Consider the following 72,089-nt stretch of genomic DNA (forward strand, 5'->3'; position numbering starts at 1 on the left):
CAATATAGGATTCATACAGTGTTTCATGTGATCTTAACTAGAATAAAGGATTTCCCTTATCTTAGCTACCTTTTCTACAATAAGAACTGACTTGGAGATTCTCTTTCAGCTGTTCTAGACAAGTTCTCATCTGTTTACAGTCATTTTCACTGAATTATTCATGTTTTCATGTAGTTTCCTATATTCTGCCTTCTGGCCCAAGTATAAGCTTTGCCCTCTTTATCAAACACCTTCCTACACACTGTTATGAACTGAGGCAGCTCGGGAACATTGTCTCTGAACTGTGTTATAGAGTGTAGTACTACATTTCAGTGAAGTGTAAGGCTTTCCAAAGCTGCCGAACGTGTTTCTTTCTCTATTTCAATGGTATTCTGCCTTGTATAACACACATTTACCACTCTAGTCTCCTTTAAGTAAAGAATATAGGATTCATACAGTGTTTCATGTAATCTTAACTCGAATTAAGGATTTCCCGGATCTTAGCTACTTTTTCTACACTAAGAACTGACTTGGAGATTCTCTTTCAGCTGTTCTAAACAAGTTCTCATCTGTTTACAGTCATTTTCACTGAATTATTCATGTTTTCATGTAGTTTCCTATATTCTGCCTTCTGGCCCAAGTATAAGCTTTGCCCACTTTATCAAACAACTTCCTACACACTGTTATGAACTGAGATAGCTAGGGAACATTGTCTCTCAACTGTGTTATATAAAGTGTAGTACTACATTTCAGTGAAGTGTAAGGCTTTCCAAAGCTGCCGAACGTGTTTCTTTCTCTATTTCAATGGTATTCTGCCTTGTATAACACACATTTACCACTCTAGTCTCCTTTAAGTAAACAATATAGGATTCATACAGTGTTTCATGTGATCTTAACTGGAATTAAGGATTTTCCTTCTCTTAGCTACCTTTTCTACACTAAGAACTGACTTGGAGATTCTCTTTCAGCTGTTCTAAACAAGTTCTCATCTGTTTACAGTCATTTTCACTGAATTATTCATGTTTTCATGTAGTTTCCTATATTCTGCCTTCTGGCCCAAGTATAAGCTTTGCCCACTTTATCAAACAACTTCCTACACACTGTTATGAACTGAGCGAACTAGGGAACATTGTCTCTCAACTGTGTTATATAAAGTGTAGTACTACATTTCAGTGAAGTGTAAGGCTTTCCAAAGCTGCCGAACGTGTTTCTTTTTCTATTTCAATGGTATTCTGCCTTGTATAACACACATTTTCCACTCTAGTCTCCTTTAAGTAAACAATATAGGATTCATACAGTGTTTCATGTGATCTTAACTAGAATAAAGGATTTCCCTTATCTTAGCTACCTTTTCTACAATAAGAACTGACTTGGAGATTCTCTTTCAGCTGTTCTAGACAAGTTCTCATCTGTTTACAGTCATTTTCACTGAATTATTCATGTTTTCATGTAGTTTCCTATATTCTGCCTTCTGGCCCAAGTATAAGCTTTGCCCTCTTTATCAAACACCTTCCTACACACTGTTATGAACTGAGGCAGCTCGGGAACATTGTCTCTGAACTGTGTTATAGAGTGTAGTACTACATTTCAGTGAAGTGTAAGGCTTTCCAAAGCTGCCGAACGTGTTTCTTTCTCTATTTCAATGGTATTCTGCCTTGTATAACACACATTTACCACTCTAGTCTCCTTTAAGTAAAGAATATAGGATTCATACAGTGTTTCATGTAATCTTAACTCGAATTAAGGATTTCCCGGATCTTAGCTACTTTTTCTACACTAAGAACTGACTTGGAGATTCTCTTTCAGCTGTTCTAAACAAGTTCTCATCTGTTTACAGTCATTTTCACTGAATTATTCATGTTTTCATGTAGTTTCCTATATTCTGCCTTCTGGCCCAAGTATAAGCTTTGCCCACTTTATCAAACAACTTCCTACACACTGTTATGAACTGAGATAGCTAGGGAACATTGTCTCTCAACTGTGTTATATAAAGTGTAGTACTACATTTCAGTGAAGTGTAAGGCTTTCCAAAGCTGCCGAACGTGTTTCTTTCTCTATTTCAATGGTATTCTGCCTTGTATAACACACATTTACCACTCTAGTCTCCTTTAAGTAAACAATATAGGATTCATACAGTGTTTCATGTGATCTTAACTGGAATTAAGGATTTTCCTTCTCTTAGCTACCTTTTCTACACTAAGAACTGACTTGGAGATTCTCTTTCAGCTGTTCTAAACAAGTTCTCATCTGTTTACAGTCATTTTCACTGAATTATTCATGTTTTCATGTAGTTTCCTATATTCTGCCTTCTGGCCCAAGTATAAGCTTTGCCCACTTTATCAAACAACTTCCTACACACTGTTATGAACTGAGCGAACTAGGGAACATTGTCTCTCAACTGTGTTATATAAAGTGTAGTACTACATTTCAGTGAAGTGTAAGGCTTTCCAAAGCTGCCGAACGTGTTTCTTTCTCTATTTCAATGGTATTCTGCCTTGTATAACACACATTTTTCACTCTAGTCTCCTTTAAGTAAACAATATCGGATTCATACAGTGTTTCATGTGATCTTAACTAGAATAAAGGATTTCCCTTATCTTAGCTACCTTTTCTACAATAAGAACTGACTTGGAGATTCTCTTTCAGCTGTTCTAGACAAGTTCTCATCTGTTTACAGTCATTTTCACTGAATTATTCATGTTTTCATGTAGTTTCCTATATTCTGCCTTCTGGCCCAAGTATAAGCTTTGCCCTCTTTATCAAACACCTTCCTACACACTGTTATGAACTGAGGCAGCTCGGGAACATTGTCTCTGAACTGTGTTATAGAGTGTAGTACTACATTTCAGTGAAGTGTAAGGCTTTCCAAAGCTGCCCAACGTGTTTCTTTCTCTATTTCAATGGTATTCTGCCTTGTATAACACACATTTACCACTCTAGTCTCCTTTAAGTAAAGAATATAGGATTCATACAGTGTTTCATGTAATCTTAACTCGAATTAAGGATTTACCGGATCGTAGCTACTTTTTCTACACTAAGAACTGACTTGGAGATTCTCTTTCAGCTGTTCTAAACAAGTTCTCATCTGTTTACAGTCATTTTCACTGAATTATTCATGTTTTCATGTAGTTTCCTATATTCTGCCTTCTGGCCCAAGTATAAGCTTTGCCCACTTTATCAAACATCTTCCTACACACTGTTATGAACTGAGATTGCTAGGGAACATTGTCTCTCAACTGTGTTATATAAAGTGTAGTACTACATTTCAGTGAAGTGTAAGGCTTTCCAAAGCTGCCGAACGTGTTTCTTTCTCTATTTCAATGGTATTCTGCCTTGTATAACACACATTTACCACTCTAGTCTCCTTTAAGTAAACAATATCGGATTCATACAGTGTTTCATGTGATCTTAACTGGAATTAAGGATTTCCCTTATCTTAGCTACCTTTTCTACAATAAGAACTGACTTGGAGATTCTCTTTCAGCTGTTCTAGACAAGTTCTCATCTGTTTACAGTCATTTTCACAGAATTATTCATGTTTTCATGTAGTTTCGTATATTCTGCCTTCTGGCCCAAGTATAAGCTTTGCCCTCTTTATCAAACACCTTCTTACACACTGTTATGAACTGAGGCAGCTCGGGAACATTGTCTCTCAACTGTGTTATAGAGCGTAGTACTACATTTCAGTGAAGTGTAAGGCTTTCCAAAGCTGCCGAACGTGTTTCTTTCTCTATTTCAATGGTATTCTGCCTTGTATAACACACATTTACCACTCTAGTCTCCTTTAAGTAAAGAATATAGGATTCATACAGTGTTTCATGTAATCTTAACTCGAATTAAGGATTTCCCGGATCTTAGCTACTTTTTCTACACTAAGACCTGACTTGGAAAATCTCTTTCAGCTGTTCTAAACAAGTTCACATCTGTTTACAGTCATTTTCACTGAATTATTCATGTTTTCATGTAGTTTCCTATATTCTGCCTTCTGGCCCAAGTATAAGCTTTGCCCTCTTTATCAAACACCTTCCTACACACTGTTATGAACTGAGGCAGCTCGGGAACATTGTCTCTCAACTGTGTTATAGAGTGTAGTACTACATTTCAGTGAAGTGTAAGGCTTTCCAAAGCTGCCGAACGTGTTTCTTTCTCTATTTCAATGGTATTCTGCCTTGTATAACACACATTTACCACTCTAGTCTCCTTTAAGTAAACAATATAGGATTCATACAGTGTTTCATGTGATTTTAACTGGAATTAAGGATTTTCCTTCTCTTAGCTACCTTTTCTACACTAAGAACTGACTTGGAGATTCTCTTTCAGCTGTTCTAAACAAGTTCTCATCTGTTTACAGTCATTTTCACTGAATTATCATGTTTTCATGTAGTTTCCTATATTCTGCCTTCTGGCCCAAGTATAAGCTTTGCCCACTTTATCAAACAACTTCCTACACACTGTTATGAACTGAGCGAGCTAGGGAACATTGTCTCTCAACTGTGTTATATAAAGTGTAGTTCTACATTTCAGTGAAGTGTAAGGCTTTCCAAAGCTGCCGAACGTGTTTCTTTCTCTATTTCAATGGTATTCTGCCTTGTATAACACACATTTACCACTCTAGTCTCCTTTAAGTAAACAATAACGGATTCATACAGTGTTTCATGTGATCTTAACTGGAATTAAGGATTTCCCTTATCTTAGCTACCTTTTCTACAATAAGAACTGACTTGGAGATTCTCTTTCAGCTGTTCTAGACAAGTTCTCATCTGTTTACAGTCATTTTCACTGAATTATTCATGTTTTCATGTAGTTTCCTATATTCTGCCTTCTGGCCCAAGTATAAGCTTTGCCCTCTTTATCAAACACCTTCCTACACACTGTTATGAACTGAGGCAGCTCAGGAACATTGTCTCTCAACTGTGTTATAGAGTGTAGTACTACATTTCAGTGAAGTGTAAGGCTTTCCAAAGCTGCCGAACGTGTTTCTTTCTCTATTTCAATGGTATTCTGCCTTGTATAACACACATTTACCACTCTAGTCTCCTTTACGTAAAGAATATAGGATTCATACAGTGTTTCATGTAATCTTAACTCGAATTAAGGATTTCCCGGATCTTAGCTACCTTTTCTACACTAAGAACTGACTTGGAGAATCTCTTTCAGCTGTTCTAAACAAGTTCACATCTGTTTACAGTCATTTTCACTGAATTAATCATGTTTTCATGTAGTTTCCTATATTCTGCCTTCTGGTCCAAGTATAAGCTTTGCCCTCTTTATCAAACAACTTCCTACACACTGTTAAGTACTGAGGCAGCTATTGAACATTGTCTCTCAACTGTGTTATAGAGTGTAGTACTACATTTCAGTGAAGTGTAAGGCTTTCCAAAGCTGCCGAACGTGTTTCTTTCTCTATTTCAATGGTATTCTGCCTTGTATAACACACATTTACCACTCTAGTCTCCTTTAAGTAAAGAATATAGGATTCATACAGTGTTTCATGTAATCTTAACTCGAATTAAGGATTTCCCGGATCTTAGCTACCTTTTCTACACTAAGAACTGACTTGGAGAATCTCTTTCAGCTGTTCTAAACAAGTTCACATCTGTTTACAGTCATTTTCACTGAATTAATCATGTTTTCATGTAGTTTCCTATATTCTGCCTTCTGGTCCAAGTATAAGCTTTGCCCACTTTATCAAACAACTTCCTACACACTGTTAAGTACTGAGGCAGCTATTGAACATTGTCTCTCAACTGTGTTATAGAGTGTAGTACTACATTTCAGTGAAGTGTAAGGCTTTCCAAAGCTGCCGAACGTGTTTCTTTTTCTATTTCAATGGTATTCTGCCTTGTATAACACACATTTACCACTCTAGTCTCCTTTAAGTAAAGAATATAGGATTCATACAGTGTTTCATGTGATCTTAACTGGAATTAAGTATTTCCCTTATCTTACCTACCTTTTCTACACTAAGAACTGACTTGGAGATTCTCTTTCAGCTGTTCTAAACCAGTTCTCATCTGTTTACAGTCATTTTCACTGAAATATTCATGTTTTCATGTAGTTTCCTATATTCTGCCTTCTGGCCCAAGTATAAGCTTTGCCCTCTTTATCAAACACCTTCCTACACACTGTTATAAACTGAGGCAGCTTGGGAACATTGTCTCTCAACTGTGTTATAGAGTGTAGTACTACATTTCAGTGAAGTGTAAGGCTTTCCAAAGCTGCCGAACGTGTTTCTTTCTCTATTTCAATGGTATTCTGCCTTGTATAACACACATTTACCACTCTAGTCTCCTTTAAGTAAACAATATAGGATTCATACAGTGTTTCATGTGATCTTAACTGGAATTAAGGATTTTCCTTCTCTTAGCTACCTTTTCTACACTAAGAACTGACTTGGAGATTCTCTTTCAGCTGTTCTAAACAAGTTCTCATCTGTTTACAGTCATTTTCACTGAATTATTCATGTTTTCATGTAGTTTCCTATATTCTGCCTTCTCGCCCAAGTATAAGCTTTGCCCACTTTATCAAACAACTTCCTACACACTGTTATGAACTGAGCGAACTAGGGAACATTGTCTCTCAACTGTGTTATATAAAGTGTAGTACTACATTTCAGTGAAGTGTAAGGCTTTCCAAAGCTGCCGAACGTGTTTCTTTCTCTATTTCAATGGTATTCTGCCTTGTATAACACACATTTACCACTCTAGTCTCCTTTAAGTAAACAATATCGGATTCATACAGTGTTTCATGTGATCTTAACTGGAATTAAGGATTTCCCTTATCTTAGCTACCTTTTCTACAATAAGAACTGACTTGGAGATTCTCTTTCAGCTGTTCTAGACAAGTTCTCATTTGTTTACAGTCATTTTCACTGAATTATTCATGTTTTCATGTAGTTTCCTATATTCTGCCTTCTGGCCCAAGTATAAGCTTTGCCCTCTTTATCAAACACCTTCCTACACACTGTTATGAACTGAGGCAGCTCGGGAACATTGTCTCTCAACTGTGTTATAGAGTGTAGTACTACATTTCAGTGAAGTGTAAGGCTTTCCAAAGCTGCCGAACGTGTTTCTTTCTCTATTTCAATGGTATTCTGCCTTGTATAACACACATTTACCACTCTAGTCTCCTTTAAGTAAAGAATATAGGATTCATACAGTGTTTCATGTAATCTTAACTCGAATTAAGGATTTCCCGGATCTTAGCTACTTTTTCTACACTAAGAACTGACTTGGAGATTCTCTTTCAGCTGTTCTAAACAAGTTCTCATCTGTTTACAGTCATTTTCACTGAATTATTCATGTTTTCATGTAGTTTCCTATATTCTGCCTTCTGGCCCAAGTATAAGCTTTGCCCACTTTATCAAACAACTTCCTACACACTGTTATGAACTGAGATAGCTAGGGAACATTGTCTCTCAACTGTGTTATATAAAGTGTAGTACTACATTTCAGTGAAGTGTAAGGCTTTCCAAAGCTGCCGAACGTGTTTCTTTCTCTATTTCAATGGTATTCTGCCTTGTATAACACACATTTACCACTCTAGTCTCCTTTAAGTAAACAATATCGGATTCATACAGTGTTTCATGTGATCTTAACTGGAATTAAGGATTTCCCTTATCTTAGCTACCTTTTCTACAATAAGAACTGACTTGGAGATTCTCTTTCAGCTGTTCTAGACAAGTTCTCATCTGTTTACAGTCATTTTCACTGAATTAATCATGTTTTCATGTAGTTTCCTATATTCTGCCTTCTGGTCCAAGTATAAGCTTTGCCCACTTTATCAAACAACTTCCTACACACTGTTAAGTACTGAGGCAGCTATTAAACATTGTCTCTCAACTGTGTTATATTGTGTAGTACTACATTTCAGTGAAGTGTAAGGCTTTCCAAAGCTGCCGAACGTGTTTCTTTCTCTATTTCAATGGTATTCCGCCTTGTATAACACATTTACCACTCTAGTCTCCTTTAAGTAAAGAATATAGGATTCATACAGTGTTTCATGTGATCTTAACTGGAATTAAGTATTTCCCTTATCTTACCTACCTTTTCTACACTAAGAACTGACTTGGAGATTCTCTTTCAGCTGTTCTAAACAAGTTCTCATCTGTTTACAGTCATTTTCTCTGAATTATTCATGTTTTCATGTAGTTTCCTATATTCTGCCTTCTGGCCCAAGTATAAGCTTTGCCCACTTTATCAAACAACTTCCTACACACTGTTATGAACTGAGGGAGCTAGGGAACATTGTCTCTCAACTGTGTTATATAAAGTGTAGTACTACATTTCAGTGAAGTGTAAGGCTTTCCAAAGCTGCCGAACGTGTTTCTTTCTCTATTTCAATGGTATTCTGCCTTGTATAACACATTTACCACTCTAGTCTCCTTTAAGTAAAGAATATAGGATTCATACAGTGTTTCATGTAATCTTAACTCGAATTAAGGATTTCCCAGATCTTAGCTACCTTTTCTACACTAAGAACTAACTTGGAGAATCTCTTTCAGCTGTTCTAAACAAGTTCACATCTGTTTACAGTCATTTTCACTGAATTAATCATGTTTTCATGTAGTTTCCTATATTATGCCTTCTGGTCCAAGTATAAGCTTTGCCCTCTTTATCAAACAACTTCCTACACACTGTTAAGTACTGAGGCAGCTATTGAACATTGTCTCTCAACTGTGTTATAGAGTGTAGTACTACATTTCAGTGAAGTGTAAGGCTTTCCAAAGCTGCCGAACGTGTTTCTTTATCTATTTCAATGGTATTCTGCCTTGTATAACACACATTTACCACTCTAGTCTCCTTTAAGTAAAGAATATAGGATTCATACAGTGTTTCATGTAATCTTAACTCGAATTAAGGATTTCCCAGATCTTAGCTACCTTTTCTACACTAAGAACTGACTTGGAGATTCTCTTTCAGCTGTTCTAAACAAGTTCACATCTGTTTACAGTCATTTTCACTGAATTAATCATGTTTTCATGTAGTTTCCTATTTTCTGCCTTCTGGTCCAAGTATAAGCTTTGCCCACTTTATCAAACAACTTCCTACACACTGTTAAGTACTGAGGCAGCTATTGAACATTGTCTCTCAACTGTGTTATAGAGTGTAGTACTACATTTCAGTGAAGTGTAAGGCTTTCCAAAGCTGCCGAACGTGTTTCTTTTTCTATTTCAATGGTATTCTGCCTTGTATAACACACATTTACCACTCTAGTCTCCTTTAAGTAAAGAATATAGGATTCATACAGTGTTTCATGTGATCTTAACTGGAATTAAGTATTTCCCTTATCTTACCTACCTTTTCTACACTAAGAACTGACTTGGAGATTCTCTTTCAGCTGTTCTAAACCAGTTCTCATCTGTTTACAGTCATTTTCACTGAATTATTCATGTTTTCATGTAGTTTCCTATATTCTGCCTTCTGGCCCAAGTATAAGCTTTGCCCTCTTTATCAAACACCTTCCTACACACTGTTATGAACTGAGGCAGCTTGGGAACATTGTCTCTCAACTGTGTTATAGAGTGTAGTACTACATTTCAGTGAAGTGTAAGGCTTTCCAAAGCTGCCGAACGTGTTTCTTTCTCTATTTCAATGGTATTCTGCCTTGTATAACACACATTTACCACTCTAGTCTCCTTTAAGTAAACAATATAGGATTCATACAGTGTTTCATGTGATCTTAACTGGAATTAAGGATTTTCCTTCTCTTAGCTACCTTTTCTACACTAAGAACTGACTTGGAGATTCTCTTTCAGCTGTTCTAAACAAGTTCTCATCTGTTTACAGTCATTTTCACTGAATTATTCATGTTTTCATGTAGTTTCCTATATTCTGCCTTCTGGCCCAAGTATAAGCTTTGCCCACTTTATCAAACAACTTCCTACACACTGTTATGAACTGAGCGAGCTAGGGAACATTGTCTCTCAACTGTGTTATATAAAGTGTAGTACTACATTTCAGTGAAGTGTAAGGCTTTCCAAAGCTGCCGAACGTGTTTCTTTCTCTATTTCAATGGTATTCTGCCTTGTATAACACACATTTACCACTCTAGTCTCCTTTAAGTAAACAATATCGGATTCATACAGTGTTTCATGTGATCTTAACTGGAATTAAGGATTTCCCTTATCTTAGCTACCTTTTCTACAATAAGAACTGACTTGGAGATTCTCTTTCAGCTGTTCTAGACAAGTTCTCATCTGTTTACAGTCATTTTCACTGAATTATTCATGTTTTCATGTAGTTTCCTATATTCTGCCTTCTGGCCCAAGTATAAGCTTTGCCCTCTTTATCAAACACCTTCCTACACACTGTTATGAACTGAGGCAGCTCGGGAACATTGTCTCTCAACTGTGTTATAGAGTGTAGTACTACATTTCAGTGAAGTGTAAGGCTTTCCAAAGCTGCCGAACGTGTTTCTTTCTCTATTTCAATGGTATTCTGCCTTGTATAACACACATTTACCACTCTAGTCTCCTTTACGTAAAGAATATAGGATTCATACAGTGTTTCATGTAATCTTAACTCGAATTAAGGATTTCCCGGATCTTAGCTACCTTTTCTACACTAAGAACTGACTTGGAGAATCTCTTTCAACTGTTCTAAACAAGTTCACATCTGTTTACAGTCATTTTCACTGAATTAATCATGTTTTCATGTAGTTTCCTATATTCTGCCTTCTGGTCCAAGTATAAGCTTTGCCCTCTTTATCAAACAACTTCCTACACACTGTTAAGTACTGAGGCAGCTATTGAACATTGTCTCTCAACTGTGTTATAGAGTGTAGTACTACATTTCAGTGAAGTGTAAGGCTTTCCAAAGCTGCCGAACGTGTTTCTTTCTCTATTTCAATGGTATTCTGCCTTGTATAACACACATTTACCACTCTAGTCTCCTTTAAGTAAAGAATATAGGATTCGTACAGTGTTTCATGTAATCTTAACTCGAATTAAGGATTTCCCGGATCTTAGCTACCTTTTCTACACTAAGAACTGACTTGGAGAATCTCTTTCAGCTGTTCTAAACAAGTTCACATCTGTTTACAGTCATTTTCACTGAATTAATCATGTTTTCATGTAGTTTCCTATATTCTGCCTTCTGGTCCAAGTATAAGCTTTGCCCACTTTATCAAACAACTTCCTACACACTGTTAAGTACTGAGGCAGCTATTGAACATTGTCTCTCAACTGTGTTATAGAGTGTAGTACTACATTTCAGTGAAGTGTAAGGCTTTCCAAAGCTGCCGAACGTGTTTCTTTTTCTATTTCAATGGTATTCTGCCTTGTATAACACACATTTACCACTCTAGTCTCCTTTAAGTAAAGAATATAGGATTCATACAGTGTTTCATGTGATCTTAACTGGAATTAAGTATTTCCCTTATCTTACCTACCTTTTCTACACTAAGAACTGACTTGGAGATTCTCTTTCAGCTGTTCTAAACCAGTTCTCATCTGTTTACAGTCATTTTCACTGAATTATTCATGTTTTCATGTAGTTTCCTATATTCTGCCTTCTGGCCCAAGTATAACTTTGCCCTCTTTATCAAACACCTTCCTACACACTGTTATGAACTGAGGCAGCTTGGGAACATTGTCTCTCAACTGTGTTATAGAGTGTAGTACTACATTTCAGTGAAGTGTAAGGCTTTCCAAAGCTGCCGAACGTGTTTCTTTCTCTATTTCAATGGTATTCTGCCTTGTATAACACACATTTACCACTCTAGTCTCCTTTAAGTAAACAATATCGGATTCATACAGTGTTTCATGTGATCTGAACTGGAATTAAGGATTTTCCTTATCTTAGCTACCTTTTCTACACTAAGAACTGACTTGGAGATTCTCTTTCAGCTGTTCTAAACAAGTTCTCATCTGTTTACAGTCATTTTCTCTGAATTATTCATGTTTTCATGTAGTTTCCTATATTCTGCCTTCTGGCCCAAGTATAAGCTTTGCCCACTTTATCAAACAACTTCCTACACACTGTTATGAACTGAGGGAGCTAGGGAACATTGTCTCTCAACTGTGTTATATAAAGTGTAGTACTACATTTCAGTGAAGTGTAAGGCTTTCCAAAGCTGCCGAACGTGTTTCTTTCTCTATTTCAATGGTATTCTGCCTTGTATAACACATTTACCACTCTAGTCTCCTTTACGTAAAGAATATAGGATTCATACAGTGTTTCATGTAATCTTAACTCGAATTAAGGATTTCCCGGATCTTAGCTACCTTTTCTACACTAAGAACTGACTTGGAGAATCTCTTTCAGCTGTTCTAAACAAGTTCACATCTGTTTACAGTCATTTTCACTGAATTAATCATGTTTTCATGTAGTTTCCTATATTCTGCCTTCTGGTCCAAGTATAAGCTTTGCCCTCTTTATCAAACAACTTCCTACACACTGTTAAGTACTGAGGCAGCTATTGAACATTGTCTCTCAACTGTGTTATAGAGTGTAGTACTACATTTCAGTGAAGTGTAAGGCTTTCCAAAGCTGCCGAACGTGTTTCTTTCTCTATTTCAATGGTATTCTGCCTTGTATAACACACATTTACCACTCTAGTCTCCTTTAAGTAAAGAATATAGGATTCATACAGTGTTTCATGTAATCTTAACTCGAATTAAGGATTTCCCGGATCTTAGCTACCTTTTCTACACTAAGAACTGACTTGGAGAATCTCTTTCAGCTGTTCTAAACAAGTTCACATCTGTTTACAGTCATTTTCACTGAATTAATCATGTTTTCATGTAGTTTCCTATATTCTGCCTTCTGGCCCAAGTATAAGCTTTGCCCACTTTATCAAACAACTTCCTACACACTGTTAAGTACTGAGGCAGCTATTGAACATTGTCTCTCAACTGTGTTATAGAGTGTAGTACTACATTTCAGTGAAGTGTAAGGCTTTCCAAAGCTGCCGAACGTGTTTCTTTTTCTATTTCAATGGTATTCTGCCTTGTATAACACACATTTACCACTCTAGTCTCCTTTAAGTAAAGAATATAGGATTCATACAGTGTTTCATGTGATCTTAACTGGAATTAAGTATTTCCCTTATCTTACTTACCTTTTCTACACTAAGAACTGACTTGGAGATTCTCTTTCAGCTGTTCTAAACCAGTTCTCATCTGTTTACAGTCATTTTCACTGAATTATTCATGTTTTCATGTAGTTTCCTATATTCTGCCTTCTGGCCCAAGTATAAGCTTTGCCCTCTTTATCAAACAACTTCCTACACGCTGTTATGAACTGAGGCAGCTTGGGAACATTGTCTCTCAACTGTGTTATAGAGTGTAGTACTACATTTCAGTGAAGTGTAAGGCTTTCCAAAGCTGCCGAACGTGTTTCTTTCTCTATTTCAATGGTATTCTGCCTTGTATAACACACATTTACCACTCTAGTCTCCTTTAAGTAAACAATATCGGATTCATACAGTGTTTCATGTGATCTGAACTGGAATTAAGGATTTTCCTTATCTTAGCTACCTTTTCTACACTAAGAACTGACTTGGAGATTCTCTTTCAGCTGTTCTAAACAAGTTCTCATCTGTTTACAGTCATTTTCTCTGAATTATTCATGTTTTCATGTAGTTTCCTATATTCTGCCTTCTGGCCCAAGTATAAGCTTTGCCCACTTTATCAAACAACTTCCTACACACTGTTATGAACTGAGCGAGCTAGGGAACATTGTCTCTCAACTGTGTTATATAAAGTGTAGTACTACATTTCAGTGAAGTGTAAGGCTTTCCAAAGCTGCCGAACGTGTTTCTTTCTCTATTTCAATGGTATTCTGCCTTGTATAACACACATTTACCACTCTAGTCTCCTTTAAGTAAACAATATCGGATTCATACAGTGTTTCATGTGATCTTAACTGGAATTAAGGATTTCCCTTATCTTAGCTACCTTTTCTACAATAAGAACTGACTTGGAGATTCTCTTTCAGCTGTTCTAGACAAGTTCTCATCTGTTTACAGTCATTTTCACTGAATTATTCATGTTTTCATGTAGTTTCCTATATTCTGCCTTCTGGCCCAAGTATAAGCTTTGCCCTCTTTATCAAACACCTTCCTACACACTGTTATGAACTGAGGCAGCTCGGGAACATTGTCTCTCAACTGTGTTATAGAGTGTAGTACTACATTTCAGTGAAGTGTAAGGCTTTCCAAAGCTGCCGAACGTGTTTCTTTCTCTATTTCAATGGTATTCTGCCTTGTATAACACACATTTACCACTCTAGTCTCCTTTACGTAAAGAATATAGGATTCATACAGTGTTTCATGTAATCTTAACTCGAATTAAGGATTTCCCGGATCTTAGCTACCTTTTCTACACTAAGAACTGACTTGGAGAATCTCTTTCAGCTGTTCTAAACAAGTTCACATCTGTTTACAGTCATTTTCACTGAATTAATCATGTTTTCATGTAGTTTCCTATATTCTGCCTTCTGGTCCAAGTATAAGCTTTGCCCTCTTTATCAAACAACTTCCTACACACTGTTAAGTACTGAGGCAGCTATTGAACATTGTCTCTCAACTGTGTTATAGAGTGTAGTACTACATTTCAGTGAAGTGTAAGGCTTTCCAAAGCTGCCGAACGTGTTTCTTTCTCTATTTCAATGGTATTCTGCCTTGTATAACACACATTTACCACTCTAGTCTCCTTTAAGTAAAGAATATAGGATTCGTACAGTGTTTCATGTAATCTTAACTCGAATTAAGGATTTCCCGGATCTTAGCTACCTTTTCTACACTAAGAACTGACTTGGAGAATCTCTTTCAGCTGTTCTAAACAAGTTCACATCTGTTTACAGTCATTTTCACTGAATTAATCATGTTTTCATGTAGTTTCCTATATTCTGCCTTCTGGTCCAAGTATAAGCTTTGCCCACTTTATCAAACAACTTCCTACACACTGTTAAGTACTGAGGCAGCTATTGAACATTGTCTCTCAACTGTGTTATAGAGTGTAGTACTACATTTCAGTGAAGTGTAAGGCTTTCCAAAGCTGCCGAACGTGTTTCTTTTTCTATTTCAATGGTATTCTGCCTTGTATAACACACATTTACCACTCTAGTCTCCTTTAAGTAAAGAATATAGGATTCATACAGTGTTTCATGTGATCTTAACTGGAATTAAGTATTTCCCTTATCTTACCTACCTTTTCTACACTAAGAACTGACTTGGAGATTCTCTTTCAGCTGTTCTAAACCAGTTCTCATCTGTTTACAGTCATTTTCACTGAATTATTCATGTTTTCATGTAGTTTCCTATATTCTGCCTTCTGGCCCAAGTATAACTTTGCCCTCTTTATCAAACACCTTCCTACACACTGTTATGAACTGAGGCAGCTTGGGAACATTGTCTCTCAACTGTGTTATAGAGTGTAGTACTACATTTCAGTGAAGTGTAAGGCTTTCCAAAGCTGCCGAACGTGTTTCTTTCTCTATTTCAATGGTATTCTGCCTTGTATAACACACATTTACCACTCTAGTCTCCTTTAAGTAAACAATATCGGATTCATACAGTGTTTCATGTGATCTGAACTGGAATTAAGGATTTTCCTTATCTTAGCTACCTTTTCTACACTAAGAACTGACTTGGAGATTCTCTTTCAGCTGTTCTAAACAAGTTCTCATCTGTTTACAGTCATTTTCTCTGAATTATTCATGTTTTCATGTAGTTTCCTATATTCTGCCTTCTGGCCCAAGTATAAGCTTTGCCCACTTTATCAAACAACTTCCTACACACTGTTATGAACTGAGGGAGCTAGGGAACATTGTCTCTCAACTGTGTTATATAAAGTGTAGTACTACATTTCAGTGAAGTGTAAGGCTTTCCAAAGCTGCCGAACGTGTTTCTTTCTCTATTTCAATGGTATTCTGCCTTGTATAACACATTTACCACTCTAGTCTCCTTTACGTAAAGAATATAGGATTCATACAGTGTTTCATGTAATCTTAACTCGAATTAAGGATTTCCCGGATCTTAGCTACCTTTTCTACACTAAGAACTGACTTGGAGAATCTCTTTCAGCTGTTCTAAACAAGTTCACATCTGTTTACAGTCATTTTCACTGAATTAATCATGTTTTCATGTAGTTTCCTATATTCTGCCTTCTGGTACAAGTATAAGCTTTGCCCTCTTTATCAAACAACTTCCTACACACTGTTAAGTACTGAGGCAGCTATTGAACATTGTCTCTCAACTGTGTTATAGAGTGTAGTACTACATTTCAGTGAAGTGTAAGGCTTTCCAAAGCTGCCGAACGTGTTTCTTTCTCTATTTCAATGGTATTCTGCCTTGTATAACACACATTTACCACTCTAGTCTCCTTTAAGTAAAGAATATAGGATTCGTACAGTGTTTCATGTAATCTTAACTCGAATTAAGGATTTCCCGGATCTTAGCTACCTTTTCTACACTAAGAACTGACTTGGAGAATCTCTTTCAGCTGTTCTAAACAAGTTCACATCTGTTTACAGTCATTTTCACTGAATTAATCATGTTTTCATGTAGTTTCCTATATTCTGCCTTCTGGCCCAAGTATAAGCTTTGCCCACTTTATCAAACAACTTCCTACACACTGTTAAGTACTGAGGCAGCTATTGAACATTGTCTCTCAACTGTGTTATAGAGTGTAGTACTACATTTCAGTGAAGTGTAAGGCTTTCCAAAGCTGCCGAACGTGTTTCTTTTTCTATTTCAATGGTATTCTGCCTTGTATAACACACATTTACCACTCTAGTCTCCTTTAAGTAAAGAATATAGGATTCATACCGTGTTTCATGTGATCTTAACTGGAATTAAGTATTTCCCTTATCTTACTTACCTTTTCTACACTAAGAACTGACTTGGAGATTCTCTTTCAGCTGTTCTAAACCAGTTCTCATCTGTTTACAGTCATTTTCACTGAATTATTCATGTTTTCATGTAGTTTCCTATATTCTGCCTTCTGGCCCAAGTATAAGCTTTGCCCTCTTTATCAAACAACTTCCTACACGCTGTTATGAACTGAGGCAGCTTGGGAACATTGTCTCTCAACTGTGTTATAGAGTGTAGTACTACATTTCAGTGAAGTGTAAGGCTTTCCAAAGCTGCCGAACGTGTTTCTTTCTCTATTTCAATGGTATTCTGCCTTGTATAACACACATTTACCACTCTAGTCTCCTTTAAGTAAACAATATCGGATTCATACAGTGTTTCATGTGATCTGAACTGGAATTAAGGATTTTCCTTATCTTAGCTACCTTTTCTACACTAAGAACTGACTTGGAGATTCTCTTTCAGCTGTTCTAAACAAGTTCTCATCTGTTTACAGTCATTTTCTCTGAATTATTCATGTTTTCATGTAGTTTCCTATATTCTGCCTTCTGGCCCAAGTATAAGCTTTGCCCACTTTATCAAACAACTTCCTACACACTGTTATGAACTGAGGGAGCTAAGGAACATTGTCTCTCAACTGTGTTATATAAAGTGTAGTACTACATTTCAGTGAAGTGTAAGGCTTTCCAAAGCTGCCGAACGTGTTTCTTTCTCTATTTCAATGGTATTCTGCCTTGTATAACACATTTACCACTCTAGTCTCCTTTAAGTAAAGAATATAGGATTCATACAGTGTTTCATGTAATCTTAACTCGAATTAAGGATTTCCCGGATCTTAGCTACCTTTTCTACACTAAGAACTGACTTGGAGAATCTCTTTCAGCTGTTCTAAACAAGTTCACATCTGTTTACAGTCATTTTCACTGAATTAATCATGTTTTCATGTAGTTTCCTACATTCGGCCTTCTGGCCCAAGTATAAGCTTTGCCCACTTTATCAAACAACTTCCTACACACTGTTAAGTACTGAGGCAGCTATTGAACATTGTCTCTCAACTGTGTTATAGAGTGTAGTACTACGTTTCAGTGAAGTGTAAGGCTTTCCAAAGCTGCCGAACGTGTTTCTTTTTCTATTTCAATGGTATTCTGCCTTGTATAACACACATTTACCACTCTAGTCTCCTTTAAGTAAAGAATATAGGATTCATACAGTGTTTCATGTGATCTTAACTGGAATTAAGTATTTCCCTTATCTTACCTACCTTTTCTACACTAAGAACTGACTTGGAGATTCTCTTTCAGCTGTTCTAAACCAGTTCTCATCTGTTTACAGTCATTTTCACTGAATTATTCATGTTTTCATGTAGTTTCCTATATTCTGCCTTCTGGCCCAAGTATAAGCTTTGCCCTCTTTATCAAACACCTTCCTACACGCTGTTATGAACTGAGGCAGCTTGGGAACATTGTCTCTCAACTGTGTTATAGAGTGTAGTACTACATTTCAGTGAAGTGTAAGGCTTTCCAAAGCTGCCGAACGTGTTTCTTTCTCTATTTCAATGGTATTCTGCCTTGTATAACACACATTTACCACTCTAGTCTCCTTTAAGTAAACAATATCGGATTCATACAGTGTTTCATGTGATCTGAACTGGAATTAAGGATTTTCCTTATCTTAGCTACCTTTTCTACACTAAGAACTGACTTGGAGATTCTCTTTCAGCTGTTCTAAACAAGTTCTCATCTGTTTACAGTCATTTTCTCTGAATTATTCATGTTTTCATGTAGTTTCCTATATTCTGCCTTCTGGCCCAAGTATAAGCTTTGCCCACTTTATCAAACAACTTCCTACACACTGTTATGAACTGAGCGAGCTAGGGAACATTGTCTCTCAACTGTGTTATATAAAGTGTAGTACTACATTTCAGTGAAGTGTAAGGCTTTCCAAAGCTGCCGAACGTGTTTCTTTCTCTATTTCAATGGTATTCTGCCTTGTATAACACACATTTACCACTCTAGTCTCCTTTAAGTAAACAATATCGGATTCATACAGTGTTTAATGTGATCTTAACTGGAATTAAGGATTTCCCTTATCTTAGCTACCTTTTCTACAATAAGAACTGACTTGGAGATTCTCTTTCAGCTGTTCTAGACAAGTTCTCATCTGTTTACAGTCATTTTCACTGAATTATTCATGTTTTCATGTAGTTTCCTATATTCTGCCTTCTGGCCCAAGTATAAGCTTTGCCCTCTTTATCAAACACCTTCCTACACAGTGTTATGAACTGAGGCAGCTCGGGAACATTGTCTCTCAACTGTGTTATAGAGTGTAGTACTACATTTCAGTGAAGTGTAAGGCTTTCCAAAGCTGCCGAACGTGTTTCTTTCTCTATTTCAATGGTATTCTGCCTTGTATAACACACATTTACCACTCTAGTCTCCTTTACGTAAAGAATATAGGATTCATACAGTGTTTCATGTAATCTTAACTCGAATTAAGGATTTCCCGGATCTTAGCTACCTTTTCTACACTAAGAACTGACTTGGAGAATCTCTTTCAGCTGTTCTAAACAAGTTCACATCTGTTTACAGTCATTTTCACTGAATTAATCATGTTTTCATGTAGTTTCCTATATTCTGCCTTCTGGTCCAAGTATAAGCTTTGCCCTCTTTATCAAACAACTTCCTACACACTGTTAAGTACTGAGGCAGCTATTGAACATTGTCTCTCAACTGTGTTATAGAGTGTAGTACTACATTTCAGTGAAGTGTAAGGCTTTCCAAAGCTGCCGAACGTGTTTCTTTCTCTATTTCAATGGTATTCTGCCTTGTATAACACACATTTACCACTCTAGTCTCCTTTAAGTAAAGAATATAGGATTCGTACAGTGTTTCATGTAATCTTAACTCGAATTAAGGATTTCCCGGATCTTAGCTACCTTTTCTACACTAAGAACTGACTTGGAGAATCTCTTTCAGCTGTTCTAAACAAGTTCACATCTGTTTACAGTCATTTTCACTGAATTAATCATGTTTTCATGTAGTTTCCTATATTCTGCCTTCTGGTCCAAGTATAAGCTTTGCCCACTTTATCAAACAACTTCCTACACACTGTTAAGTACTGAGGCAGCTATTGAACATTGTCTCTCAACTGTGTTATAGAGTGTAGTACTACATTTCAGTGAAGTGTAAGGCTTTCCAAAGCTGCCGAACGTGTTTCTTTTTCTATTTCAATGGTATTCTGCCTTGTATAACACACATTTACCACTCTAGTCTCCTTTAAGTAAAGAATATAGGATTCATACAGTGTTTCATGTGATCTTAACTGGAATTAAGTATTTCCCTTATCTTACCTACCTTTTCTACACTAAGAACTGACTTGGAGATTCTCTTTCAGCTGTTCTAAACCAGTTCTCATCTGTTTACAGTCATTTTCACTGAATTATTCATGTTTTCATGTAGTTTCCTATATTCTGCCTTCTGGCCCAAGTATAACTTTGCCCTCTTTATCAAACACCTTCCTACACACTGTTATGAACTGAGGCAGCTTGGGAACATTGTCTCTCAACTGTGTTATAGAGTGTAGTACTACATTTCAGTGAAGTGTAAGGCTTTCCAAAGCTGCCGAACGTGTTTCTTTCTCTATTTCAATGGTATTCTGCCTTGTATAACACACATTTACCACTCTAGTCTCCTTTAAGTAAACAATATCGGATTCATACAGTGTTTCATGTGATCTGAACTGGAATTAAGGATTTTCCTTATCTTAGCTACCTTTTCTACACTAAGAACTGACTTGGAGATTCTCTTTCAGCTGTTCTAAACAAGTTCTCATCTGTTTACGGTCATTTTCTCTGAATTATTCATGTTTTCATGTAGTTTCCTATATTCTGCCTTCTGGACCAAGTATAAGCTTTGCCCACTTTATCAAACAACTTCCTACACACTGTTATGAACTGAGGGAGCTAGGGAACATTGTCTCTCAACTGTGTTATATAAAGTGTAGTACTACATTTCAGTGAAGTGTAAGGCTTTCCAAAGCTGCCGAACGTGTTTCTTTCTCTATTTCAATGGTATTCTGCCTTGTATAACACACATTTACCACTCTAGTCTCCTTTAAGTAAAGAATATAGGATTCATACGGTGTTTCATGTAATCTTAACTCGAATTAAGGATTTCCCGGATCTTAGCTACCTTTTCTACACTAAGAACTGACTTGGAGAATCTCTTTCAGCTGTTCTAAACAAGTTCACATCTGTTTACAGTCATTTTCACTGAATTAATCATGTTTTCATGTAGTTTCCTATATTCTGCCTTCTGGCCCAAGTATAAGCTTTGCCCTCTTTATCAAACAACTTCCTACACGCTGTTATGAACTGAGGCAGCTTGGGAACATTGTCTCTCAACTGTGTTATAGAGTGTAGTACTACATTTCAGTGAAGTGTAAGGCTTTCCAAAGCTGCCGAACGTGTTTCTTTCTATATTTCAATGGTATTCTGCCTTGTATAACACACATTTACCACTCTAGTCTCCTTTAAGTAAACAATATCGGATTCATACAGTGTTTCATGTGATCTGAACTGGAATTAAGGATTTTCCTTATCTTAGCTACCTTTTCTACACTAAGAACTGACTTGGAGATTCTCTTTCAGCTGTTCTAAACAAGTTCTCATCTGTTTACAGTCATTTTCTCTGAATTATTCATGTTTTCATGTAGTTTCCTATATTCTGCCTTCTGGCCCAAGTATAAGCTTTGCCCACTTTATCAAACAACTTCCTACACACTGTTATGAACTGAGGGAGCTAAGGAACATTGTCTCTCAACTGTGTTATATAAAGTGTAGTACTACATTTCAGTGAAGTGTAAGGCTTTCCAAAGCTGCCGAACGTGTTTCTTTCTCTATTTCAATGGTATTCTGCCTTGTATAACACATTTACCACTCTAGTCTCCTTTAAGTAAAGAATATAGGATTCATACAGTGTTTCATGTAATCTTAACTCGAATTAAGGATTTCCCGGATCTTAGCTACCTTTTCTACACTAAGAACTGACTTGGAGAATCTCTTTCAGCTGTTCTAAACAAGTTCACATCTGTTTACAGTCATTTTCACTGAATTAATCATGTTTTCATGTAGTTTCCTACATTCTGCCTTCTGGCCCAAGTATAAGCTTTGCCCACTTTATCAAACAACTTCCTACACACTGTTAAGTACTGAGGCAGCTATTGAACATTGTCTCTCAACTGTGTTATAGAGTGTAGTACTACGTTTCAGTGAAGTGTAAGGCTTTCCAAAGCTGCCGAACGTGTTTCTTTTTCTATTTCAATGGTATTCTGCCTTGTATAACACACATTTACCACTCTAGTCTCCTTTAAGTAAAGAATATAGGATTCATACAGTGTTTCATGTGATCTTAACTGGAATTAAGTATTTCCCTTATCTTACCTACCTTTTCTACACTAAGAACTGACTTGGAGATTCTCTTTCAGCTGTTCTAAACCAGTTCTCATCTGTTTACAGTCATTTTCACTGAATTATTCATGTTTTCATGTAGTTTCCTATATTCTGCCTTCTGGCCCAAGTATAAGCTTTGCCCTCTTTATCAAACACCTTCCTACACGCTGTTATGAACTGAGGCAGCTTGGGAACATTGTCTCTCAACTGTGTTATAGAGTGTAGTACTACATTTCAGTGAAGTGTAAGGCTTTCCAAAGCTGCCGAACGTGTTTCTTTCTCTATTTCAATGGTATTCTGCCTTGTATAACACACATTTACCACTCTAGTCTCCTTTAAGTAAACAATATAGGATTCATACAGTGTTTCATGTGATCTTAACTGGAATTAAGGATTTTCCTTCTCTTAGCTATCTTTTCTACACTAAGAATTGACTTGGAGATTCTCTTTCACCTGTTCTAAACAAGTTCTCATCTGTTTACAGTCATTTTCACTGAATTATTCATGTTTTCATGTAGTTTCCTATATTCTGCCTTCTGGCCCAAGTATAAGCTTTGCCCACTTTATCAAACAACTTCCTACACACTGTTATGAACTGAGCGAGCTAGGGAACATTGTCTTTCAACTGTGTTATATAAAGTGTAGTACTACATTTCAGTGAAGTGTAAGGCTTTCCAAAGCTGCCGAACGTGTTTCTTTCTCTATTTCAATGGTATTCTGCCTTGTATAACACACATTTACCACTCTAGTCTCCTTTAAGTAAACAATATCGGATTCATACAGTGTTTCATGTGATCTTAACTGGAATTAAGGATTTCCCTTATCTTAGCTACCTTTTCTACAATAAGAACTGACTTGGAGATTCTCTTTCAGCTGTTGTAGACAAGTTCTCATCTGTTTACAGTCATTTTCACTGAATTATTCATGTTTTCATGTAGTTTCCTATATTCTGCCTTCTGGCCCAAGTATAAGCTTTGCCCTCTTTATCAAACACCTTTCTACACACTGTTATGAACTGAGGCAGCTCGGGAACATTGTCTCTCAACTGTGTTATAGAGTGTAGTACTACATTTCAGTGAAGTGTAAGGCTTTCCAAAGCTGCCGAACGTGTTTCTTTTTCTATTTCAATGGTATTCTGCCTTGTATAACACACATTTACCACTCTAGTCTCCTTTAAGTAAAGAATATAGGATTCATACAGTGTTTCATGTGATCTTAACTGGAATTAAGTATTTCCCTTATCTTACCTACCTTTTCTACACTAAGAACTGACTTGGAGATTCTCTTTCAGCTGTTCTAAACCAGTTCTCATCTGTTTACAGTCATTTTCACTGAATTATTCATGTTTTCATGTAGTTTCCTATATTCTGCCTTCTGGCCCAAGTATAAGCTTTGCCCTCTTTATCAAACACCTTCCTACACGCTGTTATGAACTGAGGCAGCTTGGGAACATTGTCTCTCAACTGTGTTATAGAGTGTAGTACTACATTTCAGTGAAGTGTAAGGCTTTCCAAAGCTGCCGAACGTGTTTCTTTCTCTATTTCAATGGTATTCTGCCTTGTATAACACACATTTACCACTCTAGTCTCCTTTAAGTAAAGAATATAGGATTCATACAGTGTTTCATGTAATCTTAACTCGAATTAAGGATTTCCCAGATCTTAGCTACTTTTTCTACACTAAGACCTGACTTGGAAAATCTCTTTCAGCTGTTCTAAACAAGTTCACATCTGTTTACAGTCATTTTCATTGAATTAATCATGTTTTCATGTAGTTTCCTATATTCTGCCTTCTGGTCCAAGTATAAGCTTTGCCCACTTTATCAAACAACTTCCTACACACTGTTAAGTACTGAGGCAGCTATTGAACATTGTCTCTCAACTGTGTTATATTGTGTAGTACTACATTTCAGTGAAGTGTAAGGCTTTCCAAAGCTGCCGAACGTGTTTCTTTCTCTATTTCAATGGTATTCTGCCTTGTATAACACACATTTACCACTCTAGTCTCCTTTAAGTAAAGAATATAGGATTCATACAGTGTTTCATGTGATCTTAACTGGAATTAAGTATTTCCCTTATCTTACCTACCTTTTCTACACTAAGAACTGACTTGGAGATTCTCTTTCAGCTGTTCTAAACCAGTTCTCATCTGTTTACAGTCATTTTCACTGAATTATTCATGTTTTCATGTAGTTTCCTATATTCTGCCTTCTGGCCCAAGTATAAGCTTTGCCCTCTTTATCAAACACCTTCCTACACACTGTTATGAACTGAGGCAGCTTGGGAACATTGTCTCTCAACTGTGTTATAGAGTGTAGTACTACATTTCAGTGAAGTGTAAGGCTTTCCAAAGCTGCCGAACGTGTTTCTTTCTCTATTTCAATGGTATTCTGCCTTGTATAACACACATTTACCACTCTAGTCTCCTTTAAGTAAACAAAATCGGATTCATACAGTGTTTCATGTGATCTTAACTGGAATTAAGGATTTTCCTTATCTTAGCTACCTTTTGTACACTAAGAACTGACTTGGAGATTCTCTTTCAGCTGTTCTAAACAAGTTCTCATCTGTTTACAGTCATTTTCTCTGAATTATTCATGTTTTCATGTAGTTTCCTATATTCTGCCTTCTGGCCCAAGTATAAGCTTTGCCCACTTTATCAAACAACTTCCTACACACTGTTATGAACTGAGGGAGCTAGGGAACATTGTCTCTCAACTGTGTTATATAAAGTGTAGTACTACATTTCAGTGAAGTGTAAGGCTTTCCAAAGCTACCGAACGTGTTTCTTTCTCTATTTCAATGGTATTCTGCCTTGTATAACACATTTACCACTCTAGTCTCCTTTAAGTAAAGAATATAGGATTCATACAGTGTTTCATGTAATCTTAACTCGAATTAAGGATTTCCCGGATCTTAGCTACCTTTTCTACACTAAGAACTGACTTGGAGAATCTCTTTCAGCTGTTCTAAACAAGTTCACATCTGTTTACAGTCATTTTCACTGAATTAATCATGTTTTCATGTAGTTTCCTATATTCTGCCTTCTGGTCCAAGTATAAGCTTTGCCCTCTTTATCAAACAACTTCCTACACACTGTTAAGTACTGAGGCAGCTATTGAACATTGTCTCTCAACTGTGTTATAGAGTGTAGTACTACATTTCAGTGAAGTGTAAGGCTTTCCAAAGCTGCCGAACGTGTTTCTTTCTCTATTTCAATGGTATTCTGCCTTGTATAACACACATTTACCACTCTAGTCTCCTTTAAGTAAAGAATATAGGATTCATACAGTGTTTCATGTAATCTTAACTCGAATTAAGGATTTCCCGGATCTTAGCTACCTTTTCTACACTAAGAACTGACTTGGAGAATCTCTTTCAGCTGTTCTAAACAAGTTCACATCTGTTTACAGTCATTTTCACTGAATTAATCATGTTTTCATGTAGTTTCCTATATTCTGCCTTCTGGTCCAAGTATAAGCTTTGCCCACTTTATCAAACAACTTCCTACACACTGTTATGAACTGAGGTAGCTAGGGAACATTGTCTCTCAACTGTGTTATATAAAGTGTAGTACTACATTTCAGTGAAGTGTAAGGCTTTCCAAAGCTGCCGCACGTGTTTCTTTCTCTATTTCAATGGTATTCTGCCTTGTATAACACATTTACCACTCTAGTCTCCTTTATGTAAAGAATATAGGATTCATACAGTGTTTCATGTAATCTTAACTCGAATTAAGGATTTCCCAGATCTTAGCTACCTTTTCTACACTAAGAACTAACTTGGAGAATCTCTTTCAGCTGTTCTAAACAAGTTCACATCTGTTTACAGTCATTTTCACTGAATTATTCATGTTTTCATTTAGTTTCCTATATTCTGCCTTCTGGCCCAAGTATAAGCTTTGCCCTCTTTATCAAACACCTTCCTACACACTGTTATGAACTGAGACAGCTTGGGAACATTGTCTCTCAACTGTGTTATAGAGTGTAGTACTACATTTCAGTGAAGTGTAAGGCTTTCCAAAGCTGCCGAACGTGTTTCTTTCTCTATTTCAATGGTATTCTGCCTTGTATAACACACATTTACCACTCTAGTCTCCTTTAAGTAAACAATATAGGATTCATACAGTGTTTCATGTGATCTTAACTGGAATTAAGGATTTTCCTTCTCTTAGCTACCTTTTCTACACTAAGAATTGACTTGGGGATTCTCTTTCAGCTGTTCTAAACAAGTTCTCAGCTGTTTACAGTCATTTTCACTGAATTATTCATGTTTTCATGTAGTTTCCTATATTCTGCCTTCTGGCCCAAGTATAAGCTTTGCCCACTTTATCAAACAACTTCCTACACACTGTTATGAACTGAGCGAGCTAGGGAACATTGTCTCTCAACTGTGTTATATAAAGTGTAGTACTACATTTCAGTGAAGTGTAAGGCTTTCCAAAGCTGCCGAACGTGTTTCTTTCTCTATTTCAATGGTATTCTGCCTTGTATAACACACATTTACCACTCTAGTCTCCTTTAAGTAAACAATATCGGATTCATACAGTGTTTCATGTGATCTTAACTGGAATTAAGGATTTCCCTTATCTTAGCTACCTTTTCTACAATAAGAACTGACTTGGAGATTCTCTTTCAGCTGTTCTAGACAAGTTCTCATCTGTTTACAGTCATTTTCACTGAATTATTCATGTTTTCATGTAGTTTCCTATATTCTGCCTTCTGGCCCAAGTATAAGCTTTGCCCTCTTTATCAAACACCTTTCTACACACTGTTATGAACTGAGGCAGCTCGGGAACATTGTCTCTCAACTGTGTTATAGAGTGTAGTACTACATTTCAGTGAAGTGTAAGGCTTTCCAAAGCTGCCGAACGTGTTTCTTTTTCTATTTCAATGGTATTCTGCCTTGTATAACACACATTTACCACTCTAGTCTCCTTTAAGTAAAGAATATAGGATTCATACAGTGTTTCATGTGATCTTAACTGGAATTAAGTATTTCCCTTATCTTACCTACCTTTTCTACACTAAGAACTGACTTGGAGATTCTCTTTCAGCTGTTCTAAACCAGTTCTCATCTGTTTACAGTCATTTTCACTGAATTATTCATGTTTTCATGTAGTTTCCTATATTCTGCCTTCTGGCCCAAGTATAAGCTTTGCCCTCTTTATCAAACACCTTCCTACACGCTGTTATGAACTGAGGCAGCTTGGGAACATTGTCTCTCAACTGTGTTATAGAGTGTAGTACTACATTTCAGTGAAGTGTAAGGCTTTCCAAAGCTGCCGAACGTGTTTCTTTCTCTATTTCAATGGTATTCTGCCTTGTATAACACACATTTACCACTCTAGTCTCCTTTAAGTAAAGAATATAGGATTCATACAGTGTTTCATGTAATCTTAACTCGAATTAAGGATTTCCCAGATCTTAGCTACTTTTTCTACACTAAGACCTGACTTGGAAAATCTCTTTCAGCTGTTCTAAACAAGTTCACATCTGTTTACAGTCATTTTCACTGAATTAATCATGTTTTCATGTAGTTTCCTATATTCTGCCTTCTGGTCCAAGTATAAGCTTTGCCCACTTTATCAAACAACTTCCTACACACTGTTAAGTACTGAGGCAGCTATTGAACATTGTCTCTCAACTGTGTTATATTGTGTAGTACTACATTTCAGTGAAGTGTAAGGCTTTCCAAAGCTGCCGAACGTGTTTCTTTCTCTATTTCAATGGTATTCTGCCTTGTATAACACACATTTACCACTCTAGTCTCCTTTAAGTAAAGAATATAGGATTCATACAGTGTTTCATGTGATCTTAACTGGAATTAAGTATTTCCCTTATCTTACCTACCTTTTCTACACTAAGAACTGACTTGGAGATTCTCTTTCAGCTGTTCTAAACCAGTTCTCATCTGTTTACAGTCATTTTCACTGAATTATTCATGTTTTCATGTAGTTTCCTATATTCTGCCTTCTGGCCCAAGTATAAGCTTTGCCCTCTTTATCAAACACCTTCCTACACACTGTTATGAACTGAGGCAGCTTGGGAACATTGTCTCTCAACTGTGTTATAGAGTGTAGTACTACATTTCAGTGAAGTGTAAGGCTTTCCAAAGCTGCCGAACGTGTTTCTTTCTCTATTTCAATGGTATTCTGCCTTGTATAACACACATGTACCACTCTAGTCTCCTTTAAGTAAACAAAATCGGATTCATACAGTGTTTCATGTGATCTTAACTGGAATTAAGGATTTTCCTTATCTTAGCTACCTTTTGTACACTAAGAACTGACTTGGAGATTCTCTTTCAGCTGTTCTAAACAAGTTCTCATCTGTTTACAGTCATTTTCTCTGAATTATTCATGTTTTCATGTAGTTTCCTATATTCTGCCTTCTGGCCCAAGTATAAGCTTTGCCCACTTTATCAAACAACTTCCTACACACTGTTATGAACTGAGGGAGCTAGGGAACATTGTCTCTCAACTGTGTTATATAAAGTGTAGTACTACATTTCAGTGAAGTGTAAGGCTTTCCAAAGCTGCCGAACGTGTTTCTTTCTCTATTTCAATGGTATTCTGCCTTGTATAACACATTTACCACTCTAGTCTCCTTTAAGTAAAGAATATAGGATTCATACAGTGTTTCATGTAATCTTAACTCGAATTAAGGATTTCCCGGATCTTAGCTACCTTTTCTACACTAAGAACTGACTTGGAGAATCTCTTTCAGCTGTTCTAAACAAGTTCACATCTGTTTACAGTCATTTTCACTGAATTAATCATATTTTCATGTAGTTTCCTATATTCTGCCTTCTGGTCCAAGTATAAGCTTTGCCCTCTTTATCAAACAACTTCCTACACACTGTTAAGTACTGAGGCAGCTATTGAACATTGTCTCTCAACTGTGTTATAGAGTGTAGTACTACATTTCAGTGAAGTGTAAGGCTTTCCAAAGCTGCCGAACGTGTTTCTTTCTCTATTTCAATGGTATTCTGCCTTGTATAACACACATTTACCACTCTAGTCTCCTTTAAGTAAAGAATATAGGATTCATACAGTGTTTCATGTAATCTTAACTCGAATTAAGGATTTCCCGGATCTTAGCTACCTTTTCTACACTAAGAACTGACTTGGAGAATCTCTTTCAGCTGTTCTAAACAAGTTCACATCTGTTTACAGTCATTTTCACTGAATTAATCATGTTTTCATGTAGTTTCCTATATTCTGCCTTCTGGTCCAAGTATAAGCTTTGCCCACTTTATCAAACAACTTCCTACACACTGTTATGAACTGAGGTAGCTAGGGAACATTGTCTCTCAACTGTGTTATATAAAGTGTAGTACTACATTTCAGTGAAGTGTAAGGCTTTCCAAAGCTGCCGCACGTGTTTCTTTCTCTATTTCAATGGTATTCTGCCTTGTATAACACATTTACCACTCTAGTCTCCTTTAAGTAAAGAATATAGGATTCATACAGTGTTTCATGTAATCTTAACTCGAATTAAGGATTTCCCAGATCTTAGCTACCTTTTCTACACTAAGAACTAACTTGGAGAATCTCTTTCAGCTGTTCTAAACAAGTTCACATCTGTTTACAGTCATTTTCACTGAATTATTCATGTTTTCATTTAGTTTCCTATATTCTGCCTTCTGGCCCAAGTATAAGCTTTGCCCTCTTTATCAAACACCTTCCTACACACTGTTATGAACTGAGACAGCTTGGGAACATTGTCTCTCAACTGTGTTATAGAGTGTAGTACTACATTTCAGTGAAGTGTAAGGCTTTCCAAAGCTGCCGAACGTGTTTCTTTCTCTATTTCAATGGTATTCTGCCTTGTATAACACACATTTACCACTCTAGTCTCCTTTAAGTAAACAATATAGGATTCATACAGTGTTTCATGTGATCTTAACTGGAATTAAGGATTTTCCTTCTCTTAGCTACCTTTTCTACACTAAGAATTGACTTGGGGATTCTCTTTCAGCTGTTCTAAACAAGTTTTCAGCTGTTTACAGTCATTTTCACTGAATTATTCATGTTTTCATGTAGTTTCCTATATTCTGCCTTCTGGCCCAAGTATAAGCTTTGCCCACTTTATCAAACAACTTCCTACACACTGTTATGAACTGAGCGAGCTAGGGAACATTGTCTCTCAACTGTGTTATATAAAGTGTAGTACTACATTTCAGTGAAGTGTAAGGCTTTCCAAAGCTGCCGAACGTGTTTCTTTCTCTATTTCAATGGTATTCTGCCTTGTATAACACACATTTACCACTCTAGTCTCCTTTAAGTAAACAATATCGGATTCATACAGTGTTTCATGTGATCTTAACTGGAATTAAGGATTTCCCTTATCTTAGCTACCTTTTCTACAATAAGAACTGACTTGGAGATTCTCTTTCAGCTGTTCTAGACAAGTTCTCATCTGTTTACAGTCATTTTCACTGAATTATTCATGTTTTCATGTAGTTTCCTATATTCTGCCTTCTGGCCCAAGTATAAGCTTTGCCCTCTTTATCAAACACCTTTCTACACACTGTTATGAACTGAGGCAGCTCGGGAACATTGTCTCTCAACTGTGTTATAGAGTGTAGTACTACATTTCAGTGAAGTGTAAGGCTTTCCAAAGCTGCCGAACGTGTTTCTTTTTCTATTTCAATGGTATTCTGCCTTGTATAACACACATTTACCACTCTAGTCTCCTTTAAGTAAAGAATATAGGATTCATACAGTGTTTCATGTGATCTTAACTGGAATTAAGTATTTCCCTTATCTTACCTACCTTTTCTACACTAAGAACTGACTTGGAGATTCTCTTTCAGCTGTTCTAAACCAGTTCTCATCTGTTTACAGTCATTTTCACTGAATTATTCATGTTTTCATGTAGTTTCCTATATTCTGCCTTCTGGCCCAAGTATAAGCTTTGCCCTCTTTATCAAACACCTTCCTACACGCTGTTATGAACTGAGGCAGCTTGGGAACATTGTCTCTCAACTGTGTTATAGAGTGTAGTACTACATTTCAGTGAAGTGTAAGGCTTTCCAAAGCTGCCGAACGTGTTTCTTTCTCTATTTCAATGGTATTCTGCCTTGTATAACACACATTTACCACTCTAGTCTCCTTTAAGTAAAGAATATAGGATTCATACAGTGTTTCATGTAATCTTAACTCGAATTAAGGATTTCCCAGATCTTAGCTACTTTTTCTACACTAAGACCTGACTTGGAAAATCTCTTTCAGCTGTTCTAAACAAGTTCACATCTGTTTACAGTCATTTTCACTGAATTAATCATGTTTTCATGTAGTTTCCTATATTCTGCCTTCTGGTCCAAGTATAAGCTTTGCCCACTTTATCAAACAACTTCCTACACACTGTTAAGTACTGAGGCAGCTATTGAACATTGTCTCTCAACTGTGTTATATTGTGTAGTACTACATTTCAGTGAAGTGTAAGGCTTTCCAAAGCTGCCGAACGTGTTTCTTTCTCTATTTCAATGGTATTCTGCCTTGTATAACACACATTTACCACTCTAGTCTCCTTTAAGTAAAGAATATAGGATTCATACAGTGTTTCATGTGATCTTAACTGGAATTAAGTATTTCCCTTATCTTACCTACCTTTTCTACACTAAGAACTGACTTGGAGATTCTCTTTCAGCTGTTCTAAACCAGTTCTCATCTGTTTACAGTCATTTTCACTGAATTATTCATGTTTTCATGTAGTTTCCTATATTCTGCCTTCTGGCCCAAGTATAAGCTTTGCCCTCTTTATCAAACACCTTCCTACACACTGTTATGAACTGAGGCAGCTTGGGAACATTGTCTCTCAACTGTGTTATAGAGTGTAGTACTACATTTCAGTGAAGTGTAAGGCTTTCCAAAGCTGCCGAACGTGTTTCTTTCTCTATTTCAATGGTATTCTGCCTTGTATAACACACATGTACCACTCTAGTCTCCTTTAAGTAAACAAAATCGGATTCATACAGTGTTTCATGTGATCTTAACTGGAATTAAGGATTTTCCTTATCTTAGCTACCTTTTGTACACTAAGAACTGACTTGGAGATTCTCTTTCAGCTGTTCTAAACAAGTTCTCATCTGTTTACAGTCATTTTCTCTGAATTATTCATGTTTTCATGTAGTTTCCTATATTCTGCCTTCTGGCCCAAGTATAAGCTTTGCCCACTTTATCAAACAACTTCCTACACACTGTTATGAACTGAGGGAGCTAGGGAACATTGTCTCTCAACTGTGTTATATAAAGTGTAGTACTACATTTCAGTGAAGTGTAAGGCTTTCCAAAGCTGCCGAACGTGTTTCTTTCTCTATTTCAATGGTATTCTGCCTTGTATAACACATTTACCACTCTAGTCTCCTTTAAGTAAAGAATATAGGATTCATACAGTGTTTCATGTAATCTTAACTCGAATTAAGGATTTCCCGGATCTTAGCTACCTTTTCTACACTAAGAACTGACTTGGAGAATCTCTTTCAGCTGTTCTAAACAAGTTCACATCTGTTTACAGTCATTTTCACTGAATTAATCATATTTTCATGTAGTTTCCTATATTCTGCCTTCTGGTCCAAGTATAAGCTTTGCCCTCTTTATCAAACAACTTCCTACACACTGTTAAGTACTGAGGCAGCTATTGAACATTGTCTCTCAACTGTGTTATAGAGTGTAGTACTACATTTCAGTGAAGTGTAAGGCTTTCCAAAGCTGCCGAACGTGTTTCTTTCTCTATTTCAATGGTATTCTGCCTTGTATAACACACATTTACCACTCTAGTCTCCTTTAAGTAAAGAATATAGGATTCATACAGTGTTTCATGTAATCTTAACTCGAATTAAGGATTTCCCGGATCTTAGCTACCTTTTCTACACTAAGAACTGACTTGGAGAATCTCTTTCAGCTGTTCTAAACAAGTTCACATCTGTTTACAGTCATTTTCACTGAATTAATCATGTTTTCATGTAGTTTCCTATATTCTGCCTTCTGGTCCAAGTATAAGCTTTGCCCACTTTATCAAACAACTTCCTACACACTGTTAAGTACTGAGGCAGCTATTGAACATTGTCTCTCAACTGTGTTATAGAGTGTAGTACTACATTTCAGTGAAGTGTAAGGCTTTCCAAAGCTGCCGAACGTGTTTCTTTTTCTATTTCAATGGTATTCTGCCTTGTATAACACACATTTACCACTCTAGTCTCCTTTAAGTAAAGAATATAGGATTCAAACAGTGTTTCATGTGATCTTAACTGGAATTAAGTATTTCCCTTATCTTACCTACCTTTTCTATACTAAGAACTGACTTGGAGATTCTCTTTAAGCTGTTCTAAACCAGTTCTCATCTGTTTACAGTCATTTTCACTGAATTATTCATGTTTTCATGTAGTTTCCTATATTCTGCCTTCTGGCCCAAGTATAAGCTTTGCCCTCTTTATCAAACACCTTCCTACACACTGTTATGAACTGAGGCAGCTTGGGAACATTGTCTCTCAACTGTGTTATAGAGTGTAGTACTACATTTCAGTGAAGTGTAAGGCTTTCCAAAGCTGCCGAACGTGTTTCTTTCTCTATTTCAATGGTATTCTGCCTTGTATAACACACATTTACCACTCTAGTCTCCTTTAAGTAAACAAAATCGGATTCATACAGTGTTTCATGTGATCTTAACTGGAATTAAGGATTTTCCTTATCTTAGCTACCTTTTCTACACTAAGAACTGACTTGGAGATTCTCTTTCAGCTGTTCTAAACAAGTTCTCATCTGTTTACAGTCATTTTCTCTGAATTATTCATGTTTTCATGTAGTTTCCTATATTCTGCCTTCTGGCCCAAGTATAAGCTTTGCCCACTTTATCAAACAACTTCCTACACACTGTTAAGTACTGAGGCAGCTATTGAACATTGTCTCTCAACTGTGTTATAGAGTGTAGTACTACATTTCAGTGAAGTGTAAGGCTTTCCAAAGCTGCCGAACGTGTTTCTTTCTCTATTTCAATGGTATTCTGCCTTGTATAACACATTTACCACTCTAGTCTCCTTTAAGTAAAGAATATAGGATTCATACAGTGTTTCATGTAATCTTAACTCGAATTAAGGATTTCCCGGATCTTAGCTACCTTTTCTACACTAAGAACTGACTTGGAGAATCTCTTTCAGCTGTTCTAAACAAGTTCACATCTGTTTACAGTCATTTTCACTGAATTAATCATGTTTTCATGTAGTTTCCTATATTCTGCCTTCTGGTCCAAGTATAAGCTTTGCCCTCTTTATCAAACAACTTCCTACACACTGTTAAGTACTGAGGCAGCTATTGAACATTGTCTCTCAACTGTGTTATAGAGTGTAGTACTACATTTCAGTGAAGTGTAAGGCTTTCCAAAGCTGCCGAACGTGTTTCTTTCTCTATTTCAATGGTATTCTGCCTTGTATAACACACATTTACCACTCTAGTCTCCTTTAAGTAAAGAATATAGGATTCATACAGTGTTTCATGTAATCTTAACTCGAATTAAGGATTTCCCGGATCTTAGCTACCTTTTCTACACTAAGAACTGACTTGGAGAATCTCTTTCAGCTGTTCTAAACAAGTTCACATCTGTTTACAGTCATTTTCACTGAATTAATCATGTTTTCATGTGGTTTCCTATATTCTGCCTTCTGGTCCAAGTATAAGCTTTGCCCACTTTATCAAACAACTTCCTACACACTGTTAAGTACTGAGGCAGCTCGGGAACATTGTCTCTCAACTGTGTTATAGAGTGTAGTACTACATTTCAGTGAAGTGTAAGGCTTTCCAAAGCTGCCGAACGTGTTTCTTTCTCTATTTCAATGGTATTCTGCCTTGTATAACACACATTTACCACTCTAGTCTCCTTTAAGTAAAGAATATAGTATCCATACAGTGTTTCATGTGATCTTAACTGGAATTAAGTATTTCCCTTATCTTACCTACCTTTTCTACACTAAGAACTGACTTGGAGATTCTATTTCAGCTGTTCTAAACCAGTTCTCATCTGTTTACAGTCATTTTCACTGAATTATTCATGTTTTCATGTAGTTTCCTATATTCTGCCTTCTGGCCCAAGTATAAGCTTTGCCCTCTTTATCAAACACCTTCCTACACACTGTTATGAACTGAGGCAGCTTGGGAACATTGTCTCTCAACTGTGTTATAGAGTGTAGTACTACATTTCAGTGAAGTGTAAGGCTTTCCAAAGCTGCCGAACGTGTTTCTTTCTCTATTTCAATGGTATTCTGCCTTGTATAACACATTTACCACTCTAGTCTCCTTTAAGTAAAGAATATAGGATTCATACAGTGTTTCATGTAATCTTAACTCGAATTAAGGATTTCCCGGATCTTAGCTACCTTTTCTACACTAAGAACTGACTTGGAGAATCTCTTTCAGCTGTTCTAAACAAGTTCACATCTGTTTACAGTCATTTTCACTGAATTAATCATGTTTTCATGTAGTTTCCTATATTCTGCCTTCTGGTCCAAGTATAAGCTTTGCCCTCTTTATCAAACAACTTCCTACACACTGTTAAGTACTGAGGCAGCTATTGAACATTGTCTCTCAACTGTGTTATAGAGTGTAGTACTACATTTCAGTGAAGTGTAAGGCTTTCCAAAGCTGCCGAACGTGTTTCTTTCTCTATTTCAATGGTATTCTGCCTTGTATAACACACATTTACCACTCTAGTCTCCTTTAAGTAAAGAATATAGGATTCATACAGTGTTTCATGTAATCTTAACTCGAATTAAGGATTTCCCGGATCTTAGCTACCTTTTCTACACTAAGAACTGACTTGGAGAATCTCTTTCAGCTGTTCTAAACAAGTTCACATCTGTTTACAGTCATTTTCACTGAATTAATCATGTTTTCATGTGGTTTCCTATATTCTGCCTTCTGGTCCAAGTATAAGCTTTGCCCACTTTATCAAACAACTTCCTACACACTGTTAAGTACTGAGGCAGCTCGGGAACATTGTCTCTCAACTGTGTTATAGAGTGTAGTACTACATTTCAGTGAAGTGTAAGGCTTTCCAAAGCTGCCGAACGTGTTTCTTTCTCTATTTCAATGGTATTCTGCCTTGTATAACACACATTTACCACTCTTGTCTCCTTTAAGTAAAGAATATAGTATCCATACAGTGTTTCATGTGATCTTAACTGGAATTAAGTATTTCCCTTATCTTACCTACCTTTTCTACACTAAGAACTGACTTGGAGATTCTATTTCAGCTGTTCTAAACCAGTTCTCATCTGTTTACAGTCATTTTCACTGAATTATTCATGTTTTCATGTAGTTTCCTATATTCTGCCTTCTGGCCCAAGTATAAGCTTTGCCCTCTTTATCAAACACCTTCCTACACACTGTTATGAACTGAGGCAGCTTGGGAAGATTGTCTCTCAACTGTGTTATAGAGTGTAGTACTACATTTCAGTGAAGTGTAAGGCTTTCCAAAGCTGCCGAACGTGTTTCTTTCTCTATTGCAATGGTATTCTGCCTTGTATAACACACATTTACCACTCTAGTCTCCTTTAAGTAAACAATATAGGATTCATACAGTGTTTCATGTGATCTTAACTGGAATTAAGGATTTTCCTTATCTTAGCTACCTTTTCTACACTAAGAACTGACTTGGAGATTCTCTTTCAGCTGTTCTCAACAAGTTCTGATCTGTTTACAGTCATTTTCTCTGAATTATTCATCTTTTCATGTAGTTTCCTATATTCTGCCTTCTGGCCCAAGTATAAGCTTTGCCCACTTTATCAAACAACTTCCTACACACTGTAATGAACTGAGGGAGCTAGGGAACATTGTCTCTCAACCGTGTTATATAAAGTGTAGTACTACATTTCAGTGAAGTGTAAGGCTTTCCAAAGCTGCCGAACGTGTTTCTTTCTCTATTTCAATGGTATTCTGCCTTGTATAACACATTTACCACTCTAGTCTCCTTTAAGTAAAGAATATAGGATTCATACAGTGTTTCATGTAATCTTAACTCGAATTAAGGATTTCCCGGATCTTAGCTACCTTTTCTACACTAAGAACTGACTTGGAGAATCTCTTTCAGCTGTTCTAAACAAGTTCACATCTGTTTACAGTCATTTTCACTGAATTAATCATGTTTTCATGTAGTTTCCTATATTCTGCCTTCTGGTCCAAGTATAAGCTTTGCCCTCTTTATCAAACAACTTCCTACACACTGTTAAGTACTGAGGCAGCTATTGAACATTGTCTCTCAACTGTGTTATAGAGTGTAGTACTACATTTCAGTGAAGTGCAAGGCTTTCCAAAGCTGCCGAACGTGTTTCTTTCTCTATTTCAATGGTATTCTGCCTTGTATAACACACATTTACCACTCTCGTCTCCTTTAAGTAAAGAATATAGGATTCATACAGTGTTTCATGTAATCTTAACTCGAATTAAGGATTTCCCGGATCTTAGCTGCCTTTTCTATACTAAGAACTGACTTGGAGAATCTCTTTCAGCTGTTCTAAACAAGTTCACATCTGTTTACAGTCATTTTCACTGAATTAATCATGTTTTCATGTAGTTTCCTATATTCTGCCTTCTGGTCCAAGTATAAGCTTTGCCCTCTTTATCAAACAACTTCCTACACACTGTTAAGTACTGAGGCAGCTATTGAACATTGTCTCTCAACTGTGTTATAGAGTGTAGTACTACATTTCAGTGAAGTGTAAGGCTTTCCAAAGCTGCCGAACGTGTTTCTTTTTCTATTTCAATGGTATTCTGCCTTGTATAACACACATTTACCACTCTAGTCTTCTTTAAGTAAAGAATATAGGATTCATACAGTGTTTCATGTGATCTTAACTGGAATTAAGTATTTCCCTTATCTTACCTACCTTTTCTACACTAAGAACTGACTTAGAGATTCTCTTTCACCTGTTCTAAACCAGTTCTCATCTGTTTACAGTCATTTTCACTGAATTATTCATGTTTTCATGTAGTTTCCAATATTCTGCCTTCTGGCCCAAGTATAAGCTTTGCCCTCTTTATCAAACACCTTCCTACACACTGTTATGAACTGAGGCAGCTTGGGAACATTGTCTCTCAACTGTGTTATAGAGTGTAGTACTACATTTCAGTGAAGTGTAAGGCTTTCCAAAGCTGCCGAACGTGTTTCTTTCTCTATTTCAATGGTATTCTGCCTTGTATAACACACATTTACCACTCTAGTCTCCTTTAAGTAAACAGTATAGGATTCATACAGTGTTTCATATGATCTTAACTGGAATTAAGGATTTTCCTTCTCTTAGCTACCTTTTCTACACTAAGAACTGACTTGGAGATTCTCTTTCAGCTGTTCTAAACAAGTTCTCATCTGTTTACAGTCATTTTCACTGAATTATTCATGTTTTCATGTAGTTTCCTATATTCTGCCTTCTGGCCCAAGTATAAGCTTTGCCCACTTTATCAAACAACTTCCTACACACTGTTATGAACTGAGCGAGCTAGGGAACATTGTCTCTCAACTGTGTTATATAAAGTGTAGTACTACATTTCAGTGAAGTGTAAGGCTTTCCAAAGCTGCCGAACGTGTTTCTTTCTCTATTTCAATGGTATTCTGCCTTGTATAACACACATTTACCACTCTAGTCTCCTTTAAGTAAAGAATATAGGATTCATACAGTGTTTCATGTAATCTTAACTCGAATTAAGGATTTCCCGGATCTTAGCTACCTTTTCTACACTAAGAACTGACTTGTAGAATCTCTTTCAGCTGTTCTAAACAAGTTCACATCTGTTTACAGTAATTTTCACTGAATTAATCATGTTTTCATGTAGTTTCCTATATTCTGCCTTCTGGTCCAAGTATAAGCTTTGCCCTCTTTATCAAACAACTTCCTACACACTGTTAAGTACTGAGGCAGCTATTGAACATTGTCTCTCAACTGTGTTATAGAGTGTAGTACTACATTTCAGTGAAGTGTAAGGCTTTCCAAAGCTGCCGAACGTGTTTCTTTCTCTATTTCAATGGTATTCTGCCTTGTATAACACACATTTACCACTCTAGTCTCCTTTAAGTAAAGAATATAGGATTCATACAGTGTTTCATGTGATCTTAACTGGAATTAAGTATTTCCCTTATCTTACCTACCTTTTCTACACTAAGAACTGACTTGGAGATTCTCTTTCAGCTGTTCTAAACCAGTTCTCATCTGTTTACAGTCATTTTCACTGAATTATTCATGTTTTCATGTAGTTTCCTATATTCTGCCTTCTGGCCCAAGTATAATCTTTGCCCTCTTTATCAAACACCTTCCTACACACTGTTATGAACTGAGGCAGCTTGGGAACATTGTCTCTCAACTGTGTTATAGAGTGTAGTACTACATTTCAGTGAAGTGTAAGGCTTTCCAAAGCTGCTGAACGTGTTTCTTTCTCTATTTCAATGGTATTCTGCCTTGTATAACACACATTTACCACTCTAGTCTCCTTTAAGTAAAGAATATAGGATTCATACAGTGTTTCATGTGATCTTAACTGGAATTAAGGATTTCCCTTATCTTAGCTACCTTTTCTACAATAAGAACTGACTTGGAGATTCTCTTTCAGCTGTTCTAGACAAGTTCTCATCTGTTTACAGTCATTTTCACTGAATTAATCATGTTTTCATGTAGTTTTCTATATTCTGCCTTCTGGTACAAGTATAAGCTTTGCCCACTTTATCAAACAACTTCATACACACTCTTAAGTACTGAGGCAGCTATTGAACATTGTCTCTCAACTGTGTTATAGAGTGTAGTACTACATTTCAGTGAAGTGTAAGGCTTTCCAAAGCTGCCGAACGTGTTTCTTTCTCTATTTCAATGGTATTCTGCCTTGTATAACACACATTTACCACTCTAGTCTCCTTTAAGTAAACAATATCGGATTCATACAGTGTTTCATGTAATCTTAACTCGAATTAAGGATTTCCCAGATCTTAGCTACCTTTTCTACACTAAGAACTGACTTGGAGAATCTCTTTCAGCTGTTCTAAACAAGTTCACATCTGTTTATAGTCATTTTCACTGAATTAATCATGTTTTCATGTAGTTTCCTATATTCTGCCTTCTGGTCCAAATATCAGCTTTGCCCACTTTATCAAACAACTTCCTACACACTGTAAAGTACTGAGGCAGGTATTGAACATTGTCTCTCAACTGTGTTATAGAGTGTAGTACTACATTTCAGTGAAGTGTAAGGCTTTTCAAAGCTGCCGAACGTGTTTCTTTCTCTATTTCAATGGTATTCTGCCTTGTATAACACACATTTACCACTCTAGTCTCCTTTAAGTAAAGAATATAGGATTCATACAGTGTTTCATGTGATCTTAACTGGAATTAAGGATTTTCCTTATCTTAGCTACCTTTTCTACACTAAGAACTGACTTGGAGATTCTCTTTCAGCTGTTCTAAACAAGTTCTCATCTGTTTACAGTCATTTTCACTGAATTATTCATGTTCTCATGTAGTTTCCTATATTCGGCCTTCTGGCCCAAGTATAAGCTTTGCCCACTTTATCAAACAACTTCCTACACACTGTTATGAACTGAGGCAGCTCGGGAACATTGTCTCTCAACTGTGTTATAGAGTATAGTACTACATTTCAGTGAAGTGTAAGGCTTTCCAAAGCTGCCGAACGTGTTTCTTTCTCTATTTCAATGGTATTCTGCCTTGTATAACACACATTTACCACTCTAGTCTCCTTTAAGTAAAGAATATAGGATTCATACAGTGTTTCATGTAATCTTAACTCGAATTAAGGATTTCCCGGATCTTAGCTACCTTTTCTACACTAAGAACTGAATTGGAGAATCTCTTTCAGCTGTTCTAAACAAGTTCACATCTGTTTACAGTCATTTTCACTGAATTAACCATGTTTTCATGTAGTTTCCTATATTCTGCCTTCTGGTCCAAGTATAAGCTTTGCCCTCTTTATCAAACAACTTCCTACACACTGTTAAGTACTGAGGCAGCTATTGAACATTGTCTCTCAACTGTGTTATAGAGTGTAGTACTACATTTCAGTGAAGTGTAAGGCTTTCCAAAGCTGCCGAACGTGTTTCTTTCTCTATTTCAATGGAATTCTGCCTTGTATAACACACATTTACCACTCTACTCTCCTTAAAGTAAAGAATATAGGATTCATACAGTGTTTCATGTGATCTTAACTGGAATTAAGTATTTCCCTTATCTTACCTACCTTTTCTACACTAAGAACTGACTTGGAGATTCTCTTTCAGCTGTTCTAAACCAGTTCTCATCTGTTTACAGTCATTTTCACTGAATTAATCATGTTTTCATGTAGTTTCCTATATTCTGCCTTCTGGCCCAAGTATAAGCTTTGCCCACTTTATCAAACAACTTCCTACACACTGTTATGAACTGAGCGAGCTAGGGAACATTGTCTCTCAACTGTGTTATATAAAGTGTAGTACTACATTTCAGTGAAGTGTAAGGCTTTCCAAAGCTACCGAACGTGTTTCTTTCTCTATTTCAATGGTATTCTGCCTTGTATAACACACATTTACCACTCTAGTCTCCTTTAAGTAAAGAATATAGGATTCATACAGTGTTTCATGTGATCTTAACTCGAATTAAGGATTTCCCGGATCTTAGCTACCTTTTCTACACTAAGAACTGACTTGGAGAATCTCTTTCAGCTGTTCTAAACAAGTTCACATCTGTTTACAGTCATTTTCACTGAATTAATCATGTTTTCATGTAGTTTCCTATATTCTGCCTTCTGGTCCAAGTATAAGCTTTGCCCTCTTTATCAAACAACTTCCTACACACTGTTAAGTACTGAGGCAGCTATTGAACATTGTCTCTCAACTGTGTTATAGAGTGTAGTACTACATTTCAGTGAAGTGTAAGGCTTTCCAAAGCTGCCGAACGTGTTTCTTTCTCTATTTCAATGGTATTCTGCCTTGTATAACACACATTTACCACTCTAGTCTCCTTTAAGTAAAGAATATAGGATTCATACAGTGTTTCATGTGATCTTAACTGGAATTAAGTATTTCCCTTATCTTACCTACCTTTTCTACACTAAGAACTGACTTGGAGATTCTCTTTCAGCTGTTCTAAACCAGTTCTCATCTGTTTACAGTCATTTTCACTGAATTATTCATGTTTTCATGTAGTTTCCTATATTCTGCCTTCTGGCCCAAGTATAATCTTTGCCCTCTTTATCAAACACCTTCCTACACACTGTTATGAACTGAGGCAGCTTGGGAACATTGTCTCTCAACTGTGTTATAGAGTGTAGTACTACATTTCAGTGAAGTGTAAGGCTTTCCAAAGCTGCTGAACGTGTTTCTTTCTCTATTTCAATGGTATTCTGCCTTGTATAACACACATTTACCACTCTAGTCTCCTTTAAGTAAAGAATATAGGATTCATACAGTGTTTCATGTGATCTTAACTGGAATTAAGGATTTCCCTTATCTTAGCTACCTTTTCTACAATAAGAACTGACTTGGAGATTCTCTTTCAGCTGTTCTAGACAAGTTCTCATCTGTTTACAGTCATTTTCACTGAATTAATCATGTTTTCATGTAGTTTTCTATATTCTGCCTTCTGGTACAAGTATAAGCTTTGCCCACTTTATCAAACAACTTCATACACACTCTTAAGTACTGAGGCAGCTATTGAACATTGTCTCTCAACTGTGTTATAGAGTGTAGTACTACATTTCAGTGAAGTGTAAGGCTTTCCAAAGCTGCCGAACGTGTTTCTTTCTCTATTTCAATGGTATTCTGCCTTGTATAACACACATTTACCACTCCAGTCTCCTTTAAGTAAAGAATATAGGATTCATACAGTGTTTCATGTAATCTTAACTCGAATTAAGGATTTCCCAGATCTTAGCTACCTTTTCTACACTAAGAACTGACTTGGAGAATCTCTTTCAGCTGTTCTAAACAAGTTCACATCTGTTTACAGTCATTTTCACTGAATTAATCATGTTTTCATGTAGTTTCCTATATTCTGCCTTCTGGTCCAAATATCAGCTTTGCCCACTTTATCAAACAACTTCCTACACACTGTAAAGTACTGAGGCAGGTATTGAACATTGTCTCTCAACTGTGTTATAGAGTGTAGTACTACATTTCAGTGAAGTGTAAGGCTTTTCAAAGCTGCCGAACGTGTTTCTTTCTCTATTTCAATGGTATTCTGCCTTGTATAACACACATTTACCACTCTAGTCTCCTTTAAGTAAAGAATATAGGATTCATACAGTGTTTCATGTGATCTTAACTGGAATTAAGGATTTTCCTTATCTTAGCTACCTTTTCTACACTAAGAACTGACTTGGAGATTCTCTTTCAGCTGTTCTAAACAAGTTCTCATTTGTTTACAGTCATTTTCACTGAATTATTCATGTTCTCATGTAGTTTCCTATATTCGGCCTTCTGGCCCAAGTATAAGCTTTGCCCACTTTATCAAACAACTTCCTACACACTGTTATGAACTGAGGCAGCTCGGGAACATTGTCTCTCAACTGTGTTATAGAGTATAGTACTACATTTCAGTGAAGTGTAAGGCTTTCCAAAGCTGCCGAACGTGTTTCTTTCTCTATTTCAATGGTATTCTGCCTTGTATAACACACATTTACCACTCTAGTCTCCTTTAAGTAAAGAATATAGGATTCATACAGTGTTTCATGTAATCTTAACTCGAATTAAGGATTTCCCGGATCTTAGCTACCTTTTCTACACTAAGAACTGACTTGGAGAATCTCTTTCAGCTGTTCTAAACAAGTTCACATCTGTTTACAGTCATTTTCACTGAATTAACCATGTTTTCATGTAGTTTCCTATATTCTGCCTTCTGGTCCAAGTATAAGCTTTGCCCTCTTTATCAAACAACTTCCTACACACTGTTAAGTACTGAGGCAGCTATTGAACATTGTCTCTCAACTGTGTTATAGAGTGTAGTACTACATTTCAGTGAAGTGTAAGGCTTTCCAAAGCTGCCGAACGTGTTTCTTTCTCTATTTCAATGGAATTCTGCCTTGTATAACACACATTTACCACTCTACTCTCCTTTAAGTAAAGAATATAGGATTCATACAGTGTTTCATGTGATCTTAACTGGAATTAAGTATTTCCCTTATCTTACCTACCTTTTCTACACTAAGAACTGACTTGGAGATTCTCTTTCAGCTGTTCTAAACCAGTTCTCATCTGTTTACAGTCATTTTCACTGAATTAATCATGTTTTCATGTAGTTTCCTATATTCTGCCTTCTGGCCCAAGTATAAGCTTTGCCCACTTTATCAAACAACTTCCTACACACTGTTATGAACTGAGCGAGCTAGGGAACATTGTCTCTCAACTGTGTTATATAAAGTGTAGTACTACATTTCAGTGAAGTGTAAGGCTTTCCAAAGCTACCGAACGTGTTTCTTTCTCTATTTCAATGGTATTCTGCCTTGTATAACACACATTTACCACTCTAGTCTCCTTTAAGTAAAGAATATAGGATTCATACAGTGTTTCATGTGATCTTAACTCGAATTAAGGATTTCCCGGATCTTAGCTACCTTTTCTACACTAAGAACTGACTTGGAGAATCTCTTTCAGCTGTTCTAAACAAGTTCACATCTGTTTACAGTCATTTTCAATGAATTAATCATGTTTTCATGTAGTTTCCTATATTCTGCCTTCTGGTCCAAATATCAGCTTTGCCCAATTTATCAAACAACTTCCTACACACTGTTAAGTACTGAGGCAGCTATTGAAAATTGTCTCTCAACTGTGTTATAGAGTGTAGTACTACATTTCAGTGAAGTGTAAGGCTTTCCAAAGCTGCCGAACATGTTTCTTTCTCTATTTTAATGGTATTCTGCCTTGTATAACACACATTTACCACTGTAGTCTCCTTTAAGTAAAGAATATAGGATTCATACAGTGTTTCATGTGATCTTAACTGGAATTAAGGATTTTCCTTATCTTAGCTACCTTTTCTACACTAAGAACTGACTTGGAGATTCTCTTTCAGCTGTTCTAAACCAGTTCTCATCTGTTTACAGTCATTTTCACTGAATTATTCATGTTTTCATGTAGTTTCCTATATTCTGCCTTCTGGCCCAAGTATAAGCTTTGCCCTCTTTATCAAACACCTTCCTACACACTGTTATGAACTGAGGCAGCTTGGGAACATTGTCTCTCAACTGTGTTATAGAGTGTAGTACTACATTTCAGTGAAGTGTAAGGCTTTCCAAAGCTGCTGAACGTGTTTCTTTCTCTATTTCAATGGTATTCTGCCTTGTATAACACACATTTACCACTCTAGTCTCCTTTAAGTAAAGAATATAGGATTCATACAGTGTTTCATGTGATCTTAACTGGAATTAAGGATTTCCCTCATCTTAGCTACCTTTTCTACAATAAGAACTGACTTGGAGATTCTCTTTCAGCTGTTCTAGACAAGTTCTCATCTGTTTACAGTCATTTTCACTGAATTAATCATGTTTTCATGTAGTTTCCTATATTCTGCCTTCTGGTCCAAGTATAAGCTTTGCCCACTTTATCAAACAACTTCCTACACACTGTTAAGTACTGAGGCAGCTATTTAACATTGTCTCTCAACTGTGTTATAGAGTGTAGTACCACATTTCAGTGAAGTGTAAGGCTTTCCAAAGCTGCCGAACGTGTTTCTTTCTCTATTTCAATGGTATTCTGCCTTGTATAACACACATTTACCACTCTAGTCTCCTTTAAGTAAAGAATATAGGATTCATACAGTGTTTCATGTAATCTTAACTCGAATTAAGGATTTCCCAGATCTTAGCTACCTTTTCTACACCAAGAACTGACTTGGAGAATCTCTTTCAGCTGTTCTAAACAAGTTCACATCTGTTTACAGTCATTTTCACTGAATTAATCATGTTTTCATGTAGTTTCCTATATTCTGCCTTCTGGTCCAAATATCAGCTTTGCCCACTTTATCAAACAACTTCCTACACACTGTAAAGTACTGAGGCAGGTATTGAACATTGTCTCTCAACTGTGTTATAGAGTGTAGTACTACATTTCAGTGAAGTGTAAGGCTTTCCAAAGCTGCCGAACGTGTTCCTTTCTCTATTTCAATGGTATTCTGCCTTGTATAACACACATTTACCACTCTAGTCTCCTTTAAGTAAAGAATATAGGATTCATACAGTGTTTCATGTAATCTTAACTCGAATTAAGGATTTCCCGGATCTTAGCTACCTTTTCTACACTAAGAACTGACTTGTAGAATCTCTTTCAGCTGTTCTAAACAAGTTCACATCTGTTTACAGTCATTTTCACTGAATTAATCATGTTTTCATGTAGTTTCCTATATTCTGCCTTCTGGTCCAAGTATAAGCTTTGCCCTCTTTATCAAACAACTTCCTACACACTGTTAAGTACTGAGGCAGCTATTGAACATTGTCTCTCAACTGTGTTATAGAGTGTAGTACTACATTTCAGTGAAGTGTAAGGCTTTCCAAAGCTGCCGAACGTGTTTCTTTCTCTATTTCAATGGTATTCTGCCTTGTATAACACACATTTACCACTCTAGTCTCCTTTAAGTAAAGAATATAGGATTCATACAGTGTTTCATGTGATCTTAACTGGAATTAAGTATTTCCCTTATCTTACCTACCTTTTCTACACTAAGAACTGACTTGGAGATTCTCTTTCAGCTGTTCTAAACCAGTTCTCATCTGTTTACAGTCATTTTCACTGAATTATTCATGTTTTCATGTAGTTTCCTATATTCTGCCTTCTGGCCCAAGTATAATCTTTGCCCTCTTTATCAAACACCTTCCTACACACTGTTATGAACTGAGGCAGCTTGGGAACATTGTCTCTCAACTGTGTTATAGAGTGTAGTACTACATTTCAGTGAAGTGTAAGGCTTTCCAAAGCTGCTGAACGTGTTTCTTTCTCTATTTCAATGGTATTCTGCCTTGTATAACACACATTTACCACTCTAGTCTCCTTTAAGTAAAGAATATAGGATTCATACAGTGTTTCATGTGATCTTAACTGGAATTAAGGATTTCCCTTATCTTAGCTACCTTTTCTACAATAAGAACTGACTTGGAGATTCTCTTTCAGCTGTTCTAGACAAGTTCTCGTCTGTTTACAGTCATTTTCACTGAATTAATCATGTTTTCATGTAGTTTTCTATATTCTGCCTTCTGGTACAAGTATAAGCTTTGCCCACTTTATCAAACAACTTCATACACACTCTTAAGTACTGAGGCAGCTATTGAACATTGTCTCTCAACTGTGTTATAGAGTGTAGTACTACATTTCAGTGAAGTGTAAGGCTTTCCAAAGCTGCCGAACGTGTTTCTTTCTCTATTTCAATGGTATTCTGCCTTGTATAACACACATTTACCACTCTAGTCTCCTTTAAGTAAACAATATCGGATTCATACAGTGTTTCATGTAATCTTAACTCGAATTAAGGATTTCCCAGATCTTAGCTACCTTTTCTACACTAAGAACTGACTTGGAGAATCTCTTTCAGCTGTTCTAAACAAGTTCACATCTGTTTATAGTCATTTTCACTGAATTAATCATGTTTTCATGTAGTTTCCTATATTCTGCCTTCTGGTCCAAATATCAGCTTTGCCCACTTTATCAAACAACTTCCTACACACTGTAAAGTACTGAGGCAGGTATTGAACATTGTCTCTCAACTGTGTTATAGAGTGTAGTACTACATTTCAGTGAAGTGTAAGGCTTTTCAAAGCTGCCGAACGTGTTTCTTTCTCTATTTCAATGGTATTCTGCCTTGTATAACACACATTTACCACTCTAGTCTCCTTTAAGTAAAGAATATAGGATTCATACAGTGTTTCATGTGATCTTAACTGGAATTAAGGATTTTCCTTATCTTAGCTACCTTTTCTACACTAAGAACTGACTTGGAGATTCTCTTTCAGCTGTTCTAAACAAGTTCTCATCTGTTTACAGTCATTTTCACTGAATTATTCATGTTCTCATGTAGTTTCCTATATTCGGCCTTCTGGCCCAAGTATAAGCTTTGCCCACTTTATCAAACAACTTCCTACACACTGTTATGAACTGAGGCAGCTCGGGAACATTGTCTCTCAACTGTGTTATAGAGTATAGTACTACATTTCAGTGAAGTGTAAGGCTTTCCAAAGCTGCCGAACGTGTTTCTTTCTCTATTTCAATGGTATTCTGCCTTGTATAACACACATTTACCACTCTAGTCTCCTTTAAGTAAAGAATATAGGATTCATACAGTGTTTCATGTGATCTTAACTCGAATTAAGGATTTCCCGGATCTTAGCTACCTTTTCTACACTAAGAACTGACTTGGAGAATCTCTTTCAGCTGTTCTAAACAAGTTCACATCTGTTTACAGTCATTTTCACTGAATTAACCATGTTTTCATGTAGTTTCCTATATTCTGCCTTCTGGTCCAAGTATAAGCTTTGCCCTCTTTATCAAACAACTTCCTACACACTGTTAAGTACTGAGGCAGCTATTGAACATTGTCTCTCAACTGTGTTATAGAGTGTAGTACTACATTTCAGTGAAGTGTAAGGCTTTCCAAAGCTGCCGAACGTGTTTCTTTCTCTATTTCAATGGTATTCTGCCTTGTATAACACACATTTACCACTCTAGTCTCCTTTAAGTAAAGAATATAGGATTCATACAGTGTTTCATGTGATCTTAACTGGAATTAAGTATTTCCCTTATCTTACCTACCTTTTCTACACTAAGAACTGACTTGGAGATTCTCTTTCAGCTGTTCTAAACCAGTTCTCATCTGTTTACAGTCATTTTCACTGAATTATTCATGTTTTCATGTAGTTTCCTATATTCTGCCTTCTGGCCCAAGTATAATCTTTGCCCTCTTTATCAAACACCTTCCTACACACTGTTATGAACTGAGGCAGCTTGGGAACATTGTCTCTCAACTGTGTTATAGAGTGTAGTACTACATTTCAGTGAAGTGTAAGGCTTTCCAAAGCTGCTGAACGTGTTTCTTTCTCTATTTCAATGGTATTCTGCCTTGTATAACACACATTTACCACTCTAGTCTCCTTTAAGTAAAGAATATAGGATTCATACAGTGTTTCATGTGATCTTAACTGGAATTAAGGATTTCCCTTATCTTAGCTACCTTTTCTACAAAAAGAACTGACTTGGAGATTCTCTTTCAGCTGTTCTAGACAAGTTCTCATCTGTTTACAGTCATTTTCACTGAATTAATCATGTTTTCATGTAGTTTTCTATATTCTGCCTTCTGGTACAAGTATAAGCTTTGCCCACTTTATCAAACAACTTCATACACACTCTTAAGTACTGAGGCAGCTATTGAACATTGTCTCTCAACTGTGTTATAGAGTGTAGTACTACATTTCAGTGAAGTGTAAGGCTTTCCAAAGCTGCCGAACGTGTTTCTTTCTCTATTTCAATGGTATTCTGCCTTGTATAACACACATTTACCACTCCAGTCTCTTTTAAGTAAAGAATATAGGATTCATACAGTGTTTCATGTAATCTTAACTCGAATTAAGGATTTCCCAGATCTTAGCTACCTTTTCTACACTAAGAACTGACTTGGAGAATCTCTTTCAGCTGTTCTAAACAAGTTCACATCTGTTTACAGTCATTTTCACTGAATTAATCATGTTTTCATGTAGTTTCCTATATTCTGCCTTCTGGTCCAAATATCAGCTTTGCCCACTTTATCAAACAACTTCCTACACACTGTAAAGTACTGAGGCAGGTATTGAACATTGTGTCTCAACTGTGTTATAGAGTGTAGTACTACATTTCAGTGAAGTGTAAGGCTTTTCAAAGCTGCCGAACGTGTTTCTTTCTCTATTTCAATGGTATTCTGCCTTGTATAACACACATTTACCACTCTAGTCTCATTTAAGTAAAGAATATAGGATTCATACAGTGTTTCATGTAATCTTAACTCGAATTAAGGATTTCCCGGATCTTAGCTACCTTTTCTACACTAAGAACTGACTTGGAGAATCTCTTTCAGCTGTTCTAAACAAGTTCACATCTGTTTACAGTCATTTTCACTGAATTAACCATGTTTTCATGTAGTTTCCTATATTCTGCCTTCTGGTCCAAGTATAAGCTTTGCCCTCTTTATCAAACAACTTCCTACACACTGTTAAGTACTGAGGCAGCTATTGAACATTGTCTCTCAACTGTGTTATAGAGTGTAGTACTACATTTCAGTGAAGTGTAAGGCTTTCCAAAGCTGCCGAACGTGTTTCTTTCTCTATTTCAATGGAATTCTGCCTTGTATAACACACATTTACCACTCTACTCTCCTTTAAGTAAAGAATATAGGATTCATACAGTGTTTCATGTGATCTTAACTGGAATTAAGTATTTCCCTTATCTTACCTACCTTTTCTACACTAAGAACTGACTTGGAGATTCTCTTTCAGCTGTTCTAAACCAGTTCTCATCTGTTTACAGTCATTTTCACTGAATTAATCATGTTTTCATGTAGTTTCCTATATTCTGCCTTCTGGCCCAAGTATAAGCTTTGCCCACTTTATCAAACAACTTCCTACACACTGTTATGAACTGAGCGAGCTAGGGAACATTGTCTCTCAACTGTGTTATATAAAGTGTAGTACTACATTTCAGTGAAGTGTAAGGCTTTCCAAAGCTACCGAACGTGTTTCTTTCTCTATTTCAATGGTATTCTGCCTTGTATAACACACATTTACCACTCTAGTCTCCTTTAAGTAAAGAATATAGGATTCATACAGTGTTTCATGTGATCTTAACTCGAATTAAGGATTTCCCGGATCTTAGCTACCTTTTCTACACTAAGAACTGACTTGGAGAATCTCTTTCAGCTGTTCTAAACAAGTTCACATCTGTTTACAGTCATTTTCAATGAATTAATCATGTTTTCATGTAGTTTCCTATATTCTGCCTTCTGGTCCAAATATCAGCTTTGCCCAATTTATCAAACAACTTCCTACACACTGTTAAGTACTGAGGCAGCTATTGAAAATTGTCTCTCAACTGTGTTATAGAGTGTAGTACTACATTTCAGTGAAGTGTAAGGCTTTCCAAAGCTGCCGAACATGTTTCTTTCTCTATTTTAATGGTATTCTGCCTTGTATAACACACATTTACCACTGTAGTCTCCTTTAAGTAAAGAATATAGGATTCATACAGTGTTTCATGTGATCTTAACTGGAATTAAGGATTTTCCTTATCTTAGCTACCTTTTCTACACTAAGAACTGACTTGGAGATTCTCTTTCAGCTGTTCTAAACCAGTTCTCATCTGTTTACAGTCATTTTCACTGAATTATTCATGTTTTCATGTAGTTTCCTATATTCTGCCTTCTGGCCCAAGTATAAGCTTTGCCCTCTTTATCAAACACCTTCCTACACACTGTTATGAACTGAGGCAGCTTGGGAACATTGTCTCTCAACTGTGTTATAGAGTGTAGTACTACATTTCAGTGAAGTGTAAGGCTTTCCAAAGCTGCTGAACGTGTTTCTTTCTCTATTTCAATGGTATTCTGCCTTGTATAACACACATTTACCACTCTAGTCTCCTTTAAGTAAAGAATATAGGATTCATACAGTGTTTCATGTGATCTTAACTGGAATTAAGGATTTCCCTCATCTTAGCTACCTTTTCTACAATAAGAACTGACTTGGAGATTCTCTTTCAGCTGTTCTAGACAAGTTCTCATCTGTTTACAGTCATTTTCACTGAATTAATCATGTTTTCATGTAGTTTCCTATATTCTGCCTTCTGGTCCAAGTATAAGCTTTGCCCACTTTATCAAACAACTTCCTACACACTGTTAAGTACTGAGGCAGCTATTTAACATTGTCTCTCAACTGTGTTATAGAGTGTAGTACCACATTTCAGTGAAGTGTAAGGCTTTCCAAAGCTGCCGAACGTGTTTCTTTCTCTATTTCAATGGTATTCTGCCTTGTATAACACACATTTACCACTCTAGTCTCCTTTAAGTAAAGAATATAGGATTCATACAGTGTTTCATGTAATCTTAACTCGAATTAAGGATTTCCCAGATCTTAGCTACCTTTTCTACACTAAGAACTGACTTGGAGAATCTCTTTCAGCTGTTCTAAACAAGTTCACATCTGTTTACAGTCATTTTCACTGAATTAATCATGTTTTCATGTAGTTTCCTATATTCTGCCTTCTGGTCCAAATATCAGCTTTGCCCACTTTATCAAACAACTTCCTACACACTGTAAAGTACTGAGGCAGGTATTGAACATTGTCTCTCAACTGTGTTATAGAGTGTAGTACTACATTTCAGTGAAGTGTAAGGCTTTCCAAAGCTGCCGAACGTGTTTCTTTCTCTATTTCAATGGTATTCTGCCTTGTATAACACACATTTACCACTCTAGTCTCCTTTAAGTAAAGAATATAGGATTCATACAGTGTTTCATGTAATCTTAACTCGAATTAAGGATTTCCCGGATCTTAGCTACCTTTTCTACACTAAGAACTGACTTGGAGAATCTCTTTCAGCTGTTCTAAACAAGTTCACATCTGTTTACAGTCATTTTCACTGAATTAATTATGTTTTCATGTAGTTTCCTATATTCTGCCTTCTGGTCCAAGTATAAGCTTTGCCCTCTTTATCAAACGACTTCCTACACACTGTTAAGTACTGAGGCAGCTATTGAACATTGTCTCTCAACTGTGTTATAGAGTGTAGTACTACATTTCAGTGAAGTGTAAGGCTTTCCAAAGCTGCCGAACGTGTTTCTTTCTCTATTTCAATGGTATTCTGCCTTGTATAACACACATTTACCACTCTAGTCTCCTTTAAGTAAAGAATATAGGATTCATACAGTGTTTCATGTGATCTTAACTGGAATTAAGTATTTCCCTTATCTTACCTACCTTTTCTACACTAAGAACTGACTTGGAGATTCTCTTTCAGCTGTTCTAAACCAGTTCTCATCTGTTTACAGTCATTTTCACTGAATTATTCATGTTTTCATGTAGTTTCCTATATTCTGCCTTCTGGCCCAAGTATAAGCTTTGCCCTCTTTATCAAACACCTTCCTACACACTGTTATGAACTGAGGCAGCTTGGGAACATTGTCTCTCAACTGTGTTATAGAGTGTGGTACTACATTTCAGTGAAGTGTAAGGCTTTCCAAAGCTGCCGAATGTGTTTCTTTCTCTATTTCAATGGTATTCTGCCTTGTATAACACACATTTACCACTCTAGTCTCCTTTAAGTAAACAATATAGGATTCATACAGTGTTTCATGTGATCTTAACTGGAATTAAGGATTTTCCTTCTCTTAGCTACCTTTTCTATACTAAGAACTGACTTGGAGATGCTCTTTCAGCTGTTCTAAACAAGTTCTCATCTGTTTACAGTCATTTTCACTGAATTATTCATGTTTTCATGTAGTTTCCTATATTCTGCCTTCTGGCCCAAGTATAAGCTTTGCCCAGTTTATCAAACAACTTCCTACACACTGTTATGAACTGAGCGAGCTAGGGAACATTGTCTCTCAACTGTGATATATAAAGTGTAGTACTACATTTCAGTGAAGTGTAAGGCTTTCCAAAGCTGCTGAACGTGTTTCTTTCTCTATTTCAATGGTATTCTGCCTTGTATAACACACATTTACCACTCTAGTCTCCTTTAAGTAAACAATATAGGATTCATACAGTGTTTCATGTGATCTTAACTGGAATTAAGGATTTCCCTTATCTTAGCTACCTTTTCTACAATAAGAACTGACTTGGAGATTCTCTTTCAGCTGTTCTAGACAAGTTTTCATCTGTTTACAATCATTTTCACTGAATTAATCATGTTTTCATGTAGTTTCCTATATTCTGCCTTCTGGTCCAAGTATAAGCTTTGCCCACTTTATCAAACAACTTCCTACACACTGTTAAGTACTGAGGCAGCTATTGAACATTGTCTCTCAACTCTGTTATAGAGTATAGTACTACATTTCAGTGAAGTGTAAGGCTTTCCAAATCTGCGGAACTTGTTTCTTTCTCTATTTCAATGGTATTCTGCCTTGTATAACACACATTTACCACTCTAGTCTCCTTTAAGTAAAGAATATAGGATTCCTACAGTGTTTCATGTGATCTTCACTGGAATTAAGTATTTCCCTTATCTTACCTACCTTTTCTACACTAAGAACTGACTTGGAGATTCTCTTTCAGCTGTTCTAGACAAGTTCTCATCTGTTTACAGTCATTTTCACTGAATTAATCATGTTTTCATGTAGTTTCCTATATTCTGCCTTCTGGTCCAAGTATAAGCTTTGCCCACTTTATCAAACAACTTCCTACACACTGTTAAGTACTGAGGCAGCTATTGAACATTGTCTCTCAACTGTGTTATAGAGTGTAGTACTACATTTCAGTGAAGTGTAAGGCTTTCCAAAGCTGCCGAACGTGTTTCTTTCTCTATTTCAATGGTATTCTGCCTTGTATAACACACATTTACCACTCTAGTCTCCTTTAAGTAAAGAATATAGGATTCATACAGTGTTTCATGTAATCTTAACTCGAATTAAGGATTTCCCAGATCTTAGCTACCTTTTCTACACTAAGAACTGACTTGAAGAATCTCTTTCAGCTGTTCTAAACAAGTTCACATCTGTTTACAGTCATTTTCACTGAATTAATCATGTTTTCATGTAGTTTCCTATATTCTGCCTTCTGGCCCAAGTATAAGCTTTGCCCACTTTATCAAACAACTTCCTACACACTGTTATGAACTGAGCGAGCTAGGGAACATTGTCTCTCAACTGTGTTATATAAAGTGTAGTACTACATTTCAGTGAAGTGTAAGGCTTTCCAAAGCTGCCGAACGTGTTTCTTTCTCTATTTCAATGGTATTCTGCCTTGTATAACACATTTACCACTCTATTCTCCTTTAAGTAAAGAATATAGGATTCATACAGTGTTTCATGTAATCTTAACTCGAATTAAGGATTTCCCGGATCTTAGCTACCTTTTCTACACTAAGAACTGACTTGGAGAATCTCTTTCAGCTGTTCTAAACCAGTTCTCATCTGTTTACAGTCATTTTCACTGAATTATTCATGTTTTCTTGTAGTTTCCTATATTCTGCCTTCTGGCCCAAGTATAAGCTTTGCCCTCTTTATCAAACACCTTCCTACACACTGTTATGAACTGAGGCAGCTTGGGAACATTGTCTCTCAACTGTGTTATAGAGTGTAGTACTACATTTCAGTGAAGTGTAAGGCTTTCCAAAGCTGCTGAACGTGTTTCTTTCTCTATTTCAATGGTATTCTGCCTTGTATAACACACATTTACCACTCTAGTCTCCTTTAAGTAAAGAATATAGGATTCATACAGTGTTTCATGTGATCTTAACTCGAATTAAGGATTTCCCGGATCTTAGCTACCTTTTCTACACTAAGAACTGACTTGGAGAATCTCTTTCAGCTGTTCTAAACAAGTTCACATCTGTTTACAGTCATTTTCACTGAATTAACCATGTTTTCATGTAGTTTCCTATATTCTGCCTTCTGGTCCAAGTATAAGCTTTGCCTTCTTTATCAAACAACTTCCTACACACTGTTAAGTACTGAGGCAGCTCGGGAACATTGTCTCTCAACTGTGTTATAGAGTGTAGTACTACATTTCAGTGAAGTGTAAGGCTTTCCAAAGCTGCCGAACGTGTTTCTTTCTCTATTTCAATGGTATTCTGCCTTGTATAACACACATTTACCACTCTAGTCTCCTTTAAGTAAAGAATATAGGATTCATACAGTGTTTCATGTGATCTTAACTGGAATTAAGTATTTCCCTTATCTTACCTACCTTTTCTACACTAAGAACTGACTTGGAGATTCTCTTTCAGCTGTTCTAAACCAGTTCTCATCTGTTTACAGTCATTTTCACTGAATTATTCATGTTTTCATGTAGTTTCCTATATTCTGCCTTCTGGCCCAAGTATAAGCTTTGCCCACTTTATCAAACAACTTCCTACACACTGTTATGAACTGAGCGAGCTAGGGAACATTGTCTCTCAACTGTGATATATAAAGTGTAGTACTACATTTCAGTGAAGTGTAAGGCTTTCCAAAGCTGCTGAACGTGTTTCTTTCTCTATTTCAATGGTATTCTGCCTTGTATAACACACATTTACCACTCTAGTCTCCTTTAAGTAAACAATATAGGATTCATACAGTGTTTCATGTGATCTTAACTGGAATTAAGGATTTCCCTTATCTTAGCTACCTTTTCTACAATAAGAACTGACTTGGAGATTCTCTTTCAGCTGTTCTAGACAAGTTCTCATCTGTTTACAATCATTTTCACTGAATTAATCATGTTTTCATGTAGTTTCCTATATTCTGCCTTCTGGTCCAAGTATAAGCTTTGCCCACTTTATCAAACAACTTCCTACACACTGTTAAGTACTGAGGCAGCTATTGAACATTGTCTCTCAACTCTGTTATAGAGTATAGTACTACATTTCAGTGAAGTGTAAGGCTTTCCAAATCTGCGGAACGTGTTTCTTTCTCTATTTCAATGGTATTCTGCCTTGTATAACACACATTTACCACTCTAGTCTCCTTTAAGTAAAGAATATAGGATTCATACAGTGTTTCATGTGATCTTCACTGGAATTAAGTATTTCCCTTATCTTACCTACCTTTTCTACACTAAGAACTGACTTGGAGATTCTCTTTCAGCTGTTCTAGACAAGTTCTCATCTGTTTACAGTCATTTTCACTGAATTAATCATGTTTTCATGTAGTTTCCTATATTCTGCCTTCTGGTCCAAGTATAAGCTTTGCCCACTTTATCAAACAACTTCCTACACACTGTTAAGTACTGAGGCAGCTATTGAACATTGTCTCTCAACTGTGTTATAGAGTGTAGTACTACATTTCAGTGAAGTGTAAGGCTTTCCAAAGCTGCCGAAGGTGTTTCTTTCTCTATTTCAATGGTATTCTGCCTTGTATAACACACATTTACCACTCTAGTCTCCTTTAAGTAAAGAATATAGGATTCATACAGTGTTTCATGTAATCTTAACTCGAATTAAGGATTTCCCAGATCTTAGCTACCTTTTCTACACTAAGAACTGACTTGAAGAATCTCTTTCAGCTGTTCTAAACAAGTTCACATCTGTTTACAGTTATTTTCACTGAATTAATCATGTTTTCATGTAGTTTCCTATATTCTGCCTTCTGGCCCAAGTATAAGCTTTGCCCACTTTATCAAACAACTTCCTACACACTGTTATGAACTGAGGCAGCTAGGGAACATTGTCTCTCAACTGTGTTATATAAAGTGTAGTACTACATTTCAGTGAAGTGTAAGGCTTTCCAAAGCTGCCGAACGTGTTTCTTTCTATATTTCAATGGTATTCTGCCTTGTATAACACACATTTACCACTCTAGTCTCCTTTAAGTAAACAATATAGGATTCATACAGTGTTTCATGTGATCTTAACTGGAATTAAGGATTTTCCTTATCTTAGCTACCTTTTCTACACTAAGAACTGACTTGGAGATCCTCTTTCAGCTGTTCTAAACAAGTTCTCATCTGTTTACAGTCATTTTCTCTGAATTATTCATGTTTTCATGTAGTTTCCTATATTCTGCCTTCTGGCCCAAGTATAAGCTTTGCCCACTTTATCAAACAACTTCCTACACACTGTTATGAACTGAGGGAGCTAGGGAACATTGTCTCTCAACTGTGTTATATAAAGTGTAGTACTACATTTCAGTGAAGTGTAAGGCTTTCCAAAGCTGCCGAACGTGTTTCTTTCTCTATTTCAATGGTATTCTGCCTTGTATAACACATTTACCACTCTAGTCTCCTTTAAGTAAAGAATATAGGATTCATACAGTGTTTCATGTAATCTTAACTCGAATTAAGGATTTCCCGGATCTTAGCTACCTTTTCTACACTAAGAACTGACTTGGAGAATCTCTTTCAGCTGTTCTAAACCAGTTCTCATCTGTTTACAGTCATTTTCACTGAATTATTCATGTTTTCTTGTAGTTTCCTATATTCTGCCTTCTGGCCCAAGTATAAGCTTTGCCCTCTTTATCAAACACCTTCCTACACACTGTTATGAACTGAGGCAGCTTGGGAACATTGTCTCTCAACTGTGTTATAGAGTGTAGTACTACATTTCAGTGAAGTGTAAGGCTTTCCAAAGCTGCCGAACGTGTTTCTTTCTCTATTTCAATGGTATTCTGCCTTGTATAACACACATTTACCACTCTAGTCTCCTTTAAGTAAACAATATAGGATTCATACAGTGTTTCATGTGATCTTAACTGGAATTAAGGATTTTCCTTCTCTTAGCTACCTTTTCTACACTAAGAACTGACTTGGAGATTCTCTTTCAGCTGTTCTAAACAAGTTCTCATCTGTTTACAGTCATTTTCACTGAATTATTCATGTTTTCATGTAGTTTCCTATATTCTGCCTTCTGGCCCAAGTATAAGCTTTGCCCACTTTATCAAACAACTTCCTACACACTGTTATGAACTGAGCGAGCTAGGGAACATTGTCTCTCAACTGTGTTATATAAAGTGTAGTACTACATTTCAGTGAAGTGTAAGGCTTTCCAAAGCTGCCGAACGTGTTTCTTTCTCTATTTCAATGGTATTCTGCCTTGTATAACACACATTTACCACTCTAGTCTCCTTTAAGTAAACAATATCGGATTCATACAGTGTTTCATGTGATCTTAACTGGAATTAAGGATTTCCCTTATCTTAGCTACCTTTTCTACAATAAGAACTGACTTGGAGATTCTCTTTCAGCTGTTCTAGTCAAGTTCTCATCTGTTTACAGTCATTTTCACTGAATTATTCATGTTTTCATGTAGTTTCCTATATTCTGCCTTCTGGCCCAAGTATAAGCTTTGCCCTCTTTATCAAACACCTTCCTACACACTGTTATGAACTGAGGCAGCTCGGGAACATTGTCTCTCAACTGTGTTATAGAGTGTAGTACTACATTTCAGTGAAGTGTAAGGCTTTCCAAAACTGCCGAACGTGTTTCTTTCTCTATTTCAATGGTATTCTGCCTTGTATAACACACATTTACCTCTCTAGTCTCCTTTAAGTAAAGAATATAGGATTCATACAGTGTTTCATGTGATCTTAACTCGAATTAAGGATTTCCCGGATCTTAGCTACCTTTTCTACACTAAGAACTGACTTGGAGAATCTCTTTCAGCTGTTCTAAACAAGTTCACATCTGTTTACAGTCATTTTCACTGAATTAACCATGTTTTCATGTAGTTTCCTATATTCTGCCTTCTGGTCCAAGTATAAGCTTTGCCTTCTTTATCAAACAACTTCCTACACACTGTTAAGTACTGAGGCAGCTCGGGAACATTGTCTCTCAACTGTGTTATAGAGTGTAGTACTACATTTCAGTGAAGTGTAAGGCTTTCCAAAGCTGCCGAACGTGTTTCTTTCTCTATTTCAATGGTATTCTGCCTTGTATAACACACATTTACCACTCTAGTCTCCTTTAAGTAAAGAATATAGGATTCATACAGTGTTTCATGTGATCTTAACTGGAATTAAGTATTTCCCTTATCTTACCTACCTTTTCTATACTAAGAACTGACTTGGAGATTCTCTTTCAGCTGTTCTAAACCAGTTCTCATCTGTTTACAGTCATTTTCACTGAATTATTCATGTTTTCATGTAGTTTCCTATATTCTGCCTTCTGGCCCAAGTATAAGCTTTGCCCTCTTTATCAAACACCTTCCTACACACTGTTATGAACTGAGGCAGCTGGGAACATTGTCTCTCAACTGTGTTATAGAGTGTGGTACTACATTTCAGTGAAGTGTAAGACTTTCCAAAGCTGCCGAACGTGTTTCTTTCTCTATTTCAATGGTATTCTGCCTTGTATAACACACATTTACCACTCTAGTCTCCTTTAAGTAAACAATATAGGATTCATACAGTGTTTCATGTGATCTTAACTGGAATTAAGGATTTTCCTTCTCTTAGCTACCTTTTCTACACTAAGAACTGACTTGGAGATGTTCTTTCAGCTGTTCTAAACAAGTTCTCATCTGTTTACAGTCATTTTCACTGAATTATTCATGTTTTCATGTAGTTTCCTATATTCTGCCTTCTGGCCCAAGTATAAGCTTTGCCCACTTTATCAAACAACTTCCTACACACTGTTATGAACTGAGCGAGCTAGGGAACATTGTCTCTCAACTGTGATATATAAAGTGTAGTACTACATTTCAGTGAAGTGTAAGGCTTTCCAAAGCTGCTGAACGTGTTTCTTTCTCTATTTCAATGGTATTCTGCCTTGTATAACACACATTTACCACTCTAGTCTCCTTTAAGTAAACAATATAGGATTCATACAGTGTTTCATGTGATCTTAACTGGAATTAAGGATTTCCCTTATCTTAGCTACCTTTTCTACAATAAGAACTGACTTGGAGATTCTCTTTCAGCTGTTCTAGACAAGTTCTCATCTGTTTACAATCATTTTCACTGAATAAATCATGTTTTCATGTAGTTTCCTATATTCTGCCTTCTGGTCCAAGTATAAGCTTTGCCCACTTTATCAAACAACTTCCTACACACTGTTAAGTACTGAGGCAGCTCGGGAACATTGTCTCTCAACTCTGTTATAGAGTGTAGTACTACATTTCAGTGAAGTGTAAGGCTTTCCAAAGCTGCCGAACGTGTTTCTTTCTCTATTTCAATGGTATTCTGCCTTGTATAACACACATTTACCACTCTAGTCTCCTTTAAGTAAAGAATATAGGATTCATACAGGGTTTCATGTGATCTTAACTGGAATTAAGTATTTCCCTTATCTTACCTACCTTTTCTACACTAAGAACTGACTTGGAGATTCTCTTTCAGCTGTTCTAAACCAGTTCTCATCTGTTTACAGTCATTTTCACTGAATTATTCATGTTTTCATGTAGTTTCCTATATTCTGCCTTCTGGCCCAAGTATAAGCTTTGCCCTCTTTATCAAACACCTTCCTACACACTGTTATGAACTGAGGCAGCTTGGGAACATTGTCTCTCTACTGTGTTATAGAGTGTAGTACTACATTTCTGTGAAGTGTAAGGCTTTCCAAAGCTGCCGAACATGTTTCTTTCTCTATTTCAATGGTATTGTGCCTTCTATAACACACATTTACCACTCTAGTCTCCTTTAGGTAATGAATATAGAATTCATACAGTGTTTGATGTTATCTTAACTGGAATTAAGGATTTCCCTTATCTTAGCTACCTTTTCTACACTAAGAACTGACTTGGAGATTCTCTTTCAGCTGTTCTAAACAAGTTCTCATCTGTTTACAGTCATTTTCAGTGAATTATTCATGTTTTCATGTAGTTTCCTATATTCTGCCTTCTGGCCCAAGTATAAGCTTTGCCCACTTTATCAAACAACTGCCTACACACTGTTATGAACTGAGGCAGCTCGGGAACATTGTCTCTCAACTGTGTTATAGAGTGTAGTACTACATTTCAGTGAAGTCTAAGGCTTTCCAAAGCTGCTGAACGTGTTTCTTTCTCTATTTCAATGGTATTCTGCCTTGTATAACACACATTTACCACTCTAGTCTCCTTTAAGTAAACAATATAGGATTCATACAGTGTTTCATGTGATCTTAACTGGAATTAAGGATTTCCCTTATCTTAGCTACCTTTTCTACAATAAGAACTGACTTGGAGATTCTCTTTCAGCTGTTCTAGACAAGTTCTCATCTGTTTACAATCATTTTCACTGAATTAATCATGTTTTCATGTAGTTTCCTATATTCTGCCTTCTGGTCCAAGTATAAGCTTTGCCCACTTTATCAAACAACTTCCTACACACTGTTAAGTACTGAGGCAGCTATTGAACATTGTCTCTCAACTCTGTTATAGAGTATAGTACTACATTTCAGTGAAGTCTAAGGCTTTCCAAAGCTGCTGAACGTGTTTCTTTCTCTATTTCAATGGTATTCTGCCTTGTATAACACACATTTACCACTCTAGTCTCCTTTAAGTAAACAATATAGGATTCATACAGTGTTTCATGTGATCTTAACTGGAATTAAGGATTTTCCTTCTCTTAGCTACCTTTTCTACACTAAGAACTGACTTGGAGATGCTCTTTCAGCTGTTCTAAACAAGTTCTCATCTGTTTACAGTCATTTTCACTGAATTATTCATGTTTTCATGTAGTTTCCTATATTCTGCCTTCTGGCCCAAGTATAAGCTTTGCCCACTTTATCAAACAACTTCCTACACACTGTTATTAACTGAGCGAGCTAGGGAACATTGTCTCTCAACTGTGATATATAAAGTGTAGTACTACATTTCAGTGAAGTGTAAGGCTTTCCAAAGCTGCTGAACGTGTTTCTTTCTCTATTTCAATGGTATTCTGCCTTGTATAACACACATTTACCACTCTAGTCTCCTTTAAGTAAACAATATAGGATTCATACAGTGTTTCATGTGATCTTAACTGGAATTAAGGATTTCCCTTATCTTAGCTACCTTTTCTACAATAAGAACTGACTTGGAGATTCTCTTTCAGCTGTTCTAGACAAGTTCTCATCTGTTTACAATCCTTTTCACTGAATTAATCATGTTTTCATGTAGTTTCCTATATTCTGCCTTCTGGTCCAAGTATAAGCTTTGCCCACTTTATCAAACAACTTCCTACACACTGTTAAGTACTGAGGCAGCTATTGAACATTGTCTCTCAACTCTGTTATAGAGTATAGTACTACATTTCAGTGAAGTGTAAGGCTTTCCAAATCTGCGGAACGTGTTTCTTTCTCTATTTCAATGGTATTCTGCCTTGTATAACACACATTTACCACTCTAGTCTCCTTTAAGTAAAGAATATAGGATTCATACAGTGTTTCATGTGATCTTCACTGGAATTAAGTATTTCCCTTATCTTACCTACCTTTTCTACACTAAGAACTGACTTGGAGATTCTCTTTCAGCTGTTCTAGACAAGTTCTCATCTGTTTACAGTCATTTTCACTGAATTAATCATGTTTTCATGTAGTTTCCTATATTCTGCCTTCTGGTCCAAGTATAAGCTTTGCCCACTTTATCAAACAACTTCCTACACACTGTTAAGTATTGAGGCAGCTATTGAACATTGTCTCTCAACTGTGTTATAGAGTGTAGTACTACATTTCAGTGAAGTGTAAGGCTTTCCAAAGCTGCCGAACGTGTTTCTTTCTCTATTTCAATGGTATTCTGCCTTTTATAACTCACATTTACCACTCTAGTCTCCTTTAAGTAAAGAATATAGGATTCATACAGTGTTTCATGTAATCTTAACTCGAATTAAGGATTTCCCAGATCTTAGCTACCTTTTCTACACTAAGAACTGACTTGAAGAATCTCTTTCAGCTGTTCTAAACAAGTTCACATCTGTTTACAGTCATTTTCACTGAATTAATCATGTTTTCATGTAGTTTCCTATATTCTGCCTTCTGGCCCAAGTATAAGCTTTGCCCACTTTATCAAACAACTTCCTACACACTGTTATGAACTGAGGCAGCTAGGGAACATTGTCTCTCAACTGTGTTATATAAAGTGTAGTACTACATTTCAGTGAAGTGTAAGGCTTTCCAAAGCTGCCGAACGTGTTTCTTTCTATATTTCAATGGTATTCTGCCTTGTATAACACACATTTACCACTCTAGTCTCCTTTAAGTAAACAATATAGGATTCATACAGTGTTTCATGTGATCTTAACTGGAATTAAGGATTTTCCTTATCTTAGCTACCTTTTCTACACTAAGAACTGACTTGGAGATTCTCTTTCAGCTGTTCTAAACAAGTTCTCATCTGTTTACAGTCATTTTCTCTGAATTATTCATGTTTTCATGTAGTTTCCTATATTCTGCCTTCTGGCCCAAGTATAAGCTTTGCCCACTTTATCAAACAACTTCCTACACACTGTTATGAACTGAGGGAGCTAGGGAACATTGTCTCTCAACTGTGTTATAGAGTGTAGTACTACATTTCAGTGAAGTGTAAGGCTTTCCAAAGCTGCCGAACGTGTTTCTTTCTCTATTTCAATGGTATTCTGCCTTGTATAACACACATTTACCACTCTAGTCTCCTTTAAGTAAAGAATATAGGATTCATACAGTGTTTCATGTGATCTTCACTGGAATTAAGTATTTCCCTTATCTTACCTACCTTTTCTACACTAAGAACTGACTTGGAGATTCTCTTTCAGCTGTTCTAGACAAGTTCTCATCTGTTTACAGTCATTTTCACTGAATTAATCATGTTTTCATGTAGTTTCCTATATTCTGCCTTCTGGTCCAAGTATAAGCTTTGCCCACTTTATCAAACAACTTCCTACACACTGTTAAGTATTGAGGCAGCTATTGAACATTGTCTCTCAACTGTGTTATAGAGTGTAGTACTACATTTCAGTGAAGTGTAAGGCTTTCCAAAGCTGCCGAACGTGTTTCTTTCTCTATTTCAATGGTATTCTGCCTTTTATAACTCACATTTACCACTCTAGTCTCCTTTAAGTAAAGAATATAGGATTCATACAGTGTTTCATGTAATCTTAACTCGAATTAAGGATTTCCCGGATCTTAGCTACCTTTTCTACACTAAGAACTGACTTGGAGATTCTCTTTCAGCTGTTCTAAACCAGTTCTCATCTGTTTACAGTCATTTTCACTGAATTATTCATGTTTTCATGTAGTTTCCTATATTCTGCCTTCTGGCCCAAGTATAAGCTTTGCCCTCTTTATCAAACACCTTCCTACACACTGTTATGAACTGAGGCAGCTTGGGAACATTGTCTCTCTACTGTGTTATAGAGTGTAGTACTACATTTCTGTGAAGTGTAAGGCTTTCCAAAGCTGCCGAACATGTTTCTTTCTCTATTTCAATGGTATTGTGCCTTCTATAACACACATTTACCACTCTAGTCTCCTTTAGGTAATGAATATAGAATTCATACAGTGTTTGATGTTATCTTAACTGGAATTAAGGATTTCCCTTATCTTAGCTACCTTTTCTACACTAAGAACTGACTTGGAGATTCTCTTTCAGCTGTTCTAAACAAGTTCTCATCTGTTTACAGTCATTTTCAGTGAATTATTCATGTTTTCATGTAGTTTCCTATATTCTGCCTTCTGGCCCAAGTATAAGCTTTGCCCACTTTATCAAACAACTGCCTACACACTGTTATGAACTGAGGCAGCTCGGGAACATTGTCTCTCAACTGTGTTATAGAGTGTAGTACTACATTTCAGTGAAGTGTAAGGCTTTCCAAAGCTGCCGAACGTGTTTCTTCCTCTATTTCAATGGTATTCTGCCTTGTATAACACACATTTACCACTCTAGTCTCCTTTAAGTAAAGAATATAGGATTCATACAGTGTTTCATGTGATCTTCACTGGAATTAAGTATTTCCCTTATCTTACCTACCTTTTCTACACTAAGAACTGACTTGGAGATTCTCTTTCAGCTGTTCTAGACAAGTTCTCATCTGTTTACAGTCATTTTCACTGAATTAATCATGTTTTCATGTAGTTTCCTATATTCTGCCTTCTGGTCCAAGTATAAGCTTTGCCCACTTTATCAAACAACTTCCTACACACTGTTAAGTACTGAGGCAGCTATTGAACATTGTCTCTCAACTGTGTTATAGAGTGTAGTACTACATTTCAGTGAAGTGTAAGGCTTTCCAAAGCTGCCGAACGTGTTTCTTTCTCTATTTCAATGGTATTCTGCCTTGTATAACACACATTTACCACTCTAGTCTCCTTTAAGTAAAGAATATAGGATTCATACAGTGTTTCATGTGATCTTAACTGGAATTAAGTATTTCCCTTATCTTACCTACCTTTTCTATACTAAGAACTGACTTGGAGATTCTCTTTCAGCTGTTCTAAACCAGTTCTCATCTGTTTACAGTCATTTTCACTGAATTATTCATGTTTTCATGTAGTTTCCTATATTCTGCCTTCTGGCCCAAGTATAAGCTTTGCCCTCTTTATCAAACACCTTCCTACACACTGTTATGAACTGAGGCAGCTGGGAACATTGTCTCTCAACTGTGTTATAGAGTGTGGTACTACATTTCAGTGAAGTGTAAGACTTTCCAAAGCTGCCGAACGTGTTTCTTTCTCTATTTCAATGGTATTCTGCCTTGTATAACACACATTTACCACTCTAGTCTCCTTTAAGTAAACAATATAGGATTCATACAGTGTTTCATGTGATCTTAACTGGAATTAAGGATTTTCCTTCTCTTAGCTACCTTTTCTACACTAAGAACTGACTTGGAGATGCTCTTTCAGCTGTTCTAAACAAGTTCTCATCTGTTTACAGTCATTTTCACTGAATTATTCATGTTTTCATGTAGTTTCCTATATTCTGCCTTCTGGCCCAAGTATAAGCTTTGCCCACTTTATCAAACAACTTCCTACACACTGTTATGAACTGAGCGAGCTAGGGAACATTGTCTCTCAACTGTGATATATAAAGTGTAGTACTACATTTCAGTGAAGTCTAAGGCTTTCCAAAGCTGCTGAACGTGTTTCTTTCTCTATTTCAATGGTATTCTGCCTTGTATAACACACATTTACCACTCTAGTCTCCTTTAAGTAAACAATATAGGATTCATACAGTGTTTCATGTGATCTTAACTGGAATTAAGGATTTCCCTTATCTTAGCTACCTTTTCTACAATAAGAACTGACTTGGAGATTCTCTTTCAGCTGTTCTAGACAAGTTCTCATCTGTTTACAATCATTTTCACTGAATTAATCATGTTTTCATGTAGTTTCCTATATTCTGCCTTCTGGTCCAAGTATAAGCTTTGCCCACTTTATCAAACAACTTCCTACACACTGTTAAGTACTGAGGCAGCTATTGAACATTGTCTCTCAACTCTGTTATAGAGTATAGTACTACATTTCAGTGAAGTCGAAGGCTTTCCAAAGCTGCTGAACGTGTTTCTTTCTCTATTTCAATGGTATTCTGCCTTGTATAACACACATTTACCACTCTAGTCTCCTTTAAGTAAACAATATAGGATTCATACAGTGTTTCATGTGATCTTAACTGGAATTAAGGATTTTCCTTCTCTTAGCTACCTTTTCTACACTAAGAACTGACTTGAAGATGCTCTTTCAGCTGTTCTAAACAAGTTCTCATCTGTTTACAGTCATTTTCACTGAATTATTCATGTTTTCATGTAGTTTCCTATATTCTGCCTTCTGGCCCAAGTATAAGCTTTGCCCACTTTATCAAACAACTTCCTACACACTGTTATGAACTGAGCGAGCTAGGGAACATTGTCTCTCAACTGTGATATATAAAGTGTAGTACTACATTTCAGTGAAGTGTAAGGCTTTCCAAAGCTGCTGAACGTGTTTCTTTCTCTATTTCAATGGTATTCTGCCTTGTATAACACACATTTACCACTCTAGTCTCCTTTAAGTAAACAATATAGGATTCATACAGTGTTTCATGTGATCTTAACTGGAATTAAGGATTTCCCTTATCTTAGCTACCTTTTCTACAATAAGAACTGACTTGGAGATTCTCTTTCAGCTGTTCTAGACAAGTTCTCATCTGTTTACAATCATTTTCACTGAATTAATCATGTTTTCATGTAGTTTCCTATATTCTGCCTTCTGGTCCAAGTATAAGCTTTGCCCACTTTATCAAACAACTTCCTACACACTGTTAAGTACTGAGGCAGCTATTGAACATTGTCTCTCAACTCTGTTATAGAGTATAGTACTACATTTCAGTGAAGTGTAAGGCTTTCCAAATCTGCGGAACGTGTTTCTTTCTCTATTTCAATGGTATTCTGCCTTGTATAACACACATTTACCACTCTAGTCTCCTTTAAGTAAAGAATATAGGATTCATACAGTGTTTCATGTGATCTTCACTGGAATTAAGTATTTCCCTTATCTTACCTACCTTTTCTACACTAAGAACTGACTTGGAGATTCTCTTTCAGCTGTTCTAGACAAGTTCTCATCTGTTTACAGTCATTTTCACTGAATTAATCATGTTTTCATGTAGTTTCCTATATTCTGCCTTCTGGTCCAAGTATAAGCTTTGCCCACTTTATCAAACAACTTCCTACACACTGTTAAGTATTGAGGCAGCTATTGAACATTGTCTCTCAACTGTGTTATAGAGTGTAGTACTACATTTCAGTGAAGTGTAAGGCTTTCCAAAGCTGCCGAACGTGTTTCTTTCTCTATTTCAATGGTATTCTGCCTTTTATAACTCACATTTACCACTCTAGTCTCCTTTAAGTAAAGAATATAGGATTCATACAGTGTTTCATGTAATCTTAACTCGAATTAAGGATTTCCCAGATCTTAGCTACCTTTTCTACACTAAGAACTGACTTGAAGAATCTCTTTCAGCTGTTCTAAACAAGTTCACATCTGTTTACAGTCATTTTCACTGAATTAATCATGTTTTCATGTAGTTTCCTATATTCTGCCTTCTGGCCCAAGTATAAGCTTTGCCCACTTTATCAAACAACTTCCTACACACTGTTATGAACTGAGGCAGCTAGGGAACATTGTCTCTCAACTGTGTTATATAAAGTGTAGTACTACATTTCAGTGAAGTGTAAGGCTTTCCAAAGCTGCCGAACGTGTTTCTTTCTATATTTCAATGGTATTCTGCCTTGTATAACACACATTTACCACTCTAGTCTCCTTTAAGTAAACAATATAGGATTCATACAGTGTTTCATGTGATCTTAACTGGAATTAAGGATTTTCCTTATCTTAGCTACCTTTTCTACACTAAGAACTGACTTGGAGATTCTCTTTCAGCTGTTCTAAACAAGTTCTCATCTGTTTACAGTCATTTTCTCTGAATTATTCATGTTTTCATGTAGTTTCCTATATTCTGCCTTCTGGCCCAAGTATAAGCTTTGCCCACTTTATCAAACAACTTCCTACACACTGTTATGAACTGAGGGAGCTAGGGAACATTGTCTCTCAACTGTGTTATAGAGTGTAGTACTACATTTCAGTGAAGTGTAAGGCTTTCCAAAGCTGCCGAACGTGTTTCTTTCTCTATTTCAATGGTATTCTGCCTTGTATAACACACATTTACCACTCTAGTCTCCTTTAAGTAAAGAATATAGGATTCATACAGTGTTTCATGTGATCTTCACTGGAATTAAGTATTTCCCTTATCTTACCTACCTTTTCTACACTAAGAACTGACTTGGAGATTCTCTTTCAGCTGTTCTAGACAAGTTCTCATCTGTTTACAGTCATTTTCACTGAATTAATCATGTTTTCATGTAGTTTCCTATATTCTGCCTTCTGGTCCAAGTATAAGCTTTGCCCACTTTATCAAACAACTTCCTACACACTGTTAAGTATTGAGGCAGCTATTGAACATTGTCTCTCAACTGTGTTATAGAGTGTAGTACTACATTTCAGTGAAGTGTAAGGCTTTCCAAAGCTGCCGAACGTGTTTCTTTCTCTATTTCAATGGTATTCTGCCTTTTATAACTCACATTTACCACTCTAGTCTCCTTTAAGTAAAGAATATAGGATTCATACAGTGTTTCATGTAATCTTAACTCGAATTAAGGATTTCCCAGATCTTAGCTACCTTTTCTACACTAAGAACTGACTTGAAGAATCTCTTTCAGCTGTTCTAAACAAGTTCACATCTGTTTACAGTCATTTTCACTGAATTAATCATGTTTTCATGTAGTTTCCTATATTCTGCCTTCTGGCCCAAGTATAAGCTTTGCCCACTTTATCAAACAACTTCCTACACACTGTTATGAACTGAGGCAGCTAGGGAACATTGTCTCTCAACTGTGTTATATAAAGTGTAGTACTACATTTCAGTGAAGTGTAAGGCTTTCCAAAGCTGCCGAACGTGTTTCTTTCTATATTTCAATGGTATTCTGCCTTGTATAACACACATTTACCACTCTAGTCTCCTTTAAGTAAACAATATAGGATTCATACAGTGTTTCATGTGATCTTAACTGGAATTAAGGATTTTCCTTATCTTAGCTACCTTTTCTACACTAAGAACTGACTTGGAGATTCTCTTTCAGCTGTTCTAAACAAGTTCTCATCTGTTTACAGTCATTTTCTCTGAATTATTCATGTTTTCATGTAGTTTCCTATATTCTGCCTTCTGGCCCAAGTATAAGCTTTGCCCACTTTATCAAACAACTTCCTACACACTGTTATGAACTGAGGGAGCTAGGGAACATTGTCTCTCAACTGTGTTATAGAGTGTAGTACTACATTTCAGTGAAGTGTAAGGCTTTCCAAAGCTGCCGAACGTGTTTCTTTCTCTATTTCAATGGTATTCTGCCTTGTATAACACACATTTACCACTCTAGTCTCCTTTAAGTAAAGAATATAGGATTCATACAGTGTTTCATGTGATCTTAACTGGAATTAAGTATTTCCCTTATCTTACCTACCTTTTCTATACTAAGAACTGACTTGGAGATTCTCTTTCAGCTGTTCTAAACCAGTTCTCATCTGTTTACAGTCATTTTCACTGAATTATTCATGTTTTCATGTAGTTTCCTATATTCTGCCTTCTGGCCCAAGTATAAGCTTTGCCCTCTTTATCAAACACCTTCCTACACACTGTTATGAACTGAGGCAGCTGGGAACATTGTCTCTCAACTGTGTTATAGAGTGTGGTACTACATTTCAGTGAAGTGTAAGACTTTCCAAAGCTGCCGAACGTGTTTCTTTCTCTATTTCAATGGTATTCTGCCTTGTATAACACACATTTACCACTCTAGTCTCCTTTAAGTAAACAATATAGGATTCATACAGTGTTTCATGTGATCTTAACTGGAATTAAGGATTTTCCTTCTCTTAGCTACCTTTTCTACACTAAGAACTGACTTGGAGATGCTCTTTCAGCTGTTCTAAACAAGTTCTCATCTGTTTACAGTCATTTTCACTGAATTATTCATGTTTTCATGTAGTTTCCTATATTCTGCCTTCTGGCCCAAGTATAAGCTTTGCCCACTTTATCAAACAACTTCCTACACACTGTTATGAACTGAGCGAGCTAGGGAACATTGTCTCTCAACTGTGATATATAAAGTGTAGTACTACATTTCAGTGAAGTGTAAGGCTTTCCAAAGCTGCTGAACGTGTTTCTTTCTCTATTTCAATGGTATTCTGCCTTGTATAACACACATTTACCACTCTAGTCTCCTTTAAGTAAACAATATAGGATTCATACAGTGTTTCATGTGATCTTAACTGGAATTAAGGATTTCCCTTATCTTAGCTACCTTTTCTACAATAAGAACTGACTTGGAGATTCTCTTTCAGCTGTTCTAGACAAGTTCTCATCTGTTTACAATCATTTTCACTGAATTAATCATGTTTTCATGTAGTTTCCTATATTCTGCCTTCTGGTCCAAGTATAAGCTTTGCCCACTTTATCAAACAACTTCCTACACACTGTTAAGTACTGAGGCAGCTATTGAACATTGTCTCTCAACTCTGTTATAGAGTATAGTACTACATTTCAGTGAAGTGTAAGGCTTTCCAAATCTGCGGAACGTGTTTCTTTCTCTATTTCAATGGTATTCTGCCTTGTATAACACACATTTACCACTCTAGTCTCCTTTAAGTAAAGAATATAGGATTCATACAGTGTTTCATGTGATCTTCACTGGAATTAAGTATTTCCCTTATCTTACCTACCTTTTCTACACTAAGAACTGACTTGGAGATTCTCTTTCAGCTGTTCTAAACCAGTTCTCATCTGTTTACAGTCAT

Source organism: Pipistrellus hanaki, assembly GCF_964339955.1.
Source record: "Pipistrellus hanaki genome assembly, contig: scaffold_23, whole genome shotgun sequence".
NCBI lineage: Eukaryota > Metazoa > Chordata > Mammalia > Chiroptera > Vespertilionidae > Pipistrellus > Pipistrellus hanaki.